Source organism: Saimiri boliviensis, chromosome 13 (assembly GCF_048565385.1).
Source record: "Saimiri boliviensis isolate mSaiBol1 chromosome 13, mSaiBol1.pri, whole genome shotgun sequence".
NCBI lineage: Eukaryota > Metazoa > Chordata > Mammalia > Primates > Cebidae > Saimiri > Saimiri boliviensis.
The window spans coordinates 27,735,328-27,807,416 of record NC_133461.1 but is presented as its reverse complement, the minus strand read 5'-3'; the positions used below and the strand labels follow the sequence as shown (position 1 = coordinate 27,807,416).

At 43.4% G+C, this 72,089-nt stretch overlaps 1 protein-coding gene across 2 annotated transcripts; it reads right to left on the bottom strand.

Annotated features, from left to right (window-relative positions):
- Positions 1 to 45,968: 45,968 nt before the first annotated feature.
- Positions 45,969 to 71,394, bottom strand: MRO (maestro). 2 transcript variants are annotated; one of them, XM_074383430.1, is made up of 8 exons: positions 71,310 to 71,394; positions 60,452 to 60,554; positions 58,439 to 58,585; positions 56,886 to 57,068; positions 52,511 to 52,666; positions 51,228 to 51,335; positions 50,555 to 50,604; positions 45,969 to 50,236 (listed from the first exon to the last, which is right to left on the bottom strand). In XM_074383430.1, exons 2-8 carry the CDS (start codon positions 60,548 to 60,550, stop codon positions 50,080 to 50,082), a joined length of 900 nt encoding a protein of 299 aa, XP_074239531.1. In that variant the 5' UTR covers positions 60,551 to 60,554; positions 71,310 to 71,394; the 3' UTR covers positions 45,969 to 50,079. The 2 variants fall into 2 exon arrangements, with proteins under 2 accessions (XP_074239531.1, XP_003926116.1); XM_003926067.4 differs by having other exon boundaries at positions 50,147 to 50,236; positions 50,523 to 50,604.
- Between the last annotated feature and the right edge of the window lie 695 nt (positions 71,395 to 72,089).

Here is a 72,089-nt window from a genome sequence, read left to right as displayed (position 1 = left end):
GGACTGTATGGCCGCAAAGCAGATAACCAGAGGGTCCCTGGCCAGCACTCTTGAAATCCACAGTGGCCTGAAGGGAAGCAGGGGCTTGGTCTTCAGGTTGGGGGACACAGCATGGGAAGCCCACAGTGACACCTGGCTGGGGTTGAGGAAAGGAGAGTGGACTCACTGTCCTGGAGAGTGGCCTTTGGGGAAGCAGACACATGGCATGGAAGGCTGCTATGGTCTGAATGTTGATGTCCTGTTTATGGTGAATTTCTAACTCCCAAGGTGATAGTGTTAGGAAGCAAGGTCTGTGAAAGATGACTACGTCATGCAGGCAGAGCCCTCATAAATGAGATTAGTGCCTTCATCAGAGAGGCCTCAGAGAGACCCCCAGCCCCTTCTACCATGTGAGGACACACTGAGAAGGCACTGTCTATGAGCTACAAAGCAGACCCTCACCAGACAGCAAACCTGCCTTGATCTTGGACTTTCCAGCGTCTGAACTGTGAGAAATCAATTTGTGTTGTTTACAAGCCACCTAGTCTTGTTATAGCAGCCCAGACGGACTAAGAGAAAGGTTTGGAGTACGTGTGTGTGGTAGCAAGAAGATCACTAGTCCAGGAGACAGGAGATCCAGGTCTTAGTCTCTGACCATGGGCCAGTCCCTCATCTCTCTGAGCCTTTGCCTGCCCATGCATGTCATCAGGGAGTGGGAACCCTGCCTCGTCTGTATCTCATTGAGCTGATCCATTGTGATGGCAGGTCTAGAAGTGCAACACATTACAAAGTCCTAAATGCATACACAGTGTTCAGGATTACTCAAAAAGGAGAGTTAAGGTTGACATACACCTGGATGGATGGCTGCAACTTTCCCACCATGGCTACTAGTATGCTTTGAGCATTGCCAGTCTGACACAGGCAAAGTTCCAAACCAATTCATCACTCGCGGGGATTCTGATGCCTTCCATCTGCCACTTCTTAGAAGCCATGAACCCCCAAATTGGATCAAATGCTTGGAGATGGAATTACTAGGAAGTACAAGGACTAATAGGTTGGGGGAAGCAGGGAGAGGGGCAGGAGTTGCAGAGAATGCAGCCAGTAGCTGCTGCAAAGGCCAGAGGAGAGGATAATGAGATCAGGCTCCGGCGGAGCCAGCAGGAGGAGCATCCTGTCTCATGTCTGCTGACCATGTGGTCCAAGCTGGAAGGCGCAGTGGTCAGTCCCCTCAGGCTCATACCACAGACCAGACTTGCTTCTGAACCAAGCTAACCTCATCTCATCATTTCCCACCTCCCCACATGGTCTACCCAGCTGAATTCTGAACTGCCAGCCTAATAGGTAGGTTCTCCAGGATATGACTTGAGGACTGCAAAATGACCCCAAACATTAAAAAAAAAAAAAAACCCACCCGCAAGGCGGGGAAGGTGTTCTACCGCGAGAGACTCTTTCCCCTGTGAGATGCTTGTCACCTGTCAAAAGGTGGCCTTGGAAACCAGAGAAGATACCCCCAAGAGTGATGGAGAGAGAGCAAGGAATGCAGCTTACTCTGAGAGTAAAGGGGCAGGGGGTGGGGGAGGGGAAGGGAGGGAGGCAATGGAGCATGAAAAAGGAAAAGAAGAGACGGGGACAGGGAGTAGGGACACCAGACAGGTGGAGACTTGTGTCTGGAACAGTGGCATCATGCTCACCACTTACTTCATCAGCCACAAGCTACCTAGGGGCTTGTTTTCCTATGAATTAGAATGTTACTCAAATTGGTTTCTGCTTACTTACCCCCATGAGCTATTTGTCCTAATGAGTGTCTCTAACAGCACACTCCCCACCAGCTTCCTGACAATCCCCTTCTAGGAGCCAAGAAAAAAAAAAACAAACATATATATATATATATATATATATATATATATATACACATGAAGAATGTGCCCACCAAGTGGGACAACTGGAGATGCTGGGATGGGGAGGGATACTGAACCCTTGGGATTATGCATTGCAGGGAGAAGTCGGTGTTAGCCATCTCACTCTCCAGCAGCGTGGGCTCGCCTCTTCCTTGCACAGTTAGTTCAGAAACATCCACTCTTGCCTCCAACACACTGACTTGTGGACTTGGCCCATGGAGCCAAACTTCCATCAGAATCAGGGAAGAAACTGTATGAGCAGGAACAGATTGAGTTTAGGAGAAGAGGAGGCTGAATTTCTAAAGATTACATTCCGTGCCAGCCATGGTTGGAATCTGATCCTTGGGACTCGTTGTTCCAGCTGACATGGACAATAAGAAATTAGGACATCTGGGCCAGGCATGGTGGCTCACGCCTGTAATTCCAGCACTTAGAGAGGCCAAGGCAGGCACATCACTTGAGGTCAGGTGTTCGAGACCAGCCTGGCCAATGTGGTGAAACTCCACCTCTATTAAAAATACAAAAAGTAGCTGGGTGTGGTGGCATGCGCCTGTAATCCCAGCTACTTGGGAGACTGAATCAGAAGAATTGCTTGAACCTGGGAGGCGGAGGTTGCAGTGAGCTGAGGTCGCACCACTGTACTCCAGCCTGGGCGACAGAACGAGAAGCTGTCTCCAAAAAAAGGAAAGAAATGAGGATGTCTGGAGGCCAGAAGACAGCTGGCAATTCAGTAAGTGTCAGTCTGAAACTGTCTCCGTCACTCTGAGCTCAAGTCAGACCACTCTATTCCTATGCCTTTGCTTTCTGGCCTACAAAACCAGGACAATTAAAAGGTCACTTCAGGCCAGGCACGGTGGCTCATGCCTGTAATCCCAGCACTTTGGGAGGCCAAGATGGGCAGATCATAAGGTCAAGAGATCGAGACCATCCTAGCCAACATGGTAAAACGCTGTCTCTACTAAAAATACAAAAATTACCTGGGCATGGTGGTGCATGCCTGTAATCCCAGCTACTTGGGAGGCTGAGACAGGAGAATCACTTGAATCTGGGAAGCAGAGGTTGCAGTGAACAGAGATTGCTCTGGCGACACAGTGATACTTCATCTCAAAAAAAAAAAAAATCACTTCAGTTATTTCCTCAATGAACAAATATGGAGTGAGGGTCTACTGTCCCCCAGGGCCCAGCTGGGGAAACAGAGATAAATATACAGCCATAGAGCAACTAAAGACAACTGCACCTTCTTTCCTGTTGAGGACTTCAGAGCCTGCAGAGTAGGCACCACTGTGACCTCAACATAGCCCTATGAGGGAGGCAGGCTCCAGAAGAGAACTCTGAGGGCAGGAGGTTCGGTGCTCTCTCTACAACCAGATAGCTGGTCCGTGGCTGGGCTGGGCTTTAGAGCCTGACCCCAGGGTTGGAGACCTTGGCTCAGAGGCTTGGGGGAAGCCTACGGCAGGGCGGGAGGAGGCAGGAAGAGCCTTTTCTGCTGCGGTGCTTCTGCTTTGTCTCTCTTCCCCTCCAAACTCCCTGTTTTTCTGCTTTCTCAGCTGATCAGAGCCTAAGGAGGCACCAATTGGCTAGTAGAACTCCAAGGGACGATGAGAACCCTGAACCCCTGAATAAAGGGACAAAGGAAACTTGCTCCCTGGAACCAAGAATTGGGGTGGGGAGAGTGGCCCACTATTTCAGAACATTCCTGGTTAACTCCTGTAGATGGTCCTTCCCTAACAGACAAAGACAGGCAGAGACACAATGGCTGCTTCCACCCTATGAATGTTGGAAAAAATTTATTCATTCAATTTGTTGAATCCCGCTATGTGTCAGGAACCCTGGGGATATAGTAATGGAGAAAAGCAAATAAGGTTCCTACCTGCAAGAATCTAATGGTCTAGCACAGTGCACCCAAACTTTTTTCACCTTGAGATATATGAAGAAAATGATAAAATGTGTTATCGCCTATCAGAGTGACTGATGAGATCACTCTGGCTAGATGGGACCAGCCGAGATCATCCAGATGACCCAGGACCCCACAACCCCCTCAGTCCCAAGGGCTGAGAGGATCAATATCATAATAAGCCATGCACCCTGGCTAAGAACCTCCACCTACATGGTTATAGGTGGGTTTTTGATTTGTAGCTACTGGGGCAGTTGAGATTAATGGAGACAAGGGTACTATAACCTGGGAATGTTAGACCTTGGAAGAATAAAACCATGGTAGTTTTAAACCATGGCTGCAAATTCTTAACACCCCTCCCACGAAGAGATGGTGTCCAAGTCCCCTCCACTAAGTGGGCTTGTGACTGCTTTGACCAATAGAGTACAGCAGAAGTGATGCTGTGTGACTTCCAAGGCTGGGTCATAAAAAAAACAAAAACCAACCAACCAACCAACCAACAAACAAAACAGGCAGTTTCCACTTTGCTGACTGGAACCTGTGCACTTGGAGAACTGAGCCTCCACGTAAAAGGTTTCACTACCCTAAGACACCATCACAGAGAGATTATGCATACATGCTCTGGTTGATAGTTCCAGCTAAGCCCAGCCTTCAGACCCACACTAGATTTGTAGGCAAAGAAGCTGCCTATGACTCCAGCCCTCTTTGTTCAAGTTTTCCCAGACACCATGAAGCAGAGAAACCCATTTCCACAAAACACTATCTGAACTCCTGACCCACAGAATCTATGACATCATAATGTGGCTGTTGTTTTATATGACTGGGCATTGGGGCAGTTGTGCAGCAGTAGAAGCACCAGGCCAAAATCAAAGCTCCAGCTGAGGATGCTGGGCTGGCCCCAGTTCACAAGGCTGACTCTCTACTGCACGTTACCGTAAGAGGTGAGGGTAACGGGAGAAGGAGGACAGCTCACGGGAAAGGTGAGGGTAATGGGAGAAGGAGGACAGCTCACGGGAAAGCAGCTTCCTCAACCTCAATCTTCCTGGCAGTGGCAGAGTTAGCATACCCTCAGTAGGTCAGTCTTCTAACGGTCTACAGCCTGCTCTGCAGCCCTCGAATGGATTTTGTAAGCACCCAACTCCCTGTATTAAATCCTTCTCTGCTGACTAGAGCCAGAGTAGCTTCTCATACCTGTAACTGAACCTACCTAATACAGAGCCCAAATACCTTTCTTATACTCCCAGAGCAGACTTGATTCCTCTCCATTTCAGAGATTGGCTCTTATCCTTTTCACTGAGTATCTGTGAAATCTACCAGAATCCTTCTGGTTAATTTTCTTTGCTTTGCCAAAATTGATTTCTGTTGTTTGAAACCAAGGAACTCCAACTAATACAAAATTTAAGTTGCTAATTAAGTGAATACCTTACCTAATAGTCTCACCTTATTTACAGTTTCACCTTTTGTGGTTTCAGTTACCCAGGATCAACCATGGTCTGAAAAGAATAGAAAATTTCAGAAATAAACAACTCATAATTTTTAAAAAACTCCTATTATAGTATATTATTATAAATTGTTCTATTTTATTATTAGTTACAGTTGTTCATCCCTTACAGTGCCTAATATATTAAGCTTTATCATCAATATGTGTGAACAGAAAAAACATATATATACGGTTCAGTATTATTCAAGGTTTCAGGCTCCCATGAAACATCTTGGAACATAATCTGCGTTGAATAAGAGGGGGGCTATTGTATTTGACCCCCTTTTTAAGAACTCACTTTCAGATGAACAGTATAGGAAAGAGTAATTTTCTTATGATTCAAAGATACAACCATACTTTTTTTTAGTCTTTAGGGATGGCTTTTTTGTGCGTAAAAAATAATCTTCAGAATCTACTTTGGTATTTAAAGCTAATATTCTCATTATTACAGAAGCAAATTCAGAGATTTAGTTCTCCCTATGTTTTTAAATTCAATTCAGAATAATATTCTACTTATAAATCTTTCAAATTTTACAATAAATTTAAGAAGATTTTTATAACTTAATTAAAATCCTTGGACTATTTTATCTGTGTGTATAAACCCCTCATAATAAATTCCCTTTTTAAAGTAATTCAGTTGTCTAGCTAACCAACTTTCCCAAGTACTAAAGTGATTCTTGCAAATCTACTAGATCAAGTTTATAAATACGATGATGAAGTTCTTGTAAATGTGCCAATGCTATTCACAGACTAAGATTCTCTTGCAGTTTTCAGCTTAAAATTTAAATTGATTGCTTGGGACTCTAATTAGCTGAATTCTCCAAATATTTTTGGACACTTGATATGGTTTGACTGTGTCCCCACCCAAATCTCATCTTAAATTCCCACATGTTGTGGGAGGGACTGGTGGGAGGTAATTGAATCATGGGGGCAAGTCTCTCCCATGCTGCTCTCATCATAGTGAGTAAGATTCATGGGATCTGATGGTTTTAAAAAGAGGAATTTCCCTGCACAAGCTCATCCTTTCTTTGCCTGCTGCCATCCACATAAGATGTGACTTGCTCCTCCTTGCCTTCCACCATGTTTGTGAGGCTTCCCCAGCCATGCAGAACTGTATGTGCAATTAAACCTCTTTCTTTTGTAAATTACCCAGTCTGGGGTATGTCTTTATCAGCAGCGCGAAAATGAGCTAATATAACACCACTTGTGTCCTACCTCACACCCTCACAGCCTACCTTTTGCTTTAATCACTCCTGTGGTAAAGTGAGGCCTGACAGCACCTCTCAGCTTCAGTCTCTTGCTTTGTATCTGTATAATTCTCAGACACTCAGATGCCATGGCAAAGAGCTCCTTGGGAACTGCTCTACATTCATACATACAGAGTGGGGTGGGGAGGGAGAGAGAGGAGGGAGCGAGGTGGGGGGGGGAGAAAGAGGGGGAAAAGAGAGAAAGAGAGAGAGAGGGAGGGAGGGAGGGAGGGAGGGAGGGAGGGAGAGAGAGAGAGAGAGAGAGAGAGAGAGAGAGAGAGAGAAGGGAACAAGGGAGAAAGATAGAGACCCCAGAAGTATGCGGGATATGACACCCTGTAGGGGAAATCCAGTGAGGGAATGAAGCCAGAGGATAAAGGCTCTCCTCTTATATTTTTCTGGCAGACAAATTTTCTGAGGCTCATTCCACATGTTTCCTCAGAAGTGCCCAGAAGGATGGAGCCTCAGTTGCCCGTAGCAATGACCAAGTCAATTAAGCGCCCAGTTTTATTTTTTTATTCCTGTTTTCTATATCCCTTACTGGATAAACTACCTGCCCTGAGCTTCCTCTTGGCTCTCCTTTCCAGGGTGAATGCTGGCTAAGACAAATGCTAATACACACAAATTATTCCCTGATTTTACACAATAATCATACTAGGGGTTTCATATGCTTCATAATCTCTGTTCTCAATTCTAAATCTCCCCAGGGTTAAAATATTCACCAGAATTGCCATAACAAAGAGCCACACCTGGGTGGCTTAAAACAACTGGAATTTATTCTCTGAGAGTTCTAGAGGCTGAAAGTCTTAAATCAAGGTATTAGCAGAGCCATGCTCCCTTGCGACTCTGTGTAGAATGCTTCCTTGTCCTGCCCTGGCTCTGATGGTGGCCCACAATCTTTAGCGTCCCTTGGCTTGCAGCTGTGTCACTTCAGTCTCTGCCTCCATCTTCACATGGCTTTCTCCCTATGTACATCTTCACATCAACTTCCTTCTGTGTATGTCTGCATCCAAATTTCCCATTTTTATAAGGATACCATGCATACTGGATCGGAGCCCACTCTAATGACTTCATCTTGACTTGGTTCTCTGCAAAGACTTTATTTCCAAATAAGGTCACATTCTGCAGTGCTAGTGATGAGGACCTCAATTTATCTCTTTTCGGGGGGAAGACACATAATGCCACAGTGCCCACTACAGAAACAATTAAGTAATCTAATCAATTAGAGGGATTTCAAGCAAATTTTCAGGTTCTCTGTCAGCTGGGCCATTTTGCAAATTGACTAGAGATTTTGGCAGGATTTGAGATCAGAAGTTATGAAAGGCCAGCACCATGGCTTACACCTACAATCCCAGCATTTTGGGAGGCTGAAGAGGGAGGACAGAATTGCTTGAGTCCAAGAGTTGGAGACCAGCCTGGGCAAGATGGTAAGAGCCTATCTCAAAAACAAACAAACAAACAAACAAACAAAACAGAAAGAAAAAACTAGCTGGGCACAGTAGCATGCATCTGTAGTCCCAGCTCCTCAGGAGGGTGAGGTGGAGGGATCATTTGAGCACAGGAGTTTGAGGCTGCAATGAGCTATGATCGTGCCACTGCACTCCAGCCTTGGAAACAAAGCAAGACTCCATCTCATTAAAAAAAAAAAAAAAAAGAAAGAAAGAAAAAGAAAGAAAGAGAAAAAGAAGGAAAAGAAAAGAAAAACTGTGGCAGAGCCATCTTCTGTAGTTACCACACCAATGAGAATCTAAGTTCATGCCTTCCAACGGAATTGTGGAAACATTACAAACTACAAAATCTTGAATTAGCTTTGGTTAGAAAATGTAGGGGGAAAGCAGAGTTTCCAAGGCCTTATTAGCAACTGCTCAGGAACAACCCTAAAAAAATGAGATTGTTGATACAGGTGCTCTGAAAAAATAAGTCCTGACGTAGCCATTAAATCTTATTAGGTAGAAAAGGAAAATAAAAGTGTATATTTACACAACTGTGAACAAAAATATGTAAGCGAATTCTACCCACGGGCCGTATCTTGTCATCAGAGTTGAAATCTCATCTAGTTTGCTAGAAAAGGCCGACGATCTCTGCTGTAATATTGAAAGTTTGATTTTTGTAGTTCCAAAGATTTTGGCTTATAATCTTAAGACTAATATGTTTGTTTTATGTAAATGTATTACAGAGGAAGTTTCTTGTACATAACAGAATTTGTTCACTTGAAGTTCTAAGCTACGTTTGTCATAGGAAGTTGATTTTTCCCAACAATCTTGGTGACAAATTAACTCTCTGTGACATCACTTGTCTGGCTCAAATTAACTGAACTCATATAAAATGAACTAGCTTTCTTAACATTAGGAACATAAAGGAATATTTCTTTTGCAATATGCATGTATTAGTAAAATAGTACTAACAGATTAACCTTAAGTACATTTGAGAGACGATCCTGAATTCAGATCATTTGACAGATGATGAAGTTGCTTGAATTCAAGTTATACACTACCTCATTCTTAAGTCTAATGATTCTGTACCTAACCCAAAACCAGTAATGGCAGACATCTGATGGGATTTGACTATCTATGTACTTGATGCTACTATGAATTCTTTTCATGTACTCCCTACAATCTATGAATGCATTTGAATCCATCAAAATGACATTTGCTTGGATTCTGCAGCTCTCCCCGACTTTATCTGGCTTAATAGTCAGAACTTCTAAGGTCTCATGAATGACAGGAGAGAGGTCAACTTCATAGATATATGGGGTGGACAACCACTTTCACTGTTGCCGTAAGAAATTTGCAGGTGAAAAATAAGCAATGAACAGAGAAGGCTGATCCTTCCAGTGCATAGTTTAAACCCCTTAAAGAAAATCAGTGGATCTTTGGCAAACATTACACATTCCAGCCTTTTTAATATTAAGAGGAAAACATAAATTATATCCAAATAAGTGATAATAAATGCATCAGAACGCTCCATGCTTCTAGAGCACTTTGCAACAAAGGCTCCCCTCTGTGGTCTTGGGAAGCAATGAGGCAAAGAAGCTGCATGTTAGATTCTGACTGGGTGGTGCAAACGACTGCTAAATTAATGTGAATGATCTGGGCTGTCCCATCTGGCCATCCAACCAAAGTGCTGCCTGTACTGCAGAACTGCTGGAGAAGGTCTCCCGTCCTCTACTTTATTCTTCAACAAAATACAAAGCACCTCTTAGTTTCTGACATGAATCCAAACTAGTCAAAAGATCAAGCAGAGGGGCCGCGCACAGTGGTTCACGCCTGTAACCCCAGCACTTTAGGAGGCCAAGGTGGGCTGATCACTTTGGCTCAGGAATTCAAGACCAGCCTGGACAACATGTTGAGAGCCTGTCTCTACATAAAATACAAAAATCATGCAGGTGTGGTGGCACACAACTGTAGTCCCAACTACGTGGAAGGTTGAGGTGGGAGAATCACTTGAGCCCAGGAGGTAGAGGTTGCAGTGAGCCAACATTGCACCACTGAGCTCTAGTCTGGGTGACGAGGTAAGACCCTGTTCTTAAAAAAAAAAATCAAGCAGGGACAAAAAGTGGGCACTTGCAAGACACAGAAAACCCACAGAGAAATGCTGGGGCTAGATGGAGGAGGGTGGGAACTGAGCTATAAACTGGTCAATGAAGATGAATAATCTATCTTGATATCTTTGAAACAAGGCAGGGTCTAAACAAACAAATGGATACAGATGAAAGCACAGTGGGGTGGAGGGGAGCTGCTGCTTCTCCCTGGGGGCTTTCTGTTCCCCCTACTCAGTCATTTGCCTCATCTTTTCCCATCCTGCCTTGCCAGTGCATGAAGCCCACAGCCCCTCCCTGCAAGAGCTATCTGGAGGCAGAGGCTGGATTGGGAGTTCTCTGTGGTTTGGGAATGAGAACCGTATTCTTGGGTCTGGCACAGACCATCTACTAATCTAGTTGGTTCTGGAGGCTTCTCAGAACACCTGGGCTTCATCCCCGGAACCAACCAGAGGTCCTCCAGGACTTTCAAGTCAGTTAGCACTCAACTTACCTCCCAATAGGAAAGTACAGCCCTCAGGCTGCCCAAGGTATCCTACTCCCAACCCTTCCCACTTCTGGTAGCAGTTCTGCCCCTTTCCAATCACATCCTAATTCTGCTTCTTCTGGCACATCTAAAATTTCCTTCTGCTCTCTCTTGGATGTGCTACTGATAACCAGACATGGGCTCAAGGCTGCTATGATCTGAATGTTTTATCCCTCCTAATTCATATGTTGAAATCTAATCCCAAGGTGATGATATTAAGAGGTGCAGCCTTTAGAAGGTGAGAGCTCTGTCCTTATGAGTGGGATTAATGCCCTGAATAAAAGTAGTCCAAAGGAGTTGGAATTTGTTTTGTTTTGTCTTTTATTTTTGTTTTTGTTTCTCTCTCTGTGTGTGTGTGTGTGTGTGTGTGTGTGTGTGTGTGTGTGTGTGTTTACCCCTTCTATCATGTGAGGACACAGCAGATGTCGTCATCTATGAAGACCAGGACCCTCACAAGACACTCAATCTGCTTGCACATTGATCATGGACTTTTTAGACTCCAGAACTGTGAGCAATAAATTTCTGTTTCTTGTAAATTACTCAGTCTAAGGTATTTTGTTAGAGAAGCCTAACTGAACTCAGAGAAAGGCTAATGCATTATCTACTTTCAGGACTCATTCAAGTTACTTGCTAGACACTGTAGGGGTTACAATCTTTCTTTCTTTCTTTCTTTTTTGAGATGGAGTCTTCTTCCATTGCCCAAGCTAGAGTGCAATGGCATGATCTTGGCTCACTGCAACCTCCACCTCCCAGGTTTAAGCAATTCTCCTGCTTCAGCCACCCCAGTGGCTGGGACTACAGGCACATACCACCACTCCTAGCTAATTTTTAATTTTTTTGGTAGAAACAGGGTTTCACCACGTTGGCAAGGCTGGTGAACTCCTGATCTCAAGTGATCTGCTTGCCTTGGCCTCTAAAGCGCTGGGATTACAGGTATGAGCCACCGTGCACAATCTTTTCATTCATTCTTTATAAGAGTTTCACTGTCACAGCCTTTGTTCTGCTATCTAGGTTAACCTACACATCCCTGTGGCCCACAAATGTCAGAACAGGGCACTATTAAATGACATTAAGTTCACCCCTCAGTTTCAATTCTGCCCAACAATGTAACCCCTAAGGAATTACATTCTGTTCAAAGAACATCTCAAGTTTTTGAAATAGAATAGGTTTCCACCCACTACACCTTGGGAAATACCACAAAAAGTCATACCCCTGTGCGTCACAACCTAACCACACACTCAGGCAGGAGTATGAAGAAGGCCTTCCCGTCTTTTTCCTATTTGAGGCCCTGCATCCCTTCTTGTGACCTGCACTTAGTGAATGGGAAAATAACCATAACAGCAACACCACTAACCATATACTGTCCATCTACTGTCTAATACAGCTCCAGTGATTTCTCTTGGTTCAACAACTTTAGACATCATCTATTGACTTCTTATCACAGACATAAAAATTTGAGGTCTTACCCACATCCCTTTCTGCTCCTTCCATCGTAATGAAGTTATGACTTTGAATTAAGTCTGTATTTAGAATCTGGGCTGGGCATGGTGGCTCACGTCTATAATCCCAGCACTTTGGGAGGCCAAGACGGGCAGACCACCTGAAGTCAAGAGTTCAAGACCAGCCTGGCTAACATGGTGAAATCCCATCTCTACTAAAAACACAAAAATTAGCTAGGTGTGGTGGCACACGCCTGTAATCCCAGCTACTCGGGAGGCTGAGGGAGGAGAATCATTTGAACCTGGGAGGCAGAGGTTGCTGTGAGCCAAGTTCGCACCACTGCAGTCCAGTCTAGCCACAGAGTGAGACTCCATCAAAAAACAAACAAACAACAACAAAAAACAACAACAACAACAAAACACACACACACACACACACACTGTGGGAAACATTCCTGTGTGAGACCCCCAAAAGGCGTGGGTCTCACTATACGGTGAGTTTGATCCCAAACACAGTTTCCTACTGGAGGCAGTCGAGCTATCGGAAAGAAGGAACTGAAAGATGACTGATCAGTTTCTAATATTAACCAAGATATCGTTGGGGCCTAAACTATGCAGTGCTGCTAGACCCAGTGACTCCCTACCAGCAACCAGTTTCTGCTTTTAACCTTTATGACTCTTCCTTTAAGAATAGCTTTAGGCCGGGCGCGGTGGCTCAAGCCTGTAATCCCAGCACTTTGGGAGGCCAAGGCGGGTGGATCACAAGGTCAAGAGATCGAGACCATCCTGGTCAACATGGTGAAACCCCGTCTCTACTAAAAATACAAAAACAATAGCTGGGCATGGTGGTGCATGCCTGTAATCCCAGCTACTCAGGAGGCTGAGGCAGGAGAATTGCCTGAACCTAGGAGGCGGAGGTTGCGGTGAGCCAAGATCGTGCCATTGCACTCCAGCCTGGGTAACAAGAGCGAAACTCCGTCTCAAAAAAAAAAAAAAAAAAAAAAAAAAAAAGAATAGCTTTAACCTTTTCTTTACTTGCATGACTGCCTTGTACCCTAGATAATGGTTTAACTGTGGGGCTATTTGCAAAGCAAATGCCACTATATGGATGGCTTTGATCCCTGACTCAGAGACTCCTGAATAGGGGGAGTTGAGATAAGTTGAGTGAGGAGCAGACAAAGGAGAATCTGGTTAAAAGATATTCTGATGAGCAAAACCAGAAAACCTTTTCACATGTGAGTCCTAAAACAGGATCAAACCAAAAATACCTGCAGCCATGAGGAATAATGTCTGGATGTAAATAAGCTTTGTGATCACAGGAAATTCTATTACTTTTTACAACCACTGATTGTGTATCTGACTTCTCTATTGTATAGGCCATGTAAGGTATAGATTTGCATTTTCTCTTGCAATGACGTAAACCAGAGCAAAGAAAGTATATTTATTCCTGGTCTTTGAAAAATAAATTTGCTGTTTTAGGCACTGCCTATACAGCCTTCCAGATCCCCGCGTTCTTTCTGTATTTATTTATTTCTTTAAGCACATGCTCTCTTCCAGGTTTTGGGACCCTCATGCAGGTTGAGAGATCCCCGGCAGACATGCCATCCCAACCGTCCCCGACAGCACACGTACATTAGAATCTATTACTCTATGTTTATTATTGAGCTAAGTAATGTTCTCTGATTACATGTCCTTTCTTATAGTCTATTTTTCCTGGAGTTAATAATTGTCCACCATTTTCTCAAACTGATGGTTTTAAGATTTCCCACAACCTCCAACAGCTCTGTAAAATATCTTTCAATCAAAACTTATATACTGTCAACCTGTCAAGTGATCTGTCAGTTCCATTTTCCCCTTGAGTTTCCCTCCCAGAGCTCCCTATTCTCTGGTCCACTCGGAACCAACATTCCTGACTCCCTAGACCTACTATACTCTTGTCACTCACACCTTCACCATTTTTCTCTCTCTGGAGCTGGATCCCAAGTTTATTGGATCACATCTGCTTTATTATACTTGCTAATTTTGATGAACTATCCTCCAAGAGCCTCCTGAAAGAGTAGGTGGAGGTGTACCAGGATGGAATGGTTTATGCTTCAGTAACACACAACCTCAAGATCTTAGCTACTTTGGCTGGGCGCGGTGGCTCAAGCCTGTAATCCCAGCACTTTGGGAGGCCGAGGCGGGTGGATCACGAGGTCAAGAGATCGAGACCATTCTGGTCAACATGGTGAAACCCCGTCTCTACTGAAAATACAAAAAGTTAGCTGGGCATGGTGGTGCATGCCTGTAATCCCAGCTACTCAGGAGGCTGACACAGGAGAATTGCCTGAACCCAGGAGGCGGAGGTTGTGGTGAGCCGAGATCATGCCATTGCACTCCAGCCTGGGTAACAAGAGCGAAACTCTGTCTCAAAAAAAAAAAAAAAAGATCTTAGCTACTTTAACACTAAAGGTTTATTTCCACTCCATGACATGATCACGAGGGATTACCAGTTGGAAGCAATGTTCCACATCTCTTCACTACAGGATCTAAGCTACTTGAAGAGTCATCATCACAATCATTGCAGGTCACTGCGACGGATGAGAGGAAATAGCATAGTGAAGCTTCCACCTTGAGGTATTATACATCATTTCTGCTTATATTTGATATGGCCATACCAAGTCAAAGAAGAAAAAGAAGTTCCCAAAAAGAGAATAAAAATACTTATTGAATAGCACGAATGACTACTGCAGGAGATGAATTTTTTAAAATATTTTTCATGGCCAGCCGCAGTGGCTCATGCCTGTGATCCCAGGACTTTGAGAGGCAGAGGCAGGCAGATCACTTGAGGTCAGGAGTTCAAGACCAGCCTGGCCAACATGGTGAAACCCCATCTCTACTAAAAATACAAAAATTAGCCAGGCATGGTGACACACTTCTGTAATCCCAGCTACTCGGGAGGCTGAGGCACAAGAATTGCTCAAACCCAGGAGGTAGAGGTTGCAGTGAGCTGAGATTGCACCACTAGGTGACAAAGCAAGACTCCGTCTCAAAAAAAAAAAAAAGTTATATCCAAAATGTCTTGATTGTGTCTCATACTCAATAATGTCTGGGAATATAATTCAAGATTAGAAACAATTTTCTCCCAGAATTTTGAACAGACTGTCTCCCATGCCCCTTAGCTTCCAGTGTTGCTGCTGGGAAGCCTCATCACACCCGGCTCTTTACTGCTGCTCTGTATCTGACCTCTTCTCCCTGTTGCTATTGTTCCCATATTTCATCTTTTTCTCTCTCTGATAGATTTTAGAATTATATTTTTATTTCTGCTGTTACAAAGTTTCACAATGACACACCTTGATATGGATTTTTTTTCCCATTTATCGTGCTAGGCATTTTTAATCTGACACTTATGTACTTCCTTGCTGGTCGATATTTATGTGCTAGTTGGTAAGTTCCTCCTTACTGTTTTCTCTGTTGTCTCTTTCTGAAGTGGTGATTAGATGTCAGCCTCCTGGAATAGTCATTTATTTTATCTCTACCTTCCTATTGCTCTTTTTGGGGTTATTTCTTCTAGGATATTTTTCAACTTTATCATCCCATCACTTTACATATGCACGTAATTTAATTTTTATTTCCATGAGGTTTTCTTTAACTGATTCTTCCTGCCATGCTGCATTCCACACCCCTCTCTTTTCATCCTGGCTCCTCACCCTCTGCTGTGTCTTGGTATATGACCCCATGACAATGTTGTGGCTCTCTATTTTGTCACTAGGGACTTGGGTACCTGGATGTTGATTAAACCACCAATTCCACCCTGCCCTAGCCCCAGCTGTTCCTGGTTAGCATGAAATTCTAGCCTAACTTCTCACATCTCTCAGTCATTTTTCAGCCTTTTAACTTGTTCCACATTCAAGAAAATTGGAGTCAGGGGCACACTCAGCCAAAATTCTCAATCACCGTAAGAAGAACACACAGAAATAAAACAAAAAACAAACAAACCTAAAAATAAACCCTAATTCTTCAAAATGCACCTTTCCTTTTTTTGCCTGTCTTGAAAAAATTTAATGTTCCTGACTGTAAATTGAATCATACAAGTATTTATTTAATATCCAGCCCAGTTTTGTGTGCTGAGAATACAGCAATAAAAAAAAAATACACAAAGTCCCTGCTCTTCATTCTAATGAGGAGAGACAGATAATAAGCAAAATGTAATGTGCAGGAGGTGACAAACATTCAAAAAAAATAAAGAAGGCTGTGGGGTCAACAGTGCTGGCAACCGGAGAGGGAAAGTCCTGCATTTTTAAAGACCATCTTTCTGATCATTCCCTGCTTAATTGTCAGTTGTATGCTGAGTCCCTCCCTGTATTCGTTTGTAAGAACTACTTTAGACTGCGTAATTTATGAAAAAAATAGGTTTAATTGACTCACAGTTCCATAGCTGTACAGGAATCATGGTTGGAAGGCCTCAGGAAACTTACAATCATGTCACAAGGGCAAAGGAGAAGCAAGTACATCTTCATATGACAGCAGGAGAGACAGAGAGCAAAGGGGGAAGTGCCATACGCCTTTAAACCATCAGATCTTGTGAGAATTCACTCACTACCGTGGGAAAAGTAAGGGGTAAATCTGCCCCCATGATCCAATTACCTCCCACCAGGTCCCTTCTGCAACACTGGAAATAACAATTTACTGTAAGATTTGAGTAAGGACACAAAACCAAACCATATCATTCCACTCTGGCCCCTCACAAATCTATGTTCTTCTCACATTTCAAAACACAATTGTGTCTTGCCAATAGTCCCCCAAAGTGTTAACTCAATCCAGCATTAACTCAAATGTCTGAGTCCAAAGTCTCATCTGAGATATGGCAAGTCCCTTTCACCCATGACCCTGTAAAATCAAAAACAAGTTAGTTACTTCCAAGATAACAACAGAGGTACAAATATTGGGTAAATGCTCCCATTCCGAATGAGAGAAATTGGCCAAAACAGAGGCGCTACAGATCCCATGCAAGTCCAAAACCCAGCAGGGCAGTCATTAAATCTTAAAGCTCCAAAGTGATTTCACCTTTATTCTAGTTCCCCAAAAGTTCCTCATCTCCATCTGAGACCACCTCAACCTGGACTTCATTGTTCATATCACTATCAGTATTCTGGCCAAATCTGTTCAACAAGTCTCTAGGAAGTTCTGAATTTTCCCACATCTTCCTGTCTTCTTCTGAACCTTCCAAACCAGGCGTCCCCAAACTACAGCCTGCGGGCCACATGCGGCCCCCTGAGGCCATTTATCCAGCCCCCTGTCGCACTTCAGGAAGGGGCACCTCTTTCATTAGTGGTCAGTGAGAGGAGCACAGTATGTGGCGGCCCTCCAACGGTCTGAGGGACAGTGAACTGGCCCCCTGTGTAAAAAGTTTGGGGATGCCTGCTCCAAACTGTTCCAATCTCTGTACATTACCCAATTCCAAAGCTGCTTTCACATTTTTAGGTATCTTTATAGCAATGCCTCACTTCTTTGGTATCAATTGTCTGTATTAGGTCATTCCCACACTACTATAAAGAACTACACTGAGACTGGGTAACTTATGAAGAAAAGAGGTTTAACTGACTCAGTTTCACAGACTATAAAGAAAGCATGGCTGAGAAGCCTCAGGAGATTTACAGTCATTGTGGAAGGGTGAAGGGGAAGCAAGCACATCTTTACATGACGGCAGGAGACAGAGAGAGTGAAGGAGAAAGTGCCACACACTTTTAAACCATGAGATCTTGTGAGATCTCACTATCACAAGAACAACAAAGAAGAAACCTTCCCCCACGATCCAATCGCCACCCACCAGGTCCCTCACAAAACACTGGGAATTACAACTCAACATGAGATTTGGGTGGAAACCCAGAGTCAAATCATATTCCCCAAAAGAAAGCACCTAAAGGTTCAACCAGTTGATTCATCCACCTCCAAATCTAGCATCTTTGAAAGACGAATGATTTCCTGATAGGCTTTGATTAAAGAGGTCAGTGATTGAAGGCTGCAGAATCAGTCAAGTACCTGAACATGCCCAGCATGCTCATGCAAGGAGAACAGGATAATAACAATTCAACTCCAGTTTGGAAAATGGGAGAATCGGAAACCACCCACATGGTGGTCACTGGAATAGAAATAGCAGGAACTCCAATGTAGCAGTTATAGAAGATGAGGCTTTTTGAACGGTATTTAAGTCATGAGGCCTCTGTCCTCATGAATGGATTAATGCTGCTATAAAAAGGGCTTGCAGGAGTGGGTTTCCTCTCTTCTGTTCTTCTGCCATACAAGGACACAAAGTTCATCCCTTTTTGCCTTTCTCCTTTTTATTATGTGATGATGCAGCAAGAAGGTCCTCACTAGATACCAAATTCTAGCACCTTGATCTTAAGACTTCTCAGCCTCCAGAACTCCAGGTTTAACATTCTAGTCTCTGAAAGTAATTTAAAGATTGACCTAGGAATTATCTGCCAACTTTATAATATTTTTGGCAATAAAGCTTCCTTTAAATTTAATAGGTTTCAGGGGTCAAAGCACACACTTTCCAGAGTCTGAGAGCCACCTCCCTGGGACCACTGCCACTGATAGCAACCCCAACCCCCAACCCCAGCCGCAGGTCTGCAGTGTGTGTGCACATATGCTGAAGACAGACTCTCCCAGTCCACCATCATGGTTGCCACCACCACTTAAATGTGCTACTAGGGAACCTGGGGATTGCCCCACCCTGCCCACCACAGCCAGTGCCCATGCATACCACTAGAAGGCCTGAAGACAGGCCCAGTTGGCCTAGCACCATCCACTCCCAGCTTTTGCCCAACCATGATGCCCAGAGACCTGAGGATCATCATGTCCAACCCCTCCCCCCACTGCTAGCATCTATGTACTCCTCCTAGGGGTCAGAAGGCAGGACCATCCAGCCTGTTGCCACCATCACCACCACCACCTACCCATAGGCACCACATAGGAACCACATAGGGAATGGGCCTGCACAGCCCATCACAGCCACTAGTAACAATGCATGCTGCTTTGGAGCCCAAGGGTTGTCCTACCACCACTACCACCATTGCCCACGCCACACATGCTATCCAGGGGCCTAAGGAATCACCTACCTGCTCAACCCAGCACTGCCATAGCCAGCACCTAAGCAAGCCATTGGAAGGCCTAAGAATCAGCCTGCTGGGACCTGCTAACACCAGTGTTAGCAGTGTTAACACTATGTATACCTACCAGGGGCCCAAAGACAGGCAACCTCAGCCTTCCACTACTACCACTGGGACCTGAGAACTGGCCACCATCCCTGTCCCCAGCAAAACCTCACCACAAATTCCACTCAAAACTGCAACCTAAGCCACTGAGGAAATAACAGATACCACTGAAGCTATCTACAGCTGACAAGATTGTACAGAGATTACACTACTATGCACACCAAGAATCAAAGCTTAAATGCCCTTCTGACCAACACCATATATACAGCTTTAGGAAAATGTCTTTCCTCACGAAAGCCAATCCAAAAAATTGAAAGAAGAGACTGTTACACCAGATGTACAGATACACATAAGAGAAATGGAAAAGCAAGGAAATATGACACCTCCAAAGTAGCACAATAATTCTCCAGCAACAGATTCCAATGAAAAAGAAATCTATGAAATGCTGCAAAAATAATTCAAAATAATGATATTAAAGAAGCTCAGTGAGGCCACCAGGCACAGTGTCTCATTCCTGTAATCCTGGCACTTTGGGAGGCTGTGGCAGGAGGATTGCTTAAGTCCAGTTAGTTCAAGACCAGCCAGGGCAATATAGTGAGACCTTGTCTCTATTTAAAAAAATAATAATAATAAAATTAGTCAGGGATGGTGGCACACACCTGTGTTCTGAGCTGCTTGGGTTAAGGTGGGAGGATCACTTGAGTGTAGGAGGTTGAGACTACAGTGAGCCATGATCATGCCATTGCATTCCAACCTTGGTGACAGAGTGAGAGCCTATCTAGAAGCAGCAGCAGCAGCAGCTCAGTGAGATATACAAGAACACAGATAAATAATACAAAGAAATCAGAAAATACAGGATATAAATGAAAATTTACCAAAACGATAAATATTATTAAAAAGAATCAAAAAGAAATCCTATAACTAAAGGATTCAAAGACAAAAATGAAAATACATTTAAGAACTTCTAAAATAAGCTAGATTAAGCAGAAGAAAGAATTTCAGAACTTGAATATTTTCTTTTTTTTTTTTTTTTTTTTTTTTTTTTTTTTTTTTTTGAGATGGAGTTTCGCTCTTGTTACCCAGGCTGGAGTGCAATGGCGCAATCTCGGCTCACCGCAACCTCCGCCTCCTGGGTTCAGGCAATTCTCCTGCCTCAGCCTCCTGAGTAGCTGGGATTACAGGCACGCGCCACCACGCCCAGCTAATTTTTTGTATTTTTAGTAGAGACGGGGTTTCACCATGTTGACCAGGCTGGTCTCGATCTCTTGACCTCGTGATCCACCCGCCTCGGCCTCCCAAAGTGCTGGGATTACAGGCTTGAGCCACCGCGCCCGGCCCAGAACTTGAATATTTTCTAAATAACCCAGACAAGAAAAAAAAAAGAGTAAAAAAGGATAAACAGAGCCTACATGACATATAGCACACCATAAAGTGACCAAATAGTCAAATTATTAAGGTTCCAGAAGGCAAAGAGAGAACAAAGGAGTTAGAAAACCTATTCAACAAAATAACAGGTGAAAAATTCCCAAGTCTAGAAAGAGATTTAGACATACAGATATAGGAAGCTCAGAGTTTCCCAAATACACACAATCCATGGCATATCATAGTCAAACACAAAAATCAAAGACAAAGAGAGAGTTCTAAAAACAGTAGAAGAATAATGTCTAGTCACTTATAAGGGAAACCTCATTAAACTAACAGTGGATTCCTTAGCAGAAATATTGCAGGCCAGAAAAAAATGAGATGATATATTCAAAATGCTAGAAAAAAAAATTTTCAGCCCAGAATACTATACCCAGCAAAGCCTTACTCAGTCACCCAGGCGGGAGTGCAGTGGCACAATCTCAGCTCACTGCAAACTCTGCCTCCCCAGTTCAAGGAATTCTCCTGCCTCAGCCTCCCAAGTAGCTGGAACTACAGGCACATGCCATCACACCCAGCTAATTTGTATATTTTTAGTAGAGACAGGGTTTCACCATGTTGGCCAGGCTAGTCTCAGGTGATCCACACACCTTGACCTCTCAAAGCGCTAGGACTATAGGCATGAGCCATCGTTCCTGGTCACCTTTCAATTTTCTTACCTCATCCAAACTTAGTTGAAGAGGTCTGAGATGTAGAAAGAAATATGAATATTTTGTTATTACAGTTCATCTCACCAACACAGTATAGTAACATTTTTTACATCAATGCTGACTTCATAATAAAAAATAATATTCTTGTGTTAAAAAAAAAAGGAGAAATAAAGTGTTTCCTAGACAAGCAAAAACTAACAGAATTTATCACCACTTGACCAGCCCTATGAGAAATGTTTAAGGGAGTTCTACACCTGGAAGTGAAATGATGATTCACTTCCAAGTGTAGGACTCCTTTAAGCATTTCTTATAGTCTACCATTATGAAAACACATGAACGTATAAAACTCACTAGTAAAGCAAGCACAAAAATAGGAGAAAGAACTCAAATGTTACAACTACTGAAAACCACAGGCTGCAATGATAAACAATAAGAGGGAAAGAAGGGAGCAAAGGATATATAGAACAAGCAGAAAACAACAAAATGTCAGGAATAAGTTCTCACATGTCAATAATAACCTCGAATGTAAACAGATTAAATTTTCTGCTTGAAAGATACAGACTGGCTGAATGGATGAAAAACCATAACCCAACTATATGCTGCTTTCAAGAAACTCATTTTACCTGTAAAGGCATATAGACTGAAACCAAAGCAATGGAATAAAGATATTTCATGCAAAGGGAAGCCAAAAGCAAGCAGTGGTATCTATACTTATGTCATATAAAACAGACTTTAAGTTAAAATGGTAAAAAGAGACAAAGAAGGTCACTGTGTTTAATGATTAATATTGAGCATTGATTTGATTGGACTGAAGGATGCACAGTTTTTTTTTACTGGCTGTGTCTGTGAGAGTGTTGCTAAAGGAGATTAACCTTCAAGTCAGTGGACTGGGAAAGGCAGACCCACCCTCAATTCACACAATCTAATCAGCTGCCAGTACAGCCAGAATAAAAGCAGGCAGAAGAACATGGAAAGACTAGACTAGATTAGTCTTCTGGCCTATACCTTTCTCCCATGCTGGAGAAAGGTATAGGCCAGAATGCTGGATGCTTCCTGCCCTTGAACATTGAACTCCAAGTTCTTCAGCTTTGGGACTTGGACTGGTTTTCTTGCTCATCAGCTTGCAGAAGCCTTATTGTGGAACATCACCTTGTGACCGTGTGAGTCAATATTCCTTAATAAATACCCCTTTATATATACATCTATCCTATTAGTTATGTCTCTCTAGAGAACCCTGACTAATATACTATGTAATGGTAAAGGAATCAATTCAGAAAAGGATATAACAATTTTACATAAATATACACTCAATACTAGAGCACCCAGATATACAAAGCACATATTATTAGATTAAAAGGGAGAGATAGACTCCAATACAATAATGGTTGGGAACTTCAGCAGTCTACTCTCAGCATTACACAGATCAGCTGGACCAAAAATTAGCAAAGAAACATTAGATTTAACTACATTTCAGACAAAATGGGCCTAAGAAACATTTGCAGAACACTTTATCCAACAGCTGCAGAATACACATTTTTCTTATCAGCACATGGAACTCACTTTAGGATAGACTATATTTTAGACCACAAAACAATTCTCAACAAATTTAAAAATCAAAATAATACCTAGCATCTTCTCAGATCATGCTGGAATAAAACTGGAACTTAATAACAAGAGGGACTTTGGAAACTGTAAAATCACATGGAAATGAAACAGCATGCTCCTGAGTGACATTGGGTCAATAAAGAAATTAAGAAAGAAATAAAAAGATTTTTTGAAGCAAATGAAAAAGAAAACACAACATACCAAAACCTATGGAATACAGCAAAAACAGTGCTGGGAGGGAAGTTTATAGCAATAAATTCCTACATCAAAACTGCAGAAAGATTTCAAATAGTCTAATAACACACCTCAAGTAACTAGAAAAGCAAGAACAAACCAAACCCTTAATTAATAGAAGGAAAAAAAAAGTAAAAATCAAAGCAGAACTAAACAAAATAGAGACTAGAAAAACAATATAAAGACACCTGGCATGGCAGCGCACACCTGTAATCTCAACATTTTGGGAGGCCAAGGCAGGCAGATCACTTGAGGTTAGGAGTTCAAGACCAGTCTGGCAAACATGGTGAAACCCTGTCTCTACCAAAAATATAAAAAATTAGCTAGGTATGATGTTGTACGGGAGGCTGAGGCAGGAAAATTGCTTAAAACTGGGAGGCAGAAGTTGCAGTGAGCCAAGATCATGCCACAGCACTCCAGACTGGGAGACAGAGAGACTCAGTCTCAAAAAAAAAAAAAAAAAAAAAAAAAAAAAAAAAAAAAAAAAGAATAGAACAGAATAGAATAGAAAAACAATATGAAGAATCAAAAAAATGAAAATTCATTTTTTGAAAAGATAAACAAAATTGATAAACTACTAGGTAGGCTAGTCAAGAAAAAGTTAAAAGACCCAAATAAACAAAATCAGAAACAAGAAATGAGATATGATGATTGACACCACAGAAATACAGAAGATCATCAGAGACTACTAGTAACAACTATACATTAACACACTGGGCAGCCTAGAGAAAACAGATAAATTCCTGGATATATACAACCTACCAAGACTGTAGTAGGAAGAAATAAATAGAAGACCTGAACAGACCATAATGAGTAACAATATTGAATCAGTAATAAAAAGTCTCCCGGCAAAGAAAAGCCCAGAACCAGATGTCTTCACTGCCAAAATCTACCAAACTTACCAAGAACTAACACCAATTATTCTCAAACTCTTCCAAAAAATTGAAGAGGAAGGAATTCTCTCTAACCCATTCTATGAGGCCAACATTACCCTTTCAATAAAACCAGACAAGGATTCAAGGAAAAGAAGAAAACTACAGGACAATGTCCCTGATAAATATTGTATTAGTCAGGGTTCTCCAGAGGTACAGAACTAATAGGATATATGTCTACATGAAAGGGAGTTTATTCAAGAAGAATTGACTCACATGATCACAAAGTGAAGTCCCATGATAGGCCGTCTACAAGCTGAGGAGGAAGGAAGCCAGTAGTGGCTCAGTCCAAGTCCCAAAGTCTCAAAAGTAGAAAAGCCCACAGTGCAGCCTTCAGTCTATGGCTGAAGGTCTGAGAGCCCCTGGCAAAACCACTGCTGTAAGTCCAAGAGTTCAAAGGCCAAAGAACTTGGAGTCTGATGTTCAAGGGCAGGAAACACCCAGCACAGGAAAAAGATTAAAACTAGAAGTCTCAGCAAACTAGCTTATTCCACCTTCTTCTGCCTGCTTTTTCTAGCCACTCTGGCAGCTGACTGGATGGTACCCACCCACATTAAGGGTGGTTCTTCCTCTCCCAGTCCACTGACTCAAATGTTAATCTTCCCTGGCAGCACCCTCACAGACACACACAGAAATAGTACTTTACATCACCAATCCAATCAAGTTACACTTAATATTAACCATTACATATATCAATGCAGGCCAGGCACAGTGGCTCACATCTATAATCCCAGCACTTTGGAAAGATGAGGTGGGAAGATCACCAGGTCAGGAGTTCGAGACCAGCCTGGCCAATATGACGAAACCCCATCTCCATTAAAAATACCAAAAAAAGGCCAGGCACAGTAGCTCAAGCCTGTAATCCCAGCACTTTGGGAGGCTGAGGCGGGTGGATCACAAGGTCAAGAGATCGAGACCATCCTGGTCAACATGGTGAAACCCCGTCTCTACTAAAAATACAAAAAATTAGCTGGGCATGGTAGTGCGTGCCTGTAATCCCAGCTACTCAGGAGGCTGAGGCAGGAGAATTGCCTGAACTCAGGAGGCGGAGGTTGCGGTGAGCCGAGATCGCGCCATTGCACTCCAGCCTGGGTAACAAGAGCGAAACTCCACCTCAAAAAAAAAACAAAAAATAAAAAATAAAAAAATACCAAAAAAATTTAGCTGGGCATGGTGGTGCATGCCTGTAATCCCAGCTACTCGGGAGGCTGAGGCAGAAGAATTGCTTGAACCCAGGAGGCAGAGGTTGCAGTGAGCTGAGATATGCCACTGCACTCCAGCGTGGGCCACAGAGTGAGAATCTGTCTCAAAAAAAAAAAAAAAAAAAAAAAGGCCGGGCGCGGTGGCTCAAGCTTGTAATCCCAGCACTTTGGGAGGCCGAGGCGGGTGGATCACAAGGTCGAGAGATTGAGACCATCCTGGTCAACATGGTGAAACCCCGTCTCTACTAAAAATACAAAAAATTAGCTGGGCATGGTGGCACGTGCCTGTAATCCCAGCTACTCAGGAGGCTGAGGCAGGAGAATTGCCCGAACCCAGGAGGCGGAGGTTGGGGTGAGCCGAGATCGTGCCATTGCACTCCAGCCTGGGTAACAAGAGCGAAACTCCGTCTCACAAAAAAAAAAAAAAAAAAAAAAAAAAAAAAGCAAAATTTCTGAACAAAATACTAGCAGACAAAATCCAACAGCATACCAAAAAGATAATACATTATTATCAAGTGAGATTTATTCCAGGGATACAAGGATGGTTCAATATACACAAATCAATAAATGCAATGCTTCATGTCAACAGAATGAAGCACAAAAGCCATATGATCATATCAATTGATATGGAAAAAGCATTTGATTAAAGCTCAACATCCCTTCGTGATAAAAACTCTCAATAAACTGGGGGTAGGAGAAAAACACGCTCAATAGAATAAAGACTATATATGACAAAACCACAGCTAACTTCATGGAGGAAAGTTGAAAGCCTTTCCTCCAAGAAATTGAACCAAATGTTATCATCTGATTTGACGTAGCATTCGAAGTCTCAGCCGGAGCAATCAGCCAAGAGAAAGAAGTAAAAGGCATTCAAATTGAAAAAGGGGACATAAATTTGTCCCTCTTTGCAAATGACATGATCTTAAATTTAGAAAAACCTAAGGCCTCTACCATAATACTCTTTAGGTATGATAAACTCAGTGAAGTTGCAGAATATAAAATCAACATACAAAAATATGTACACCAATAATGAACTAGCTGAAATAAAATCAAGAAGGCAATCTCACTTATAATTCCTACCAAAAAATTCACACACACACACACACACACACGAAATAAATTTAACCAAGGAAATAAAAGGCTTCTACAAGGACAACTACAAAACACTGATGAAATAAATTGTTGAGGACACAAATAAATAGAAATACATCCCATGCTCACGAATCAGAAAGAATTAATATAAAATGGCCATATTGCCCAAAGTAATCTAAAGATTCAATCAATCTCTATCAAAATACTAATGATATTTTTCACAGAAATAGAAAAAACAATCCTAATATTTGTATGACACCAAAAAAGAACCCAAATAGCTAAGGAGATCCTGATCAAAAAGAAGAAAGCCAGAGACATCACACTAGCTAACTTCAAAATGCATTACAAGGCTATTGTAAGGTTTATTGCCAATGTAAAATGAGAAAACTGAGGCAAGTATGAGAAAATGAGAAGCCAATTTATTCAGCTTCCAGGCAAGGTTCTGTGGTCCAGGAAGGGGCCATAGATGTCACGCCCAGCTGCTTAGATCATAGGGTTTTATAGGGATGGGAGGTGATTGATTGGCTACTGGAGAAACAAAGCAAAGGCAATTTTATTGGCTGTTAGGAAGCAGGAAATGCTTTGAAGCTAGTGGTCATGGGTAGGCAGGCCTTCTGGGGCATACAGAGCAGACAGCTACCGGGCAGGGTCTGATGGGGCTTCTTTAAAAAATTTCCTGCAGGGTTTATCAACAGTGGGCTGGGGGTTGAATGTATAATTTAGTGGTGAATGTGGGCTTGGGTCTGGTATGTGGAGGCAGGTGCGGGGAAGCCGTGAGGCAAGGCCAGATAACGAGCTTGGGCGATGATGCAGTTATCAGGTGCGGAGAGAGATGGATGTGTCCATTTTAACCCTTTGCGAGGCAGCCGGACTTATAGCTATTATAACCAAAACTGTATGATATTGGTATAAAAGTAGACACTAGACCAATTGAGCAGAATAGAGAGCTCAGAAATAAATCCACTTACTTACAGCCAACCAATTTTTGACAAAGGTATCAGTAACATACATGGAGGAAAGGACACCCTTTTCAATAAAGGGTGCTGGGAAAACTGGATATCCATATGTTGAATAAAGAAACTAGACCCTTATCTCTCACCACATACAAAAAGCAACTCAAGATGGAGTAAAGACTTAAAACATAAGACCCAAAGCTATAAAACTGCTAGAAGAAAAGATAGAAAAAACACTTCAGGACATGTCTTGGCAAAGATTTTAAGGACAAGGCCTCAAAACCACAGAAAAGCAAAAATGAACCAATGGGACACTATTAAACTAAAATGCTTCTGCACAACAAAGGAAACAATCAGTAGTATGAAGAGACAACCTATAGAATAAGAGAAAATATTTGCTAGCTATTTATCTCATAAGAAACTAATATCCAGAATATACGACAAATTAAAACAACTCAACAGTAAAACAGACAATTACATTAAAAAGTAAACAAAGGACATGAATAGACATATATCAAAAGAAGACATACAAATGGCCAACAAGTATATGAATAAATGCACAACATCAATATCATCAGGGAAATGCAAATCAAAACTAGAATTAGGTATTACCCCAGCTAAAATAGGCATTCAAAATTATCCCAGCTAAATTCAAAAAAGGGTATTATATGGTTTTTCTGTAAATTGAGTATTGAAATAAAAGCATAACAAGGCTTTCCTAAGGTGCTAATCTGCTCTTTGGCAAAATAAATAATTTATGGTAATCTAGAATTCTATTTCATGTCAAATCTTTAAACCTCGAACATTTAACAGCCTTCCCAAAATCAAACTTCAGTTTCAAAATTGTCTTCCCTGGCACCTAGCTTTTCAGGTACTTCAGAGGGCTCCTCAAGTGCCCAGAAAAGAGAGGTAAATAGGATTATTTGACATGTTTAGGTACATGAAATTGCCAAAATGATGCTCAATCTTCTTTAGTTTATATCTTGGTGAATAATGCTAATGTATGTTCCAAAATTGTATGAGATTGCTAAAATTCTAAAGTCTGAGCAAATGCTATCAATTATAACTAACATTATGTTAAGTTACTGTAAACCACAGAAGATAACCAAACCTCTTTGTCCTTTGTGTTTCTAACTGTAACTACCCTGGACATGTTGCTATTCACAGACAGTGGTTTTCTTGTTTCTTTGAGAGAACTTTGACGGGTTCTCTTAAATTCATGCTTCTGATAATTGGATATTGTGACCCTATAATACAGGAAAATATACAGGACCTATGAGGAACTGAAATGCTTATGAATATCGAGCAAAACAAGAGTTAACTAAATGGACTGAACTCAGGAAGCTGAAGCAGCCTTTTTGACTTTTGCTTGGAATATTGCTGATCTTTGTTTCATTTTTCAGAGTCAAGGAAACTGATTTTGAGCTATTTACTGCCTTTACTAATTAAGCAAGGTATACGCCTATGATCAAAATTTGGAGCATGTTTGTTTCTATCTGCCTGGTTCCTCCAGAATTTAGAACCGATCTGTGAGTATTCTTAACCTGTGGCAATATAGGTGTTTGCATCAGTGAAATAAGAATTCAGTTTCCGGCTGGGCACAGTAACTCACACCTGTAATCACAGCACTTTGGGAGCCCAAAGAGAGGTGGATCATGAGGTCAAGAGAACGAGGCCAACATGATGAAACCCTGTCTCTACTGAAAATACAAAAATCAGCTGGGTGTGGTGGCATGCACCTGTAGTCCCAGCTACTCGGGATGCTGAGGTAGGAGAATCGCTTGAACCCAGAGGCAGAGATTGCAGTGAGCCAAGATCACACCACTGCACTCCAGCCTGGCAACAGAGCAAGACTCTGTCTCAAAAAAAAAGAAATCGTTTTTCTTTTGCAACAGGACAGAATTGGAGGAAATGGTTGTTTTACCAAGGCTTTGACTGGAAGAGTATGCTTCCCTTTAAGGAGTCAAGCTCAAATTGCAGAGCCACTAAAAGCCCCATGGGGAAACTGGTCTCATGCCCTTGTCTTCACAGTCCCTGTACAGGATTCCTGACCCATGGTAAGTAAAGAATGTCAGTTTCTACCAGGTCTGGGAGCTCCACATTTATCTTGGGACCTTAAGAGGAGAGGTTCACCCAACTCACAGGTATTTGAGGATACAAACCCATAGTTGGGCTCGGCTTTAAAAGATCTTATCTGACATTACTTGGGGAACACAGTTTAATCAAAGCCAATCCAAAAGGCCTAGTAGAAATAATTATTCTTGCTGTACTTTATGCAAATAATCGGGCCAAGTATAAGACTAAAGTCTATTTTGCAAACCACTCAGTTCTATCATAATTTGTTGGGTTTTTTTTTTTTAACAAACGAGGATTGGAGAGAGAGAAATCATATTCCAGAGCTTATCAAACTTATTATACATCTGTCACTAAATTCTAAACTCGTAAGGTGTTTTTAAGTTTTTGCCTACACTTTAGACTAACCCTGCTTGTTCCTGTGAACCTACCAGCAATCTCTGGCTGCAGCTCAGAAAGAACAAGAGGGATGGGTAATATAAAAATCTGGATCAATATTCTAGTTCTGAGCAATTATCCTGCAAATCCTGCCGGATGATGGGAATAAATAGGAAGCTCATCACTATGAGGTTCCCTTTTTGGAAAGAAAGACCAAGGGAACTAACCAAAGCCAAGCACCATGCACCCAAATCCTCGCAAGCATAACTATAGCCACCAGTTAACAGGGTGTGTCACGAGACATCCTTTCCTCTCTCCTGTTGGAAGAGGACTCAGTTCCACAGTTTCACCTTAGCATCCGGCTTATGATAAGCAGTCCATGCAACTCCCCCGCAACCCTGAAATACATTTTTGTCCCAGACTCAATTCCAAGCTTCAGGTCAAAGCCCTAGAAAAGAAAACTGAATCTGAGGGATCCAGAGACAAATGACAACAGAGGTTAAAAGGTACAACGCAGGTGAGCATGGCTGATTCCTGCCAATTAAGCCAATCCCAAGCTTTCTGTTTCATGGGTAAAAGCCACGTTAATATCCATGGCATAAATGAGGTATAGGGAACTCCAAGGCTATTGACATGACAGTAGGGGTGTTGCGGCATAGGTGAGAATGGATAATTCCTATTCTCTAGGCCTTCCCTGCTTCATAGGTGCAAACCATTTTGGCACTCATAGCAGGACCCGCCAAGGTCACTGGGACTCAGGGATGCAAGGAAGGAAGAGGGAAAGAGGATACACTTCCTTCTGTCCCTCACATACCCCAGTATCTGCTAGGAAGATAAGGAAACAAGGGATGCCTGCTCCCTTCTTTCTAGATGGGTAGCCATTCATCTTCAGTCTGTACCCCTTTCAAATGCATCCTGAACCCTAGGCACTTCTTTTAAAAACACCTTCTAGCTGGGCGTGGTGGCTCATGCCTGTAATCCTAGCACTTTGGAAGGCCAAGGTAGGCAGATCACCTGAGGTCAGGAGTTCAAGACCAGCCTGGCCAATATGGCGAAACCTTGCCTCTACTAAAAATACAAAAATTAGCTGGGCATGGTGGCACTTGCCTGTAGTCCCGGGTACTTGGGAGGCTGAGGAAGAAGAATCGCTTGAACCCAAAAGGTGGAGGTTGCAGTGAGCCAAGATCACACCACTGCACTCCAGCCTGTCGACAGCAAGACTCCATCTCAAAAAACAAAACAAAACACCTTCTGTTTCCATTTTTCTCTTCAGTTTTCTCTTCACTGATAGGTAATTGTGTTTCTGTACTATGGAACACTCCCTCAGATGCATCCTCCAAACTGAAAAGAGTTAATTTCCCAACCAGTTTTCCCAAACTGGTTGGCTTAGGATTGGGCTCAGGGGAAGGGAACCCAGAAGCCCGACATGCCGGCCAAAGGGTAAAGTTTTTGTTTTTGTTGTTGTTGTTGTTGTTTTTTAATTATTATTTTTTTATTGCATTTTAGGTTTTGGGGTACGTGTGAAGAACATGCAAGATTGTTGCATAGGTACACACAAGGCAGTGTGGTTGCTGTCTTCCGTCCCCTCACCTGTATCTGTCATTTCTCCCCATGCTATCTCTTCCCACCTCCCCACCCCGGGTAAAGTTTTTTTGACCAATTGGGCTTTTGGCCTCCCTCTTCCTGTGAAAACTAATAAAAGGCCTCAGAATTTTTGAGCTGTCCTTACCCCTTCCCTTGTTTCATTTTGACACATTTTCTAATAACCCAGTTTGTCTCTTCCGGCCTTCAGGCCAACACACTCCAGTCATGCAACTGGAGTCTCTGACAATGGCTCCTTCTGCTAGAACCCTTAGATAGGCCTCCGAGGGAGTTCTGACTGTTGTTTTTCCAAAACAGAACCCCGACAGCAGGGAGCAGTTAAGAACAGTCTTTGTCCTTATCCTTCATCTAATGTCAGTTAGATGTACTTCTTTATAGAGGGGCATGAAACAGCCAGTAGGAGGCGGTCCCTGGAGAAACTCCGACCAGGCTGCCCACTGAGATGGAGCCTTGGGAAGTTCACGTCCTTAGCGTCAGGGAGGAGTCTGGCCCCTCCTCCTCCTGTGTGGAGCCTGGGATTCAAACAGTCTGCCCGGAAGTGCTCTAGTGGAGGGACTCTGCCCTTGCGAGATGCCTCGTTACCCTGTTTTTTCCCTTTTTGCCCAATAAAACCCTGCTTTACTCACTCTTCGAGCCTAAAGTTTTGTGACCATGGGATGGACAAGAACCCTGTCTTTAGCTGAACTAAGGAAAATTCCTGCAACATTATCAACAGGCTGCATTAGCTACATCTCCATAATGAAAGAGACTTTGCCTTTTGTATTCTATGGTGGAGGCTCATTAACTGGAATGACCCTGCTTACCTGACATCTGTGAATTTAAAGGATATAAAAGTTGCTATTTTAGAAAGGGAAATATAAAATCAGATGTATGTGCCTCTTTAAAATGGGATTCACTTTTTATTAAAAGAAACTATGAAACAGATCATTTGGTCCTAACAATATTTTGCTATTTAGTATCATAAGTCCTTTCTGGAAAAGGAAGTTGGAAGATAGAAAATATTTACAACCCAGAGGAGCCAAATGAAAAAACAATCTGTGCTAATCAGATTGACACAAGGTCTCAAGAAAGACGATTTAATTATGTTCTGTTCAAAAGACATCTTTCTTTGTATTTTCCTGCAGCTCAAAGCAAGAAGATAAGAACCCTTGCTAGCTTCATTCCAGAACCATTGTTTACCCATCTAAGGTCTAAAATTTGTGTTAATGTCATAATTTGCAAAACACAATTTAGATAATTGTGGAAAATCAAAATGTGGCTCATGCAGGGGATAGTGTATTCATTTTCTATTCCTGTATAACAAATTACTACAAATTTAGTAGCTTAAACATCATTCATTAATTATTTCACAATTTCTGTATGTTAGGAGTCCAGGCATAGCTTAACTAGTCCTCTGCTTAGGGACACAAGGCTGCGCTCACTGTGTTAGCCAGGCTGCATTCTCATCTAGAGGCTTCAGTGGGAAAGAATCTGCTTCCAAGCTCATTCTTGCTGCTGGCAGAATTCATTTCCTTGGACTACACTGCTGAAGTCCCAGGGTTTTTGTAGGCTATCTGCTGGCGGCCCCCACCAGATCCTAGAGGTCCCCTGCAGATCCTAGAGACTACCTACAGTTCTTTTCTTCTATGACATGGCCACTTACTTCATCAAGCCAGCAATAAGAGTCTCTCTAACACCTTTGTCATATTCTGTTGATTAAAAGCAAGCCACATGTTCTGCCCACATACAAGAGAAGTCCACGTTAAACTGAAAGACTAGATCGTCAGGAGTTAGGAAAACCAGGCTTGAATCTCAGACTTTCTAGCTGTATGTTCTTGGGCAAGTAGCTGAGCTTCTAATCTCAGTTTGCCTATGTACGAAGTGGGCTAATTGTCATATTTTAATTAGTATGTTTTCAACTGCTAACAAATGACTGATTAAAAGTAAACAATGAGAAATTTCTTTTCTTGCAACTCTAAGTCTTTAAAAACAACTTTACTGTTGTTTTGTTTCATTCTGCTCACCTCAAGGTGCTGAATTTTGTCTCCACTTCATGCCTTCAGAGTTGCAAGATGGGATGGATACAGCAGTTCTCAGCATTATACTTTCAAGTAAACGACTGCCAAAGACAGCAAAAGGGAACAATGACACGGAAAGAGTACTCTCTCGCTTTTTTTTTTATTTTTATTTGCTGAGGAGGTTTAAATTTTTTAAAAAGAGTTTAGGATAACAGAAGAATTTAACAAAAAATACAGAGAATTCCCATTCACTTCTGTCTTTCCCCCTTCAGTTCCCCATTATTAATATCTTGCATTGGTGTGACACATCTGTTACAGCTGACGAGCTAATATTGATACACTATTATTAAAGTCCACAGTTTACCTTAGGGCTCACACTTTGGTTTGCACAGTTCTGTGGTTTTGACAAATGTATAATGGCATCTACCCATCATTATTGTATCATATAGAATAACTTCACTGCCCTAAAAAATTCTTTGTGCTATACAAGTTTACCTCTTTTTCTCTCTTTGCCAGTCCCTGGTAACCACTGAGCTTTTTGTCCCCATAGTTTTGACTTTTCCAGAATGTTATATACTTAGAATTATATAGTGTATGACTTTTCAGATTGGCTTCTTCCACTTAGCAATATGCGTTAAAGATTCCTCCATATCTTTTCATGGCATCACAGCTCATTTTTAAATTGCTGAATAATATTTCATCTTACGATAGACTGTAGTTTATCCATTTATACATATTAAGGATATCTTGTTTATTTCTAAATTTTGGCATTTATGAATAAAACTGCTATAAATATTTGTGCTAAAGTTTCTGTGTAGGCCTAAGTTTTCAACTCACTTGGGCAAATACCTAGGAGCGTAATTGCTGGGTCATATGGTAAAACTATGTTAGCTATGTACGAAACTGTTAAATTGTCCTTCCAAAGTAGCTGCACTATTTTGCATTGTCACCAACAATGAAGAAGAGTTCCTGTGGCTCCACATCTTCACCAGCATTTGGTGTTGTCAGTGTTTTGGATTTCAGCCATCCTAATAGGTGTGTAGTGACACCTTATTTTTTAAATTTGCAATTCCCTAATGACATATGAGGTGGTGGTTGGAGCCTGGGGTTTCAGAAACTTTGATTATGGAGAGTGGAGTTACTGATGATAAGGAAATACCAGTGAAAGTGGGTGGCTGTCATGGAGTGGGAGAAATGCTACTAGAGGAGAGGAGGCTCAAGAACTGAGAGGCAAGGCCAGGCGCGGTGGCTCACGCCTATAATCCCAGCACTTTGGGAGGCTGAGGCGGGTGGATCACGAGGTCAAGAGATCGAGACCATCCTGGTCAACATGGTGAAACCCCACCTCTACTAAAAATACAAAAAATTAGCTGGGCATGGTGGCATATGCCTGTAGTCCCAGCTATTCAGGAGACTGAGGCAGGAGAATTGCTCGAACCCAGGAGGCAGAGGTTGCAGTGAGCCGAGATCGTGCCGTTGCACTCCAGCCTGGGTAACAAGAGCGAAACTCCATCTCAAAAAAAAAAAAAAAAGGAATTGAGAGGCAAATGACCAGTTAAAAGTAAGAAAGAGTAAAAAATATTTTTTCTTAATAAAGGTCAGATTATCAAAGAACAAAATTTCCACCAATTGAGTTTCAAAGATCTAGTTAACTTTTATTAGACTCCATCTCTACAAAAAAAATTACAAAAATTAGCCAGGCATAGTGGTGTATGCCTGTAGTCCCAGCTACTTGGGAGACTGAGGCAGGAGGATGGCTTGAGCTGGGGAGGCAGAGATTGCAGTGAGCTGAGATCATGCCATTGCACTCCAGCCTGGGCGATACAGCCAGACCTTATCTCACAAAAACAAAATGTAAAACTTTGTTACATCAAAAGGTACTCTCATGAAAATGAAAAGACAGACCACAGAATGAAAAAAAATATTTAAAAATCATATATCTGATAAGAGTCTAGAGTCGGGAATATATAAGGAACTCTTACAATTCAATAACAAAAAGACAACCTATCATTTTAAATGGGCAAAGGACCTGAATGGATATTTTTCTAAGGAAGATATACAAACAGCCAAAAAGCACATAAAAGATACTCAATATCGATAGTCATTCGGAAAATGCAAATCAAAATAATAATTAAATACCACCTCACATTGACTAGAATGGACATAATTTTTTTAATGGAACATAAATGTTGGTGAGGATGTGGAGAAGCTGGAACACTTGTACATTGCTGGCAGGAATGAAAAATGGTTCATCACTGTGGAAAACAGTTTGGTGGTTAAACATAGACTTACCATATGACCTGGCAATTCCACTCCATATACACCCGAAAGACTTGAAAGCAGGGACTCAAACATACATGTATCTGGATGCTCATAGCAGCTTTATCACAGCAGCCAAAGGTGAAAATGGTCTAAATAGTGTTCATCAACAGGTGGATGGAGAAACAAAATGTGGTAAATCCATGCATAGGAATACTGTCCAGTGTAAAAAAGGAATGAAGTACTGACGCAGGCTACAACGTGGTTGAACCTTAAAAACATTATGCTCAGCAAAAGAAGTCAGACGCAAAAGGCCGTATATTGTGTGACTCCATTTATATGAAATGTCCAGGACAGGTGAACCCATAGAGATAGCAAATCAGTGGTTGCCAGGGACTGGGGGAAAGGAGAAAAAGGGGGTGACTGAATAAAGGGTACAGAATTTCCTTTTGAAGTGATAAAAAATGTTCCAGAACTAGAGAGCCGTAAAGGTTGCACAAAATTATGAACATACCATCATTAAATTGTATACTTTTTTTAAGACAGTCTTGCTCTTTTGCCCAGGCTGGAGTGCAGTGGCATGATCTCAGCTCACTGCAACCTCCACCACCCAGGTTCAAGCAATCCTCGTGCCTCAGCCTCTCTAGTAGCTGGGATCACAGGTGTGTGCCACCAGGCCTGGCTAATTTTTGTATTTTTAGTAGAAATGAGGTTTCACCATGTTAGCCAGCTTAGTCTCAAACTCCTGATCTCAAGTGGTTCGCCTGCCTCAGCCTCCCAAAGTGCTGGGATTACAGGCATGAGCCTGTAATCAGTGTACAATTCAGCCTGGCCTGAATTGTGTACTTTTAAATGGTTAAATGATTAATTTTATATTATGTGAATTTTACTTATCCCTCCTCCTAAATCATACACACACACACACACACACACACACACACACACACACACAGAAGGAGCATGTCATGGATTCTGAAAAAGTGAGGAGAAATTAGCCAGCCCAAGAAAGCAGGGAGAGGTGCTTCCCTCGGAGCAGCCCAAGCCAAGGTGAGTGGACTGGGCTGGGGCACCTCGGCAGTGCAAAGATACACCTGTGGCCAGAGATACAGGAGGGCAGAGGCTACTGCTCCCGTACAACAAGCCAGGGTAATCCTTAGGTGATTAGCACAGAGCACATCAAAAGGCTTCAACAAATACCCATTTAAAGGCTAGAGACATGAATGAAAGAAAGTGCACGCCTTTGCTGTGAAGAGTAGTTCCCTCTCCTTCCCCTGCAGCAGAACAAAGCCTTCCTTGCTGTGAGAATTCCAAGCGTAGCCTGAAAAGCCTAAACCTGTCTGTTGGAAGAATGGCTCTTAGAGGGTGAAAAGCAGGGATGTTGTCGCCCTCTACTGGTCACTGAGCAGCTTTGGTGTCCCCCCTCTGACTGAGGCAGCCACCACTGCTGTGAGTGCAGAACCCAGGGCTGGAGACGTTTGGCAGCCAAGGTACCAGGGCCGTGAAGACAGCTGGTCCTCCAGCTGGTTTGGGTCTGTGTCCCCGCACAAATCTCATGTAATCCCCAATGTTGGAGGTGGGCCTGGTGGGAGGTGATTGAATCATGGGGACAGATTTCCCCTTTAGTGCTGTTCTTGTGATAGTGAGTGAGTTATCGAAAGATCTGGTTGTTTAAAAGTGTCTAGAACCCACCCCATGCCCCGACTCTCTTTTCCTCCCGCCCTGGCCTGGTAAGATGTGCCTGATTCCCTGTCACCTTCTGCCATGATAGGAAGTTTCCTGAGGCCTCCCCAGCAATGCTTCCTGTAGAGCCTCTGGAACTGTGAAACAATTAAACCTCTTTATAAATTACCCAGTCAGGTATTTCTTTCTAGCGGTGTGAGAATAAACTAATACAAGTACATTCACATTGCTGTGTAAATACCATCACCACCATCTCCAGAACCGATTCATCTTCCCAAAGTGAAACTCTGTAGCTATTAAACAATAACTCCCCATTACCTCTCCGTGCAGCCCTGGAAACCACCATTCTATTTTCCATCTCTATGAATTTTACTACTCTAGGAATCTCATTTTAGTGGCATCATACAGTATTTGTTCTTTAGCTTCTGTTTGATTGCTCTTAGCATAATGCCTTCATCAATACACTTTGATAGATTTTTAAAGATCTTGGAGAGCTTTTCTAAAAATACTGATACCCAGATCTTACCTCTAGAAAGTCTTATTTTTTCTTTTTTTGAAACGGAGTCTCACTCTGTTGCCAAGGCTAGAGTGCAGTGGCTTGATCTCGCCTCACTGCAACCTCCACCTCCCAGGTTCAAGCAATCCTCGTGCCTCAGCCTCCTGAGTAGCTGGGACCACCAGTGCACACTGCCACACCGGCTAATTTTTTGTATTTTAGTAGAGAAGGGGTTTCACCGTGTTGCCCAAGCTGGTCGCAAATTCCTGAACTCAGCCAATCCACACACCTCGGACTCCCGAAGTGCTGGGATTACAGGCATGAGCCACCACCCCCAGCCGAAAGTCTGATTTTATAGGTCTGGGGGGCAGCTTGGACATGTGGATTCTTAGGTGATTCTAAGGTGCAGCAAGGGCTGCAAACAACTGCTCACTCCCAAACCAGGCTGTGCACCAAACTCACGAGGAGCTTTTCACAGCTCACACTCAAGACTCCCTTGCCTCACCTTTGACCTACTTATTCAGAATTTTCAGGTATGAGCAGTTTTAACCACCACTCTGAGGGATTCCTAAGCAACCAGCCTTGCCTGGGCTGCAGAGAAGCCCTCAAGAAGCCGTGTCCCGGATAAAGCTCTGGGTTTGGACGCTAGGAACTGTACGTAAGTGCAGCCTTTTGCTCAGCTGCAGTGATTGACGCACGGGGTGGGGCGGGGAGCGGGGGGGGGGGGGCTGCCATCATTGAGTACTGAGGAAACAGAATCAAAAATAATTGCTATTCAAGACAGAAGTAGTTCCTACGTTTTAAAATAATTTTTAAAATAATAATAGGCCCGGTGCGGTGGCTGACGCCTGTAATCCCAGCACTTTGGGAGGTCGAAATGAGTGGTTGATCTAACTGGTCAGGAGCTCCTGACCAGCCTGGCCAACATTGTGAACATTGTGAAACCTGATCTCTACTAAAACTACAAAAATTAGCTGGGCATGGTGGCAGGCGCCTGTAATTTCAGCTACTCAGGAGGCTGAGACAGGAGAATCATTTGACCCCAGGAGGCGAAGGGTTGCAGGGAGCCGAGATCACGCCACTGCACACCAGCCTGGGTGCAGAGCGAGATTCCGTCTCAAAATAAAAAATAAAATAAAATAAAAATAGTAACAACCATTTTCACGCTTACCTGTGACAGTCTTGGTTCTAGAATGATTCTGCTTATGGAGGGAGGTACAGGAAGGAACAGTCTGTTTCTGGTAACCTCACACTGAATAAGTGGGCGGAAGCAGACGCCGTAAGGCCTTGCCCTCCACGGTCCGGGCCTGATGGGCTCCTTACAGCAGCTGAGGGCGAGGCGAGGGAGAAGCACCTGACTAAATGCATTGCCAAAAACACTCACCTGTACATTCTCTCCTCATTCGTGCCCCCTCGTCAGTCATCCCCGAGACAGCTGCTGCTCCAGGGGCGGCTGAGGGAAGAAGAAAAAGGGGCGTTCCACTCTGCAGCTCCCCAACCAGTCCCCTCCTGTACAACCCCTGCTCCCTGTTCCCACACACACCATTCAGTAACTACTTGGTTTCTAGTCCCAGCTCTGCCACTGGCCTTGTCCCAGTTTATTACTGAAATTCCTGTGCCCCAGGAAACCCATCAGTCCCGGGCAAACTAGGGTGATCGGTCCCTCGTCCTGGAGGGGAACACGGTTGAGTGTTCAACTTTGCAAGAGGTGATAGAATAATGCATGTAGGGTCGCGGTTGGCGGAGGTCCTTGAACAGATTCAGCTCCCTCAATTTGAGATCAGCAAAACGAAGCCTGGGGAAGAAGAGTAATTTTCACAAGGTCACAGAGCTGGTGGCAGAGGCACAGTGCCCCGGCCTGGTTCTATCCCCACAGGTGCCAAAATGACTTAGCCGATATTTTCCCAGGGGCAGCGGGACAGATTAATTGAGCTTTCAGGTGTTTTCTTGCTCTACCAGCCCTGCTCCCCAGTTGACGAGGCCCACCACGCATCCAGGGCCAGGAATTTCTGCCTCTGCCAATGACTTAGCTCTCTCTCTTTTACCTCCTCCCTTCTTGCTCGCCCCCACCTCGCATTACAAGACAGGGGACTTGCTGTCGTTCATGCCTACCAAACCCCCATCAGAGCCACCCTTATTCTTAGAGGGAGCCAGAAAGCATCGTAAAAAAAACGTCATGAAAATGTGCTTTCTCAGGATCCCTGCTCAGAATCTTTCCCCACCTGCCTATTTCTTTATGTATTTATTTATTTAATTTGAGACGGAGTCTGGCTCTGTCACCCAGGCTGGAGTACAGTGGTGCTATCTTAGCTCACTGTGACCTCCACCTCCTGGGTTCAAGAGATTCTCATGCCTCAGCCTCCAGAGTAGCTTGCCTGGCTTCTCACACATACACTAGGGCAGCACTGTAGCAAAAGGAATATAAGGTAAGCCACAAACATAATTTAAAATTTTCTAGAAACCATATTAAGGAACACTAAAAAAAAAAAGCAGATAAAATTAACTTTGAAAATCTTTTATTTAACCTGATATATGTAAAATACTGTCATTTCAAAATATAATCAATATAAAACATTATTAACAAGATATTTTTACATTCTTTTTTTGATACTAGGTGTCCAAATCCAGTGTGTATTTCTTTTTCTTTCTTTCTTTTCTTTTTTTTTTTTTTTTTTTTTTTTTTTTTGAGACAGAGTCTCACTCTTGTTGCCCAGGCTGGAGTACAGTGGCGCGATGTGGGCTCACTGCAACCTCTGCCTCCCAGGTTCAAGCAATCCTCCTGTCTCAACCTCCCAAGTATCTGGAATTACAGGCATCCACCACCACACCCAGCTAATTTTTTTTTTTTACTATTTTTAGTAGAGACAAGGTTTCACCATTTGCCCAGGCTGGTCTCGAACTTCTGAACTCGGGTGATCCACCTGCCTCAGCCTCTCAAAGTGCTGGGATTACAGGCATAAGCCACCGTGCTCAGAATTCCATTGTGTATTTCATATGCTTATAGAGCTTCTTAATTTAGACTAGCCATTTTTAAAGTACTTAGCAGTCACATCCTGCTAGAGACTACCATATTGGACAGTACACACTAGAGGCCCAGGATACAATGCAAATATACAATCATGCACACACACAGACACACAGACACACACACACACACACACACACTCACTCTTTAGAGACAGAGTCTTCTCTGTCTCCCACACTGGAATTCGGTGGTGCTACCTATCATGGTTCACTGCAACCTTGACCTCCTGGGCTCAAGTGATCCTCCTGCCTCAGCCTCCCAAGTAGTTGGGACTACAGGCATGCACCACTGGCCTAATTTTGTTCATTTATTTATTTGTTTATTTTAGATATAGGGGGGTCTCACTGTGCCGTCCAGACTGGTCTTGAACTCCTGGCGTCAAGAAATCCTCCCACCTCAACCTCCCAAAGTGCTAGGATTGCAGGTGTGAGCCACCACGCCCAGCTTCACTACTCACATATAATGATCCAACCACTCTGTCTCCTTGGAGGTCAGGGTGAACAGGGCCCTCAGAAAAATAGATGTGGAATTATTGGTTATTGAATATAGCAGAGAAAAGCCAAAGCCAGACCAAAAAGAGCAGGTTCACAGAAGGTTGCTCCCATCCCCGGCTCGGAGCAAGAGTCCCCCACACTGGCAGCTGCCTGCTCCATGGTGTAAGGCAGCAGGTTAAGGGACTGCAAGGGGTACCTGTGGGCTAAGAGCCCCTGGTGAAAGGGAGTTTCAGACAGCGGAAGTGAGGAGAGTCGAAGGGATCTACAGAGAAAGTGAGTGCCACAAGATGCGCCATCCCCATCAGCAAACGCCTCCTCTGGCTGACATCTCTGTTAGCCATAATTGCACCCAGAGCACCTGTCTTCAAAGGAACATTCCACAGCAGCTGAAGAGAGTTGTTACCTCATGCCAGGCCAAACATGCAAGCGGAATCCTTTAGCCAGTCCTTCCAAATGGCGGTCCCAGGAAAAGATCAGCAGTTCTTAATACAGAATGCCTCCTCACATAGATCAAAAGAACTTAAAGGTCCCGGTGAGTCTCTAAGGGACTGAGTTCTTAAGAATGTAATTATGGATTGGAAGAAGCTAAGTCCCTAGGGTCCAAAAGTTAGCTGTCAAATTGTAAATGCCAGGAGAGAGAGAGCAGAAAGAAAGGAATCCTGGCTAGATTGGACTATTTGTCATGGTGGGATGGAGGTGGTTTAATAGCTGCTTTGCTGGATTTTCTAGCACTCCTTGAAATACAGGTTCCTTGATAAGTAGTGTGTATTTGGAAGTTTCTCTTTGTGTAAAAGCATTACTCAAACCCTGTACACACACACACACACACACACACACACAAATATGTACTCTCCCAATTTTTGGGAATCAATGGCACCTAACAATGTTGAAGAAATCAGTCAAAGAAATATGTTTAAATTTGGTAATAAATGAGCCTCATGGCAGGAGGGGGATGTGCAGCAATCCTAATGAACTGTGTCGGTACAACTCAAGCTGTTCAATTGTTCTAGAGAAGGCACAGCCTTCAAACCTGCTGTCATGGGCTAGGGGCAGATAATATCCCAGGGCAGAGCACGAAAGCTAAGCTGAATAGCACATGTCCACCTAACAGAGCTTACCCCAAGTGAAAGGGCTTTATTGAAAAGAGCAAGGGATGTGCCTGATAAGCCCTGGAGGTGGTGATGTTCACAGTGGGGAAGGAGGAGTTGAGATGAGAAATGATTTCCACCCCCTCACCACACACGCCCTGCAGGAAATCCCATCCTAGTCAAACCGTCCGTTGGGAGAAACCAGCTGAGATGTCTTGCCCACTGCCCCTCTCTGCAAGACCCGACATGTCACATGAGCTGGATTTATTCCACCCAGTGGAGCCAGTGCAGGACCAGAAGGGGGAAAGCAGAGGAGTGAACCAGATAGCTTTGCCTGTCTGTTCATTGCTTGTTTATTTTTAATGATTGTTTAAAGAAATACTGACAGTATTTCTTTGGTTAAGAAATCATCATGAACTGCTCTCTTATCTAAAGAACTTTGAAGGTAGAAGCTCTAAAGCTCAGGCTGCCTGCCGTTACCCACAGCACAGGCTCCGGCTCCAGAAACACAAAGAAGCATAAAGGGCAAGATGCGAACACCCCTTAGAGATGGGTGAACCAACCCCACCAGCTCAGACTCCTCCTCATCCTATAGCCAATTAGGGGCAGTCACATAGCCAGTTGGAGACAGTCTTGCATCAATGCTGGGGAAGCGGAAGTGACTGGTTTTGATTTCTTAGGCAGACCTCATTTACTCACATCTAAGTCTCCATCTTGTTCAATGAAAAGCCTTGGGAAATCCAAAATGGTAGTCCAGTCCTTACTTTTCTTGGAAAAGGTAAGAGTGAGCAGGTTAATAGTTAAGTCCTGGTATAATCACAGATCCAGGTAGGGCAAAGGTCTTTTACGATTAAACAGATTTAACTAGGCAGATCCCATTACCTTCATAATAAAACCCTCTCTTTGTTTACCGACAGTTAATGGGAGGACACCAGACATAAACGCAAATCGTTTAACCATAAACAAGCAAACCATGTTTGTTTACTATAAGAAATCCTGTTTGTTCACTTAAGTCATAAAATTTTTATTTAGGAAATTGAATTTGTTCCCTTAAGTTGTAAAATGAGCGTACTAGCTTTGAATTAATTTAATCCACCACTCCGCACAGTGGGTAGATTTTCTTACTAGTCAGAAAATCTCACATTCCTGGGCTTCGTCTTCTAAGGCTTGTTGGGAGATAGTAAATTGACTGTCACTCTAATAGATTTAAATCCAAACATATAAAATTTTCATTTTTCCCTGACGGAGTTTAGTGTTTGACTTAAACTTTACCTTAGTATTAGAGTAACCTAAAGAAAAAGAGTCAGCTTTTCCACAATTTCTGAATGTTATTCTTTCTATCATACCAAAAAAGTTCAGATGTAACTAAATTGTAAAAAATAGATAGGTGTTAAACTTGTAAACTGAGTCCTATTTGACATGTAATGGGTGCTTACTATCCAGAACAAACAACCTTATGTAAAACAATGTATCTAATTGTATTGTGTTTATATTTTTAAAATTTTTATGTATAGTGATTACTTGTTGCTTTTATTATTTATTTTTATTATTTATTTATTTTGTTATTTTAAATTGAGATCTGTGGCACCTGGCCACAAGCAGGCGGGGCACAGTGGCTCAGGGCTGTAATCCCAGCACTTTGGGAGGCGAAGGTGGGCGGATCGCATGAGGTCAGGAGTTCAAGACCAGCCTGGCCAACATGACGAAACCCTGTCTCTACTAAAAATACAAAAATTACCCAGTCATGGTGGTGCATGCCTGTAATCCCAGCCACTTGGGAGGCTGAGGAAGGAGAATTTCTTGAACCTGGGAGGCAGAGGTTGCAGTGAGCTGAGATGGTGCCACTGCACTCCAACCTGGGCAGCAGAGCGAGAATTTGTCTCAAATAGAGAGATGATAGATAGATAGATAGATGATAGATAGATAGATAGATAGATAGAGGTCTGTGTTAACATCTTATTTCATTCTCTCCACCCTTTACATTTTATAAATAGGCTCCCAACATGAGTGGCTACCATGTAAATAGGAACACTCCATTTAGGAGTAATGTTCCACAGTTTACACAGACTGTCTCATCTGATCATCAGAGTATCTTATGCTGTGGGTTTTACCTCCACTTGACAAATGAAGACCCCAAGGCTCTGAGGGGTTTTGTGACTTGCTCAAGATAACCAGTTAGTAAATGATAGAGTATAAAGCCAGGTCTTCTGATACCAAATGAATTGTCCTTTCAGCCTGCATGATGTCACATTTGATAATTAAGCTTCTCTCATCTTCCAGCGGCTGGTTATATCTGCTGACGCAGTCAGGCAGGCATGTTGAAAAGCTTTGGACTTCTGATCGTGTTTTTGCTGTGGCAGAGGCATGTGCCGCTAGCAGTGTTGCTTAGGAAATGACATTTTTAACTCTCTGATCCACATTTCTGAAAAATATTTTCTTCTTGGGCCGTTACCTGGTTAATATTTGCAAACTGCTGTAGGAAATTCATCTGCTTGAAAGGAACATGATTATAACATCACCCCCGGAAACAGAAGGTGGGATGTTAATTATTAACAAGAGCTTGCTTACAATACAGAATTCTTAACAGAGCTGTTGGGAATATTAGGATGGAATGAACAGAGCCTATTGAAACCATCTGAAGAGCTTAAAAAGGCACTGCCCCCTCTCTGAGCAATCACAGCACCCCAAAAGGGCTCAGTGGGAAAGAACCACCTGCTATTCTCATTGCTATGATTCTTATCTTTATTAAAATTCCAAAACCTATCAGGTGACAAATTCCTACTTGGTCAAAATGCCAGCATTTGCAATTCGATGAATTCAACCAGTCTTTCCTGAACATCCATGTCAGGTAAGGCTCAAAGCCACATTCTGGAAGAACTAGGAAAGGATACAGAGGCTACCTCAGGACTGGAGGTTACCAAAAGATTTGTCTGAAGACCTGGGCAACTTCAAGAAGAGAAGGAATAATGTCTGGAGAATTTGTTGGGAATGAGGAACAAAAATACCTAACATTTCCTGAGCATCTTCTATGCACCAAGACTGTGCCAAGTGCTCAGTGTGACTTAATTGAATCTTTGCAGCCCAACAATTCTGTGCATTGGGTTATTGTCTTCATTTCACAGATCAGCACACTGAGGCTTGGTGCGCTGACTTGCCCACACATGGCTAAATGGCAGAGCCAGGCTGCATCCTCCCAGAGGCTCTGCTCTACCTCTGAAGAAAAGGGCATTTGGAATCAGTCCGGGGAATGGTTGATAGAAACAAGGAACTGGAGAGTGAAGTATTTCAGACAGTAGGAATTGAGGAAGCATCACGGGAAATTCTAGGTTGGTGTTTATCATAAGGAATCTTAGAAGTCTGGCTTGGAAGTCTGGCTTGGGAGTCATGCTTAACTTGGTAAATAATAGGTGTCACTGTCAATCAAATCATCTCTTTTCAGAAAATTAGGATGTGTTGGGTTTATCTAGAACCCAGGGTTTTCTTGAAACCACTTAACATGTAAATAAAGGAACAAAAGACTTATACTCTACTGTGGTCACATGGAAATAATGTAAGTTCAGTAATCTAAAGACAGTGATAATCAATCATAAGTTATTTTATTTGTCATCAACAAGTTATATCATCAACAGGTTATTGTCATCAACAGATTAAAACAAAATGTCTCAAAAGGACAAAGACAAACACATACTACCAAGAGTGAACAACGAGCACCCAGGCTTTCCAAAGCATGTCACTTACACTCATGGACTTTTTTTCATTTTAAAAGGGCACTTTTGCATGTGTTTTATAATTGTAAAAGTAACACATGCTCATTGCAGGAAACTTGGAAAATGCAGAAATGCACAAATATCTGTCTTCCTTACAACACTAACTGCTAGCTAGCCTATACAGCTATTGTTTCTCACTTTCAAAACACTCCAGGGTTTTTCATAACATGTGAAGCATTCCTCCATTAAGTAGTCTATTGACTGGAAGTTCACAGGCTTCTGCTGTCATTGATCAGCAGAACTGGTCACACCTGTTAGATTCTCAGCCTCTTCCTCTGTCATTTCCTCTCCCCTCTCTCACCACTTCCCTCTCCCTTTTAAGAAAGACCTCTCATCCCAGCTATTTGGGAGGCCGAGGCGGGTGGATCACGAGGTCAAGAAATCGAGACCATCCTGGTCAATATGGTGAAACCCCGTCTCTACTAAAGATACAAAAAATTAGCTGGGCATGGTGGCGTGTGCCTGTAATCCCAGCTACTCAGGAGGCTGAGGCAGGAGAATTGCTTGAACCCAGGAGGCGGAGGTTGCGGTGAGCCGAGATCGCGCCATTGCACTCCAGCCTGGGTAACAAGAGCGAAACTCCGTCTCAAAAAAAAAAAAAAAAGAAAGAAAGAAAAAGAAAGACCTCTCTCAGCTGGTGATAGCGTGAGTGGTGGCTCACACCTGTAATCCCAGCACTTTGGGAGACCAAGGCAGGCGGATGACTTGAGGTCAGGAATTCGAGACCAGCCTGGCCAACATGATGAAACCCTGTCTCTACTAAAAATATGAAAATTAGCCAGATATAGTGGCAGGCACCTGCAATCCCAGCTACTCAGGAGGCTAACATAGGAGAATCACTTGAACCCAGGAGGTGGAGGTTGCAGTGAGCCAAGATGAGGCCATTGCACTCCAGCCTGGGAGACAGAGTGAGACTCCATCTCAAAAAAAAAAAAAAAAAAAAAAATGAAAAAAAGAAAGAAAGACCCATCTCATGAGGACCCGGACACAGGGGACCAAGCATAGCTCTATGCTGAGCACTTAGTATGGGGGGTGGGGCACTTGAACATTCCTTTTTTCTTTCATTCAACTGCTCAGTAATGTTCAAAATTAAGAAATGTTAAAACAACCCTTGGGTTGGCATTCAAATAAACATGGGGAAGGGGAAACTTGAAATGCACGAGCATGAAAGTAACCTGCAGATTGGTCAGAAGGAATGAAATCGACGCCCCTCATTTGTCAAAATGGGTTCCTCCCAGGAAGGAGTGATGGCTTCAGATAACTTTCTGACTTTTTTCCCCCTAATCAACATTCATTTACTGAGTACTTTTGCAGTCACCAGGGAGATACAATGATGTGCAAGATAGAGCCCTGCCTTCCGTAGCTTCAATCTAACAGGAAAGAAATATAAAAAGACATACTGGGAAAAAGAAAAAAGCCTTTCAGATAAGATATAAGTGGCATAATATTGCTAGAATGTTCTGGGAATTCAGACACTCAGGCTCTTCCCCGATTGGGAGGAACAGGCCTTTGCCCTAGGCATTGGAGTACAGATAAGATACACATGTGAAATGTGTGTGTGTCCATGTGGGTGTGCACAGGTGAGCAGGAGAGGGGATTCAATTCAGAAAGAACAAAGGTGAAGGGGCAGAGGAGACCAAGACACATCGAGGGAAGAGAAAGGACCCAAACCTGACTGAAGCAAAGAGAGTAACAGAAGAAAAGGAAGGTTGAAAGCCTGGAATTGCAGACCAGACTTTGGACTTTATTCCCTCTACAATCTGGAATCATTTAGTCATTCAGCAACTGTTTCTTAATCACGTGGCAGACCCTGTGATAGGTATGGTGAGACACAGAAAAAAAAGAAAGAAAGAAAAGAAAACAGTCCCTTGCTATTGCCACCAAAGTTCATGATAACATAAATTTCTGGAAATATAAACTCAAAGAGGATTTATGAAGAGCAAAACAAAAATTAGCCAAAATAACAGTTAATAATAAGGAATCTTTTTTTGGTTACTTATTGCTGTGTGACAGATTATCCCAAAGTTAATGACTTAAAACAACAATCATTTGATTCCTTGTTCATGCTTCTGCAATTGAGACGGGCTTGATGGAGATGCTCGTCTCTTTTCCATAGGGTGTCAGCTGGAGTAGCTTCAACAGCTGGGGTCGGGCTGGAAAGGACAACTTATGTCATGTGTCTGGGCCTCGAACTCAGCTGTGGGTTAGGTGTCTCCGTTCTCCCTCACATGGTGATCTCAGCCTCTCTCCTTTGTTCCTAGTACTTCAACCTCTTATGTGGCAGCTGGCTTCCCCCGAATTCAAAAGAGGAAACTGCCTGGTTTTCTAGGCACAGTGCCATTCATCACAACCTCCTTGTTAAAGTCAGTCACAAAGCTAGCCCAGATTCAAACAGAAGGGACTAAATAAGGACATGAGTATCAGGAGGCATGACTCATTGGGGCCACCAGAATAGGCTACCATGGAATCTTTAATAATCCAACCTCGTCTTCCACAATTTTAACCAACAGAGGGACGTTAACTGCATAGCCATTTCTACTCTAGAGCATGTAACCTCACCCGTCTCACCCTATCCCCACCTTTTTGAATGGCAGCCAAATGCAGCCACTTCTCATGCCACTCACTGATCATTTAATGGAACTGCATCAAGTTTAAAGCAACCTTGCAACAAACTTTCAAAGAGGCAAGCAGGTGCTGGGGAGGGGCCGGGGGCTTACAGCTCAGAACTACCCGTTTGCTCTTGAGCCTGTGTCCCTCCTAAAGTCTCCTTCTGTCATGTTCTTCAGACTCAAAACAGCGAGGAGGAAAATCCACTCCTGCCTGGCACCTGCCACTTCGTCTGCCATCTCCCACATCCTCGTCTTGCCTAGGGTTCTCCTCACCCCTGCATCTGTGTTACACCACCCTGTCCCTGGAAGCAGCAGCAGAAAATTGAGTTCCTGGTTCTCAGAATGCCATTTAAGATCTCATTGTAGCTTTTATAATCTCTCATATTTTAAATTGTCTCGAACAAAATGCTCCAGTTGGGGCCTGGATACTGAGTTCAGTAGTGGTACCAGAGTGTCTATAGAAGCTTGGGATGCAATCTGGTTGGAGGGAGAGTAAGATGGACTGAGAGATTTTTCTTATAATTTTTATGAGTGATGTAACTCCTCAGATAACTAGGATTGATCACCAAAATAATAAAATAATTGGCATTAATAGCCAAAAATTAATTAATAAAAATATATACTCAGCTCACATAAATTAATAAAGGTGTATACTTAGTACATGTAAAAGCAAAAGTGAACTGGGCTTAGTAGAGGAGCAGACGCAGAGAAGTTTGTGTTTGTTTTGCTTTTAGCATTTCTAATCATCCATCAGTTTTCCACAGAGAGGCAGGATGGCATGATTATTGAGTATGGGCTCAAGAAGTAAGACCGTAAGCATGTGAATTCCAGCTCCAACATTTACTGAGTTATCTTGGCCAAGTTACCGAATTTCCCTGTGTCTTAGCTTTCTCATCTATAAAATGAGAAATAATAATAGTACTTACTATCTCATAGGGTTGTGGCGAGTATCAAACAGAACTTACAAAAAGCACTTCAAACATGCCCACTAAATTGTAAGCACTCAGTTAAGTGTTACCTACTATTATTATCCCATAAGTTATCATGAGCCTGAGGATTTTCAATGCATGCTTCATAGATGATTCTCACACTATTAATTCTTGTTTAGGATGATCTTAAAAGCAATGACTGTTTAAAATCATGAGAAGCCAAAGATACCCCTCCAAGCCACCTTCTTGGTATCTTGGCCAACTTTAAATAAATCATGGCAAGAAAAGGTATCAATAGCAAAGTATCAATAGCAAATACACTTAAAAAACAAAACAAAACAAAAAAAACCTTAAGGTAACAAGTATTCTCCTAAGGCTCAGAAATTAAATATTTAAAATAAGAGATACGTGACAGAGATGAACTTAAGAAAGAAAAAGGCTGGGCGTGGTGGTTCACATCCGTAATCCAAGTACTTTGGAGGCCAAAGCCGGCAGATCATCTGAGGTCGGGAGTTCAAGACCCGCTTGACCAACATGGTGAAACCCCATCTTTAAAAAAAAAAAAGAAAGAAAAAGGTGAGAAATAAGCACTGAATCTATACACACTTGGAAAGTTTAAAAAAAACTGTATACCTCCTCGTGAAATTTGTGTGAAGAGAAAATAAGTGAAAACAGTCTAGAATTTTACTTTAGATATAATCATAAATTCCATGTATTTTTTCTGCCTTTGATTGCTCTCCTAGCACCCTCTTTTCCATTACAATCCCAAGAGGTGAGCAGAAGAGGTATCCAATGAGAGAAAAAGGAGAAGTTGATGGCTCAGCAATGCACTCACATAGAACCATTTCCCTGCTGCTCTGCGCTTACAGAATTTTGTTTGCGTAGAAGAACTGCAGGAGCTCTGGATGATAGTGGCTCTGAAAGAAATTAACAATGGTACTCGTGAGGGAGGGATTCAGCAAACTTCCTTGACTATCTAACTAGTAGGCAGTTGTCAATGCAGGCATCACCTGCCTCCAGCTAGTGATCTGACCTGAAACTGCCAATATATCTCGTGCTTGATCGTCTAGGCGTTTTGCCATTTACATTGTATGATGGGTCAACTACAATCAAAACATAGTTGGCTTGGCCAGGCATGCTGGCTCACGCCTGTAATCCCAGCACTTTGGGAGACCAAGGCAGACAGATCACTTGAGATCAGTTCGAGACCAGCCTGGACAACATGGCGAAACCCCGTCTCTACGAAAAATAGAAAAATTAGCTGGATGTGGTGGTGCACGCCCTGTAATCTCAGCTACTCAGGAAGCTGAGTCATGAAAATTGCTTGAACCCGGAGGTGAAGCCTGCAGTAAACTGAGATGGCGCCACTGCACTCCAGCCTGGGTGACAGAGCAAGACTCTGTCCAAAAAATAAATAAATAAATAGTTGGCCTGAGTTGTTTTATGGGGGTAACTCTTTCTTGTGCTTGGCCACCTTCTGTGCTAACCACCAGGAAGGCAGGGACCGGAAGAGAGTTCTCTCCTACCCTGGCTCACTCACCAGCTGCCGGCAGAGTTTAGGGTTCCTTTGATCTTCTTCATTCTGGAAGCTGTATTCCTTCCTTAGTTTCAGATATGGAGAACAGGCTCGAAATGTTGTTTTGCAAGCCTGAGAGAAAAATAATATTACTATTTTATTGTCAAAAATATTAGAGTTCTATAATCCTAAGGAAAAGTATCCTAGAGGATTGCACTCAAGCTGTGGTCAGGGGGCCACTAAGAGTGTGAAAGTAACTTCCAGTCATTTCAAGATTTGAATCTTAAAGGGTATATGCTTATAAAATGGCCATATCTATAATTTGGGGACTGGTGGGAAGGGCATAGCTTTACAGTTTAGCACAGCCCTTGTTTTTATCCCATCAAAAGTAGTACTGGATTCCTAAATTTAATCTCTCTCTCTCTCTCTCTCTCTCTCTCTCTCTCTCTCTCTCTCAGTAATTTAAAGAAGACAAGTGGTTTGGTAGAACGCTTTTCTTCTCATTGTTTTGAAACGTTCACCCAGTCCCACCCCAAAGCAGGCCTGAAGTTGATCCAACCCTTTTAGGACACATTTTCTCCAAGAATAAAACAAAACTTCCAGAAGAAATTAATAAGCCATGGGTGGAGCCAAGCAAGGTGGCTCATGCCTGTAATCCCAGCACTTTGGGAGGCCAAGGCAGGTGGATCACCTGAGGTCAGGAGTTTGAGACCAGCCTGGCCAACATGGTGAAACCTCATCTCTACTAAAAATATAAAAAATTAGCCAGGCATGATGGCAGGCACCTGTAATCCCAGCTATTCAAGAGGCTGAGGCAGGAAAATAACTTGAACCCGGGAGGCAGAGGTTGCAGTCAGCCAAGATCACGCCATTGCACTCCAGCCTAGGCAACAAGAGCAAAACTCTGTCTCAAAAAAAAAAAAAAAGAAAAGAAAGAAGCCACAGGTAGGAAATCTATACCAGGCACAATGACAAAAGCTAATTGGGCATGAATAAATATCCTCATTACATAGGCTGCTGCACCATTGATTAAATCTGTGCCTCTCTGCCCCCAACCCCATTACCCTGAGCTTATCTAGCATTGACAGGTGCTGGGCTTGGGCAGGTGGAGCAGATGGAAAATAACACTCTTGCTCAAAGAGAGATCACACACTGGAGAGGCACCGTGTCTAGGATTCATACAGATACACTGCCCAGTATCCACAGCAGCACTGGCAGGAACCTCAGGGTCTGGCCTCTCAACTCACAGCTCCCTTTATGAATAGCATGGAGATGACACTCTGTTTGTTGCAGAGTCAAGGTCTTACCTTGGCAACCTGGGGATTTCTGTCCTGTAAATGGATCAGGAGTAAATCTTGCGTCTGCTTAACCTGACTGGTGAAAAATTTCTTCCATTTCCTCCCAGCAAAGGCAGCCAATTGCCCAAACAAAACAAAGGCCGAGTATCTCAGACTGTCATTCTCCTGCGGTCCCCATCAACAAAACAACAAGAAAGCCAGATCATTACCAAAAGGCAGCTACATCAGAACACATCACGGCTGTCAGTCAGAACACATCACAGCCATCAATCTTGGATGTACATTACAGGGTGAGCAGTGAGATCTGGTCTAAAGCACTTAGCTGGGTGGGTAGGGGATGGCATGAAGAGGGCCCAAGTTTTCAATGTACCTCTTCTCCAGCAGACAAGAGGACTAGCCTGGGAAATCACTGGTGCTACTCCCACGTTCCCAGACTTTTTGTTCATTCTTTCACGTTTTGGAGATAGACTACATTTATAAAGTTCCCAAAATTCAAAATAACCAAAAGCTTTATAGAAAAAGTAGGTCTGGCCGGGCGCGGTGGTTCACGCCTGTAATCCCAGCACTTTGGGAGGCCAAGGCGGGTGGATCACGAGGTCAAGAGATCGAGACCATCCTGGTCAATATGGTGAAACCCCGTCTCTACTAAAAATACAAAACATTAGCTGGGCGTGGTGGCACGTGCCTGTAATCCCAGCTACTCAGGAGGCTGAGGCAGGAGAATTGCCTGAACCCAGGAGGCGGAGGTTGCGGTGAGCCGAGATCGCGCCATTGCACTCCAGCCTGGGTAACGAGCAAAACTCCGCCTCAAAAAAAAAAAAGAAAAGAAAAAGAAAAAAGAAAAGAAAAAGTAGGTCTACATTCTACTCCTCTCCATTGGCCACCAAATGTTCCTCCCCACAAGCCAATAATGTTTGCATGTATCTCTCCAGAAATAAACAAGAAAGATATTTACTGTATAGTCCTTTCCCTCTTTTTTACGTAAATGGAAGCATCCGGCCACTGTTGTTATGCACCTTGATTTTTCATCAGTCTGAGAGCTCTTTCTATGTCTATACATGAAGGAGTTTCCATTTTTCTTTTTCTTTTCTTTTTTCTCTTCTCCTTTTCTGCACCAAAATTTATTCCACCAGTTCCCTGTTTATTACTGCAGCATTTCCCCAAGTCTCTTCTCTCTGCCCGTGGTCTGAGTTTCTCCCATCTGCAGTGGATATAATAATCATGTTTCTTCCCCCAACACCCTCCCACCTCTCCCTGCTTTCAGTCTGATTGGTCGGTTTGTCCCTGAGTGCATTTCAGTGGACTCAGCCTTCTCTTTCTCTCCAAGGTGAGCTGTTTGGTCCAAGTATTACTTTTCCAGGAGAGGAGACCAAAACCCAAGGCATTTAAGCAACTTGCCCAAAACCACACTGTCAGGTAGCGGGGGCAGTATAGTAACCCAGACATCTGACTCCTGGTGCACAGGTTTCTATATCAGTGTTTTGTAGTCTAAGTCCTGCTGCAGGTAAACCAGAGGGAGCAGGGCTGGGGTAGGCCTTCACAGGGGAGAAGGAGCGCCAAGAACTGGGGATCACAGAGATCCAGCAAGACTGAGGACCACTAATCATATTGTGAAGTATCTTTTAAAAATTAGCACATGATGCATACAGAAATTGCCTTAGGGTTGCTTTTTTAAATTTTTTTTTTTTTTTTTTTTTTTCAAGAGAGAGAGATAGCATATTGCTACATTGCCCAGGCCGGCCTCCAGCTCCTGGACTCAAGTGATCCTTCTGCTTCAGCCTCCTGAGTAGCTGGGATTATAGGCACACACCACCATGCCTGGCTTAGAGTTGTATTATCTTCACTGTTCTAGCAGTGAGAGTGTGTGCGCATGTTTAATTTAACGAATTTTAATGGAGAATGTACCCCATCCGAAGCCAAACCCCAATGCTGTAAGATGTACAGACACGTAAGACAGGTGCCCATTCCCCTAGGAGTCTGACACCATCTAACTGGGAATACACGCACGAGTGAGCAGCATGGCCTCAGAGAGTGAAGAGTGCTATCTATAATCGAGATATAAACTGTCAGCAAACAGTTCTGCATAAGAATTTTTGTGTTTTGGCCGGGCATAGTGGTTCACGCCTGTAATCCAAACACTTTGGAGGCCAAGGTGGGCAGATCACCTGAGGTTGGGAGTTCAAGACCAGCCTGACCAACATGGTGAAACCCTGTCTTTTTAAAAAAAAAAAAAAAAAAAAAAGAATTTTTGTGTTTCTATATGGCCCGGGATTTCTGCTCAAAAATTCCATGTAACCAGAGTTTTAAAAATGGTTGAAGGCCAGGCACCGTGGCTCATGCCTAAAGTCCTAGCATTTCGGGAGGCCAAGGCAGGAGAATCGCTTGAGCCCAGGAGTTTGGGATCAGCCCGGGCAACATAGCAAGACCATCTCTACAAAAACTACAAAAATTAGCCAGGCACAGTGGCATGCACTTGTGATCGCAGCTACTCAGGAGGCTGAGGTGGGAGGATCGCTTGAGCCTGGGAGGTTGAGGCTGCAGTGAGCTGTGTTCCTGCCACTGCACTCCAGCCTGGGTGAGACCCTGTGTCAAAAAAAAAAAAAAAAAAAAAAGTGGTTGACTGACAAGTCCTGGAAGTTCAGATGACACCTCCAAGAGATTTAGAGCCATCTCCCCAGAGACATCTGCTTATACTCAAGGGTGGTAAGTAGGGACCTTCCCTCACTCCATCTCCAGAGAGGACTGGCTTACATTCAAGAGCAAAAATCCCTCTGTCTCTGGAACAGGACGGACAAATTTGCCCAGCTTCTATATGAGCTCCAAGTTACACAAGGTCAAGGCCACTTTTCCCCTCCTGTGCTGCTGACACATTTGGCTCTTGCCATGTGGCTCCGGAGAGAATATTAGGGTGTAGTGAGATAACAGGTTGCTCTGGGAGTAAATAAAAGGTCTGTTCACTGTTCCATAGGTCTCGTCTTTCAGGGACAGAATAACTGGCAGGCTAACTTGTTAGCTTGCAGTTAGGGTCTCTGACTCTTCTCAGTTTTGGACTGAACTATGTGCTGGTGCACCTTTTGCTTAGCCTGACTTGTCATCTCGCAGTTAAGAGTGCAGCCCTATAGTCAGAGGAGCTGGTGGCATGTCCACTTCCTGGCTCTGTCAACTTGGGCAAGTTCTAGCCTTTCTGTGCCTTGGTTTCCTTGTCTACAAAGTGAAGACAATTTCAGAGTCCATCTCACAGGTTTATTGTGAAGATTCTATGAGATGATCCATGTAAACTGCCTAGCACTGTGCCTGGCACACAGCGAGGGCTCACTAAACGCTAATCATTGCTATTGTCTCATTTATAAGACAGCATTGACTACATGTTAGTCAACCAGTGTCAACATCATTAGTCAATCCACATCATCATTAGTGTACATATACCCACTTCTCTATTAAGATGAAAACTTGCCAGATGCAATAGCTCATGCCTGTGATCCCAACACTTTGGGAGGCCAAGGTAGGTGGATCACTTGAGCCCAGGAGTTCGAGACTAGCCTGGGCAACAAAGTGAAAACCATTTTTAACAAAAACACAAAAATTAGCTGGGTGTGGTGGCGTGTGCCTATAGTCCCAGCTACTTGGGAGGCTGAGGTCGAAGGATTGCTTGAGCCCAGGAAGTGGAGATTGCAGTGAGCTGAGATCATGCCACTGTACTCCAGTCTGGGTGACAGAGAGACCCTGTCTCAAAAAAACAAAAAACAAAAAACAAAAACACCCTTGGGAGGTAGAGATAGAATTCTATACATCTTGATATATCCTCCCAACCCCTGGCACAGTACTAGTCTCTCAACAAGATGTGTTAATAAATAAGTGAATAATAAAGACCTTGTGCCCACAGCAACAAACCACCCACAGCTCACATTTCTTTTCTTTTCTTTTTGAGGCAGAGTCTCACTCTGTTGCCCAGGCTAGAGTGCAATGGTGCGATCTTAGCTCACAGCAACCTCCACCTCCCAGGTTCAAGCAATCCTCCCAAGTAGCTGGGACTACAGACATGCACCACCATGCCCAGCTAATTTTTATATTTTTTATGGAGATGCCGTTTCTCCATGTTGACCAGTCTGGTCTTGAACTCCTGCCCTCAGGTGATCTGCCCACCTCAGCCTCTGAAAATGTTGGAATTACATGCATGAGCCACTGCACCTGGCCTAATTTTTGTATTTTCGTAGAGACAGGGTTTCACCATGTTGGCCAGGCTGGTCTCAAACTCCTGACCTCAAGTGATCTGCCCACCTTGGCCTTCCCAAGTGCTGTGATTACAGACATAAGCCCGGCCCCACAGTCACATTTCTAATCCCACTTTGATTTCAATAGCCCAGAATTTTTCTGTTTCACTTACATCGTCTAATAAAGTCCTGGTCTGAAGGGTGATGTCTATGAAGAAGGAGCCCAAACCTTTCCCCTGGATCTTGCCCAGGACGATGGTCAGAGTCTTCATACTTTCATGGATGACTTCCAAACTCACAGGGTCATACAATCCACACACCAGCAGGTCCAGGACAATTTTCTTATACCTTCTCACCTGTCACCAAGGTTTGGAAAGCATTAGCAGCACAGGAATTACTCCCCATGGGTCGAAAAGCAAACCCACATCTAAGCTACTAATAACCTAGGACTTGAACTAAGAGACCAGGGCTTTCTTCAAGGTTTGCACAACTCACTAAAATACAAATGCTTCCATTAACTCAACCCAAGAGCCCAACTCAGCCTAGGAAGGAAAACAGAAAGAGCAATCTGGAGTGGCATGTGGGTGGGTGAGGCTGGGTAGGGCTTTCCAAATAGGGCAGCAGACCTGGGTGATCTTGGGGCCTGGGGAGTACTAGTTACCTTTATAGTAGGGAAGAGACAAAATGGGCACTGAAGTTGGCAGATGGTAAAGGAGGAGGTGGGGACAACATATTCTATTAAACAAACATAAATTACTAGAAAAAAAAATCACTTAAATTCACCAGGGAGGGTAACAGCTGTGAATTTACCTTGCCTGCAGCTCTCTCATGCAGTTGATATCGCTGAGGTGTCATGAGCCTAAGATGACCCCAAATGAATGACATCCTTGTGCAGAAGAAACCTGTAACTCGCTTCCATCCTACGGACATGACTTCACATTGCATAAGACTCTTTTTTTTTTTGAGACAGTCTCACGCTGTTGCTCATGCTAGAGTGCATGGTGTGATCTCTGCTTACTGTAACCTCTGCCTCCCAGGTTCAAGCAATTCTCCTGCCTCAGTCTCCTGACTAGCTGGGACTGCAGGCACATACCACCACGCCTGGCTAATTTTTTATATGTTTACAAAAATACAAAAGAGATGGGGTTTCACCATGTTGGCCAGGCTTGTCTTGAACTCCTAACCTCAAGTGATCTGCTGGCCTTGGCCTCCCAAAGTGCTGGGATTGCAGGCGTGAGCCACCACTGCTTGGCCCATAAGACTCTATCTTAGCAGACAGGAGGAGGTGAAACCCTCCTGCTGGCCTGGAGGAAGTGAGCTGCCGGCTGTGAGAAGGTGGCCTCTAGGCATTGAGAGTGGCCCCCCGGACAGACAGCAGGCAAAGAAAAAAACAGAAACATCCGTCCCACAACGGGAAGTAACTAAATTCTGCCAACAACCACAGAAGCGAACCCTGAGCTTCAGAAAGGAATGCAGTCTAGCTGACACTTGATTGCAGCCTCCTGAAAGCCTGAGCAGAGGACCCAGCTGAGCTGCACCTGGACTCCTGACCCACGAAAACCGAGATGATAAACACGTGTTGCTCTAAGCTGCTAAGTGTGCGGTGGTTTGTTCCAGGGCGATAGGTAACGAATACATCAGAGACCATACTCCAGCCCTGGGGACTCCACACCAAGAGGGCTGGAGAGGCTTGGGGGGCTGGCTGAGCCCCACCCTTCTTCCCTACCTTGTCAGGAGCTTCGCAGGCCATGGTTCCCAAGCCTCTCATTGCCATGTGACGCTTTTTAGCATTGGGGTCCCGGGCTCTTTCGGCCAAGACAAAAAACGCATTCTTCAGAGGCTCCCACTTCCGAAACTTCAGTTTCCAAGAGACCTGGGGGGTGGATCAAAAATGTATTAATTTAGGACCGTTCGGAGCCATGCCTAATCCCAGCCCCAATCCCTCCCTCAAAGGAAAATTCTGCAATTGTCTGCTCAATTTGACTCCTTCTTTCTCCAATGAAAGATGCCTGGGTTTTGTTGGAAATGAACTCATTTGGTCTACATAATGAAGAAATTGATGGAGGAAGAGGAAAGAGGGCAAGAAAGGTAGTGCAGGCTGGTGATGGGGTAGGTTTAGGAGATTACGGGGAGGGGCTCTAGAGCAGCTGTGGGTGTGATCGAAGTTGAAAGAAAGAGGACTCGATTCAGTGTTGAAGTGTCCTGGGAATAGGGACCCCTTTCACAGGGAAAGGTGTCTGTTACTCCTCCCATCTCAAGGAGCTCTCTTTACCCCTCTTCTCCAGCTCGTTCCTATTTTTCTGCGCTCCTTTGTAGCCAAATGCCTTGAAAAACATCTGTACTTGTTTTCTCCCATTTGTCTCTTCCCATTGTCTCTTGAACCCTTCGCAATCAGGCTGATGTCCCCTCACCCCTACCTTGCCATATGGCTAATTCCAAGGGTCAGTTCTCAGTAGTCACCTTACTCGACCTCTCAGTATCACTTGACACAATTAGCAAAGCATATCTGCAAACATCTAGTACACATCTACAGACATTTCAGGATTAATCTAGTACACATCTACAAACATTTCAGGGCACTTAAAGGATGTTCCAACACCAGAATGAATGCATCCGAGCATGCAATTAAGAGCAGGAAGAGAAATGTATGAATAATGCAAATTGGGAGACACTGTGTGTCTGATGCAGAAATGAGGGCTGAGCGTGGTGGTTCATGCCTGTAATCCAAGCACTTTGGAGGCCAAGGCGGGCGGATCACCTGGGGTCGAGAGTTCAAGACCAGCCTGACCAACATGGTGAAACCATGTCTTAAAAAATAAAACAAACAAACAAACAAACAAACAAACAAAAACCCTAAACTCAGTAATTTCAGAGCCAGGGATGGGGCAGGAGATGGGCAAGTCTCTGAGCCTTTGTAGTAAGCCTATGAACTCTCATGCCAGGAAGACCCTGGTGTGAAGCAGGACCCAGAAAACAGCAACATGTACTGGAGTCAGAATCAAGATGATGGAAGATCCAGACAACATCAAAGACAAAAGCCACCTCCCCACCATCCTTAGAAAGGGGCCAGGGGGGCGGGGAGACTGGCTTGAGATTTGGCTATCTCAGTAGGTCTGTGGATGAGATTTGGTGATTTCGAAGCTTCCCTATTATTCCTGAATTTTTATCACAGTTCATTCCTTTTTTTATCTTTTATTTTATTTTATTTATTTATTTATTTATTTATTTATGTTTGAAATGGGGTCTCTCTCTGTTGCCCAAGCTGCAGTGCAGTGGCATGATCTTGGCTCACTGCAACACCTACCTCCCCAGCTCAAGCGATCCTCCCACCTCGGCCCTGAGTAACTGGGATGGCAGGTGCATGCCACCATGCCCAGCTAATTTTTGTATCTTTGGCAGAGACAGGGTTTCGCCATGTTGCCCAGCCTGGTCTAGAACCCCTGAGCTCAATTGATCTGCCCGCCTCAGCCTCTCAAAGTGCTGGAATTAACAGGTATCAGCCACCCCACCCGGCCTCATTCCATATCTGTATTATTGGGTTAGCAGCAAGTTAAATTATTCTCAACTAATCTTCTTGTCATCCTGTAAACATCCTATCCCTGTTAAAAGAACTGTCATCGACGTTTTTTCAGAAGGAACTTCAGTGGAGCAGGCCTAATTAACCGCACACCAGGCAAATACACATCTTACAAAACAGTGGCTGGGAGGAAAAATTTGTTCATGGTATTTTGTGTCAGACCTTGGAAAATAAAGATATCACTGATGTCTTTTTCTTCTTGGTCTGGGAAGTAGGGATAGAAAGGGGCTGGCTGAGGATTCTCTTCTGTCTTTGGTCCATGGAACTAAAAAAAAAAAAAAAAAAATCATATGAGACACAGACAATCATCATCGACAAACGTTGTTGTACAATGCACTGTTCCAAAGTAAGAATATAAAGAGGCAGCAATCCTGAGGCCTGCCGTTAGGAAACTTTTACTGTGGTGAGGAGATAGAATAGTCGCATAAATAAATAGCAGCCCAAGGTAGCCCAAGAGGAATAGCAGCTTGGGGCTCAAGGGGGATCTGCCCTCTGGTTCCTCACTCCATTCTGCAGATTGTTTTTAATCACAAAAGAAGTAAAATGCAGATTCCCAGGTCCTACCCACAGAGTTCTCATGAATTGAAATACAGAATAGCCTCAAATTTTGTGTTTTTGAAAAGTCTCCAAGAATGTAAATTGGTACCTCTAAAAAGAGGATTTTGGCCTATCTCTTACCCCTTTAAAGTGCACATAATTGGCAATTCTTTAATCCTATAGGTATCAGCACATCATATGCTCAGCGATATACACAAAGGATAGCTACCATAGCACTTGGTAGTAAATAATATTGTGTTCTTTAATGGTTTGGGCAGGGGAAAGGGGAGTGGGGCAGGGATTTGAGACAGTGCCTTGCTCTGTCTCCCAGGCTGGAGGGCAGTGGCAGGAACACAGCTCACTGCAGCTTCAACCTCCCAGGCTCAAGCAATCCTCCTGTCTCAGCCTCCAAGTAGCTGGGACTACAGGTGCATGCCACCACGCCCAATTAATTTTTAAATTTTTTTTAGAGACGGAGTCTCACCACATTGCCCAATCTGATCTCAAATTCCTGGGCTCATGCAGTCCTTCTGCCTCAGCCTCCCACTGTGCTGGGATTACAGCCGTGAGCCACTGTCCCCAGCCAATGGTTTTAACATAAATAAATTACATATTTTACAACTATACAACTTTACAATGACTTCTATGCAGTCAATAAGAAGAAAATTGGGCAGATCAAATGTGCTAAAATAATCTCCACAATATACTGTTGAGTGAAAAGTGCAAATCCGTGTGTACCATTTGTATAATATGTATGTTACCATTTGTGTAAAATCAAAATGAGGGCAGGAAATACATATGAAAAAATACCCAAGAAACATTAAGAGAGATAGCCTCTGGGCTGGAACTGAGGAACTGAGATGGGAGAGAGACTTACTTTTTTCACTTTTTTCATGTATACACAGCTTGTAATTTTACCATGTGCATGTATTATTGAAAGAATATAATATACATAAATGTAGCTTACCAAGTGATTCTGATCCACAGCCTGACTTGGGGCCAACTAGTACAACCCAGCACTTCTCAAACTTTAATGTGCCCTAATCATTTGAAGATCTTGTTCAGCGTGTCTGCAGCGGAACTCCAGATTCTGCCTTTCTTCCAAGCTCCCAGGGGATGCCAAGCAGGGCCTATGCTCTAAGCGTCAAGGGCATAAAGTTAAGAGCCACTGGAGTTGAGAGAGGACCATAGGCTGGAATTGCTGGTGGAGACTTTCCAAAGCACACTGGTGAGCTTGGAAGCAGAAGCAGAACATATAGGACACATTGGGATTCAACAGGATTCCATGTAATATCGTGGTAGGAGAGAGATAGAAGATAGGCTACAGTGAGCGAGGAGTGTAAAGGCCAGCTGTGGAGGACTCAGACTTATAAAGAGCTTGATTTCTATTGTACTTTGTAGATAAGAGTAACCTGGTGATTTTCTTTTAATTTAGGTGAAATCCATGTAACACACAATTAGCCATGTAAACAATGCTCTGCAACCAGCACCTCTGTCTAATACCAAAACTTTTTCAGCACCCCAAAAGAAAAACCTGCACCTATCAGGCACTCATTCTCTATTCCATCCTCCCTCAGCCTCTGGCAACATTAATCTGCTTTCTGTCTCGATGGATTTACCTATTCTGAATATTTCATATATGTGGAATCATACATTACTGTGACCATTTATAACTGGCTTCTTTTGCTTAGTATATCATTTTCAAGGTTTACCCGTGTTGTAGCATATATCAGTATTTCATTCTTTTTTATGGCCAAATAATATTCCATTGTATGGATATACCACAATTTGTTTATTCATTCATGTGTTGATAGGCACTTGGGTTGTTTTTCTCTTTTGGCTATTGTGAATGATGCTACTATGAATATTGGTGCACAACGATTTGTTGGGGTAGCTGCTTTCAGTTCTTTGGGGTATATACTTAGGAGTAAAATTGCTGGGTCATATGGTAATTTTTTGTTTTTTGTTTTTGAGAGTCTTACTCTGTCTCCCAGGCTGGAGTGCAGTGGCACAATCTTGGCTTACTGCAACCTCTGCCTCCTGGGTTCAAGGGATTCTCCTGCCTCAACCTCCCAAGGAGCTGGGATTACAGGTGTATACCACCATGCCCAGCTAATTTTTGTATTTTTAATAGACACAGGCTTCACCACTTTGGCCAGGCTGGTGTCAAACTCCTGACCTTAAGTGATCCACCCACCTCAGCATCCCAAAGTGTCGGGATTACAGGCATGAGCTACTGTGGCCAGCCATCATATGGTAATTCTATGCTTAACTTTTTGAAGAACCACCAAACTGTTTTCTACAGTGGTTGCACCATTTTACATTCCCACCAGCAATGTATGAGAGTTCCAATTTCTCCACATCCTTACCAACGTTTATTTTCCATTATTATTGTTTTTATTATTATATCCATCTTAGTAGACATGAAGTGGTCTGTCATTTGTGTTTTTTATTTGCATTCTCCTAATGATTAATAAGGCTTAGCATCTTTTTTTGTGCTTGTTGGTATTTACATGTCCTCTTTGGAGAAATTTCTATTCAAATCCTTAACTCATTTTCAATTGGGTTGTCTTTTTCTGAGTTATAAAAATTCTTTATATATGCTGAATACTAGACCATTATCAGATATATTATTTTCTCCCACTCTGTGGGCTATCTTTTCACTTTCTGGATAATATCCTTTGTGCACAAAAGTTTTTATTTTTCATGAAGTCCAATTTGTCTATTTTTGTTGTTCTTACTCATGCTTTGTTATATCTATGAATCTATTGCCACATCTAAGGTAATGAAGATTTACCACTGTATGTTCTTTCAAGCGTTTTATAATTTTAGCCTTTCTATTTAGGTCACTCATCCATTTTGAGGTAATTTTTGTATATAATGTGTGGTAGGGGTTCAACCTCATTAGAACCATTGACTTGTAAGTGTTTTGTGTTTTATTTATTAATTTTTTTATTTTTGGGGGATGGAGTCTTGCTCTGTCACCCAGGTTCACCACAACCCCCACCTCCTGGGTTCAAGCAATTCTCCTGCCTCAGCCTCCTAAGTAGCTGGAATTAGAGGTGGGCACCACCATACCTGGCTAATTTTTTGTATTTTTAGTAGAGACAGGGTTTCATCATATTGGCCTCGAACTCCTGACCTCGTGATCTGTCCGCCTCAGCCTCCCAAAGTGCTGGGATTACAGGCATGAGCCACCACACCTGGCCGTATTTTACTTTTTTAAATAGGAGAAATGGTAGGCAAGCAGCTGCAGCAATGGCTTAACCCTGGCTGCATTAGGATCACCTGAGGAACTTCTAAACATCCAGAATAAGTCTAACGTTATCTCTGGAGGGGGGGCCAGGCATCAGTATGTTTTAAAGCTCACCAAGTAATTCCAGCAGGCAATCTCTGAACTACAGTGACCAGTGACCAATTGCCTTGGTTTTCCCAGGGCTGGGGAGCTTCCAGGGACATGGGACTTTCAATGCTAAAGCTGGAAAAGTCCTGGGAAAACCAAGACACACTCCTCTCTCATAGAAGCTTACCCTTTAAACAGATGTACTTTGGAACATTTGACTCACTTGATCTGGAGATGCATGGGGACTCAGTTTCTCTGCCATCCTTGCCCCACAGATGGATTTGGTCCATGAAACCCAGGTGGATTTGCTCCATTCTGGAAATGTCCATGAAAACACCCCCTTCACCCCTAATTTCCAGGACCTATATCTCCTTTATATCTGGTCAACAGGACTCTTCCCCCCACTGCAATAGGGAACCAAAATAAAACCCCAGAAAATTGCACCCCCACCAATTAGCAAGAGTTTCTCTTTCCATCAGATACCTGGCTGATCTGAGATTCTCTGTTTGATTGAAGGTATTCCACAGGCTTCCTCATGAAACCAGTGGCTCTCGCACTTCAGTGTGCATCAGAATCACCCAGCAGACTTGTTAAAACACAGATGCCCAGGCCCAGGCCCCCCGAGTTTCTGATTCTGTGCATCTGCAGCAGCGCCTAATAATGTCTATTTCTAACACGCTCCCAGGTGACACTGGGATGTGGTTGGTTTGGTGACCACACCTGGAGAACCACTGCATTAACAAAAAAAAAAAAACCACAGCAGAACAGCGTTGGTTCTCTCCAGAATAAAGGCATTTTAAAATTTGCATTGAGGAGGGAGCTGGAGGTCATCATCCTAAGCAAATTAACACAGGAACAGAAAACCAAGTACCACATGTTCTCACTCATAAGTGGGAGCTAAACGTTGAGTACCTATGGACACACAGAAGGCAACAGACACCAGGGCCTACTTGAGGGTGGAGGGTGGGAGGAGGATGAGGATTGAAAAACTCCCTATTGGGTATCATGCTTATTACCTGGGTGACAAAACAATTCGTACTTCAAACCCTTGCAAAACACAACGTACCTTTATAACAAACCCACACATGTACCCTTGAAACTAAAATAAAATTTATTTATTTATTTTATTTTGTGGGGGGAGATGGAGTCTCACTCTGTCACCCAGGCTGGAGTGCAGTGGCATGATCCCGGCTCACTGCAACCACCACCTCCAGGATTCAAGCAATTCTCCTGCCTCAGCCTCCCGAATAGCTGGGACTACAGGCGTGCACCACCACGCCTGGCTAGGTTTTTGTATTTTTGTAGAGACAGGGTTTCACTGTGTTGCTTATGCTGGTCTTGAACTCCTGAGCTCAGGCCATCTGCCCACCTCCGCCTCCCAAAGTTCTAGGATTACAGGCGTGAGCCACCGCACCCGCCAACTAAAATAAAATTTAAAAATTTAAAATTCACATGGAGTCAAGAAACACACTTGGTGGTTTCTTTCTGGGGCTTTTCTTTTAACAACTTTGTTTCACAGAACCTGATGATCCTCAGGTCAGATGCTCCGGTTCCGAGCCGTCAGGTGCCTGATAATGGGTACAGGAAGCCTAAAAGAAGCAAAACTCCTGTCCCATGGTGAATTCAAGTTGAACACAATCTATTTTAGCCAAATAGGATTGGTTATTTATATTAGCATATTTGTGAATTTTAATAGCATTATGATTACCTTCAAATGAAAAGAACCTCAAAGCGGAGGTAAAGCTGTCACCCGGTTGCCCCCAACCCAACTTGGGCCGTCACCGTCTGCTGCTGCAACCAGAGGCGGGGCGGGGAGGAGAGCCATGACCCACCGGAATCAGGGCAGTTGAGAAAAGTGGTTATTGGTGGCCTAAGCTCTGAAACTACAGAGGCCCAACATTTTGAGGAATGGGGCACACCCACAGATTGCGTGGTAATGAGAAACTCCCAAACAAAACATCTCAGGGGTTTTGGTTTTGTGACTTACACTTGTGCAGCAAAGTGTGTTCAACCACATAGCAAAGTGTGATGGGCGTGTAGTGGAACCAAAGACAGCTGTTTCTAGAGAGGGTTCTGTAAAGCCTGGAGCCCATCCAACAGTGAAGAAAATGTTTGTTGGGGGATAATAAGGAAGTTATTGAAGAACATAATTTGAAAGACTCCTTTGAAAAGTGTGACAACGTTGAAACCATAGAAGTTATGGACCAGGCGCCGTGGCTCACGCCTGTAATTTCAGCATTTTGGGAGGCTGAGGTGGGCAGATGACTTGAGCTCAGGAGTTTGAGACCAGCCTGACCAACATGGTGAAACCCCGTCTCTACTACAAATACAAAAATTAGCTGGGCATGATGGCACATGCCTGTAATCCCAACTACTTGGGAGGTTGAGGCAGGAGAATTGCTTGAACCCAGGAGGTGGAGGTTGCAGTGAGCCAACATCATGCCACTGTACTCCAGCCTGGGTGACAGAGTGAGACTCCATCTCTAAATAAACAAACAAATAAATAAATAAGTTATGGAAGCCAGGCAGAGTGGAAAAAAGAGAGAATTTGCTCTTGTAACTTTTGATGATCATGAAACAACTGATGAAATTCTTGTTCAGATATACCATGCCATTAATAAGCATAATAGTGAAGTAAACAGGGTCCTTTCTAAATGACATGGAGTCGGCCGGGCATGGTGGCTCACGCCTGTAATCCAAGCACTTTAGAGGCCAAAGTGGGCAGATCACCTGAGGTCGGGAGTTCAAGACCAGCCTGACCAACATGGTGAAACCCCATCTTTATTAACAACAAAAAAATCCTAAATGACATGGAGTCTTCTGGGTCATAAAGAGGCATGGAAGTGGATCTGGCAACGTGGCTGGTCATGGAGGAAACTTTGGAGGTGGTGATCATTTTGGCTGTGATGGAAACTTTTGTGGAAAGGAGGCTATGGCGGTGAAGGTGATGGCAGCAGAGGTAGTTACGCAGGAGGCGATGGTGGATAGAATGGATTTGGAGGTGATGGTAGCAACTACAGGTGGTGATGCTGGTCACAACAGTAGAGGGGGCATGGTGGTGGTGGACCAGGATGTGGAAACCAAGGTAGTGGATATGGTGGCAGTGGTGGATGATATGACGGTTACAATGAAGGAGGAAATGGTAGTGGTAGGAACTGTAATGATCTTGGAAACAGCGATCAAATTATGAACCCATGAAAGGGGGCAGTTTTGGTGGAAGCAGCTCAGGCAGTCCCTATGGTGATGGTTATGGATCTGGTGATGGAAATGGTGGATATGGCAACAGAAGTTTCTATAAAAAGCAGAAAAGGAGGCTGGGCATGGTGGCTCATGCCTATAATCCCAGCACTTTGGGAAGCCGAGGTGAGTGGATCCCCTGAGGTCAGGAGTTTGAGACTAGACTTGCCAACACGGTGAAACCCCATCTCTACTAAAAATACAAAAATTAGCTGGGCATTGTGGCAGATGCCTGTAATCCTAGCTACTTGGGAGGCTGAGGCGCAAGAATCGCTTGAACCCAGGAAGCAGAGTTTGCAGTGAGCCGAGATCGCGCCACTGCATTCCAGCCTGCGGGATAGAGCAAGACTATCTCCAAAAAAATAAAAACAGCAGAAAAGGGATACAGTTCTTAGCAGGAGAAAGAACGAGAAGTTTCGGGAAAGCAGCATGTTACCTTGAAACAGTCGTCCCAAATGCATTAGAGGAACTATAAAAATCTGCCACAGAAGGAACACTGATCCATAGTTAGAAAAGTGACTGCAGCTTAAACAGAAAACCCTTCTTGTTCAGGACTGTTACAACCACAGTTTACAAAAAGTGCAGCTTTGGTAATGCAATGTAGCATTGGCTAGATGCACATCCCTATGGCCTTTCATCTGCTGTAGCTTTTTCTTTTTCTTTTCATTACATCAGGTATATTGCCCGATAAATTGTGGCACTGATATCAAGAATAAAAAATTAAGGAATTTTTAACTTTTCAGTATGTATATAGTTCAGTTTTTCTACATTTTTGTACAGACACTTTAACAAAATAGTTTTGAAGGTGTTTCCTTGCGAGTTAATAAAGAAGACCATTGTCAATTACTGTTTTGCATAAGTTTGTTAACATTAACTGTAAAGAAACACCTGCTGACTTGCAGTTTAAGGGAATTCTAATCTCCCCATTTCCAAACCATGATCTGAATGGGTGCCGACAAGTGGAGAGAATAGATATTTGTATGTTTGCAAAGTCTGTTTTAGATAAATAGGATTGGGTGTTTAAATAAGCATATTTGTGATTTAAGTATATTGTGATTTTCATTTATCTTCAAATGAAAAAAATCTCAAATTTCGAAAACAAAATAAAAGAAGCAAAACTCCCTTAAGCTGAGGGTCCACTCACCAAGGAGGGCACGGGCCTCATTATAAACCAGCTGGTATCTCTGTTCCAAGGCCTAAGAAAATCATGCCTGAAGCTCTTTTCCACTGGGAAGAAAAACAAACCTGCTACCATGTTCTTTTTGCTTGACTTCTCTTGCAAGATTAGCATAACAGCTAAGGGCCGTAGCTAGCCAAGGCAGCTTCCCCAGGCTTCAGAAACCAAGCAGCCAACCTCACCTTCATAGGCGTGAGTAGAACTCAAGATCATGCTCCCGAGCAGGGCAAAGTAAATGAGACTGAGTGGCTCTCACCTGGAAGATTTGAGCTGTGGTTAGAGAAACTCGCACAGAGTTCCACCGTGAGCAACTACCTCTTCTAGCAAACAAGAGAAAAACTGTGATGTAGTCTAATCTTGCAGGTTGTCAGGAATTATCTCGATCCTGGGTGCAGGAAAAGCAAAGCATTTCTCAGTGTTGGCTGCACCTTCTATATGAGAATTCCCTGGGGTACTTGTCATAAACTCCAAGCCAGGGGTGGGTACAGTGGCTCCCCTCTGTAATCCCAGCACTTTGGGAGGCTGAGCATTGTTTGAACCCAGGAGTCTGAGGCTGCCGTAACCTATGATTGTGTCACTGCACTCTAGCTGGGGCGACAGAGCAAGATCCTACCTCTAAAAAATAAAATAATAATAATAAACTCCAGCCCTGCCCAGGCTTATTGTATCAGAATCTCAGGCAGTGTCGGGTCTGAGCATTGCACTTTTTGTATGTGGTGCTGGTGATGCTACACTCATACCAGTATAGAAAAACTTCTGCCCTGGAAATTAAATAAACCCAGAATGAACATACTCCTCTAGGCTGAGCCCATGCAGTAGTAGAGACGATGAAAGTCAGGGAGGGAGCTGGGGCCGAGGGATGAGGAAGGGAAGGAGGTCAGTGTCTTTGCAGAGAACAAGGAATTGATACCATATGTTTGTGAAGCACTTTGAATTTCACTTTCCAAATAAAATTAAAATCACAGCAGCTGTTTGTCTATGATTTGTGCAACTTTTCTAGGATGCTATTCTCCAGTTAAAAGTTTCCTTAAAAAAATAAAACAAATTAGGAGTTAAATCAAGGTCACGAGGCCCCTCACTGGAGCCTCGTGTTTCTTGTACTTGCAGCTTCTTAGAGGACTCCCACCACCCCCGTGCCCTCCTTCTTGCCTGCAGCGCCTCCCTCCTTTCTAAAACATTAAGGCCTTTATACCCAATCCAACCAAAACAAAAGGATCATTCCCATCTGTTGCAACACAGGATCTGAGAGAGGAACATTTAAAACACCCCGTGAATGAACGTAGTATACAGATTCCAAGATTTCTTAGGGTCTTGTAACTCCTCCTTCAAGCCCACTCACCCCTAAGACAGACATCTTTCCTAGGAGAATGACATTTTCTGGTGGGCTTCTATGGTCACCACACGTGCCTAGCCCTGTATGACCAAGGCCAGGAGGTCACTTGGCCATTTGGAAGCCAAAGACACGGCCCTGCTTGTAGTTTTACTCATCTCTGCATACGTTCTTCAATGAATTATTCTTCCTTTGGGACATACTTCCTGAGTGAGCTATGCACAGACCCCCTGGTTTTCACCAACCCCAAGACCCCAGCTGGGGCTTGTGTTCATTCCCACGTTGTGCTTCTACCTATCTTACTGAAGACACATGGATTTGGGGTTAATTAGAAGACTGTTTGATGCTTTACGCTGACTTCTATCTGCTTTTGCAAACTTGAATCATTCTGACTCAAGGTATTAGGTTTTTGGTCAATAATCCTTTTATTTATTGAAGCCAAAGGTATACTGTGAAGGCCAAAATAATAAAACACTTTGATTTTATCTCCTCCTCTGTAAAATGAGCAGTAGAAACTGTTAAGATTGCTTAAAAATCCTTCCAACACTGAACTTATAAATGACAATAGTAGGCTGAGCACGGTGGCTCATGCTATAATCCCAGCACTTTGGGAGACCGAGGCAGTCAGATTGCTTGAGGCCAGGAGTTCAAGACCAGCCTGAGCAACATGGTGAAAGCCCGCCTCTACTAAAAACACAAAAATTAGCCAGACATGGTGGTGCACACCGGTAGTCCCAGCTACTCAGGAGGCTGAGGCAGGAGAATCACTTGAGCCCGGGAAGCAGAAGTTGCAGTGGGCAAAGGCTGCAGTGAGCTGAGATGGTGCCACTGCACTCCAGCTTGGGCAACAGAGCAAGACCCTTTCTCAAAATAAAAATAAAAATAAAAAATCGTCCTCATTTTAGAAAAGAAGAAACTGGGGCTTAAAGTAATGTAAACAATTAACTCAAAGTCAAATAGTAGTAGCAGAGCAGATGTCAGGACTCGGAAAGCCATCCTTTCAGTCACTGAGCTATAAGCCCATGTTCAGCTCCCAGGCAATGTCCTGTGTGCTGAACGAGGGAGGACAGACCATAGACATTTCAGGCCAAAGCATCAGTATCTTCCCTGAGTCCCTGCCATCCTACAGCTCTTTGCTGACAGTATAATGATCTATAAGCCATCTATTGATCGATTAACATAGTTTGTGAAAAGCAAACAAAATCAGCTTCCTGGTCAACATTGCCCACTTCAGTTTTACAAAGAGAACATTACCAGATAGCTACTACCCCCTAGAGGTGGCAATCCCTCTGATACCGGTGACCACAGTGACATTCCAGAAAGGTTTTGGGAATCCAAATGCACCCAGGACACCACCCGTTGCCTCTGGCCTGCCCCGGCCAGCAGTGTCCCTTACCTGCGGCTCCTGCGGGCGGCTGCCACGTGACGAGCTGGAGCCGGTTCCTGACTCGGGAGGGCTGATTTCCCGGGTAGTAGCCAAATGTGATGACTCGGCTAAATTTTCCCAGCTCTGAATTCCTAACATTCAAGAAGGGAAATTAGGAGGTGGCACAGGGTCTGTTCAGGATAACGGGTCAGCACAGGGTGTTGGGCAGTGAGTAACAAATAAGAGAAGAAAGTCAAAGTTTATAGAGTATTGGGGCGGAGGAGGGAATTGTTCTGGAATGAAACCGACAAGGATATTGCAGGCTGGCACAAGTATCACTTGCGACCCTGGCTTCCCCACGCCGTACTGAGGTGTTTTTCCTTCTCCTTGCTGTGATTTCCTCTCATTCTTCCCTCGTGTCAGCCTGACCGATACTTTCTGCAGAAAGGACAGTAATTCTGGGGACCTTCCTTCTGCACCAAACAAAATGGCTCTGCCAAGGCCTGTTCCCCGTGCGGCCGCTGGATGGCGGCATGACTCAATGGACGGGTTACAGGCGGCCTCTGCCCAGCGCCGCCGCCGTGGCCGCCTCCTTTATATAATCCTGTTAGAGTGCATTTAATCTAAGGATGGGACACTGTGTTCCATGCCAGGCAGCCTCATCGTGACTGACTGTTGCACCAACAACTAGCTCTTTAACCGTTAACGTCCCTTCCTGCCCAACAAACACCATATGTCCTGAAAAAAGCGATTTAAGCTCTCAATAATTTATATGATTTATTGGTAAAAAGCAAAGCAAAATTAAAACCC

Bases quoted from the DNA above. Each gene is read 5' to 3' on its own strand.
- MRO (XM_074383430.1), bottom strand. From the start codon at position 60,550: ATGGACCAAAGACAGAAGAGAATCCTCAGCCAGCCCCTTTCTATCCCT. The intron at 57,069-58,438 runs GTAGGGAAGAAG...CCTTGGTGACAG, and splicing joins CCTGCGAAGCTCCTGACAAG to GTGAGAAGGTATAAGAAAAT. The intron at 51,336-52,510 runs GTAAGACCTTGA...TTTTTCTCTCAG, and splicing joins GAAATCCCCAGGTTGCCAAG to GCTTGCAAAACAACATTTCG.